Source organism: Lissotriton helveticus, chromosome 9, assembly GCF_964261635.1.
Source record: "Lissotriton helveticus chromosome 9, aLisHel1.1, whole genome shotgun sequence".
Lineage (NCBI taxonomy): Eukaryota > Metazoa > Chordata > Amphibia > Caudata > Salamandridae > Lissotriton > Lissotriton helveticus.
Genome location: NC_136070.1, coordinates 854,736,997 through 854,809,085, shown reverse-complemented (window position 1 = coordinate 854,809,085; position 72,089 = coordinate 854,736,997).

Sequence of the window (72,089 nt, the reverse complement as noted above, 5' to 3'; positions counted from 1 at the left end):
CACTACCGCCGTGCCAGGCCCTGCCCAGGACCGCCGTGCCGGCCATGGCAACAACCGCCATTGCACGGCCCTTCCACTACCGCCGTGCCAGGCCCTGCCCAGGACCGCCGTGCCGGCCATGGCAACAACCGCCATTGCACGGCCCTTCCACTACCGGCGTTCCCTGGCGGTCCGTGCAATGGCGGTTGTTGCCATGGCCGGCACGGCGGTCCTGGGCAGGGCCTGGCACGGCGGTTGTTCATGGGCCGGCCGCTCCGGCCGGTGTACGGTGGATGATGCAAGGTGACTGTAAGGGGGGTCATGAACTGGCATGTCCATTGAGTACATCTACAGGGTGTATAGGCCTGCACCTCCCCCGCTGTGTACGTGCACCGCCATGGAGGCGCCAGTGATACAACATTGTTGCCAATCGACCATCCGTCCCGGAACCTTGCACATGCACTTGCCGGTGTGTGGGCGTGACGGTCTGTGCACGTGCAGACAATGTGAATGTCGAAGGCGGCCCGCGTATGCCCAGACGTAAACAGCGGATGCAGTGCACCGCCATGGCGTGGTCGATGTTTGCATCTTAGCCGATGATGCACCTTGTACCATTGTCTGCAGCTGCCTGCTCACGGTTGTGTGCGTGATTGCGTGGCTACACATGTCATGCTCCATCCCATGTGTGTCCATACCATGGGCATCGGTGAGCCACAAGTGTCCATCACGTGTGCAGGTCCACATCGGGTAGTACCCTACACAATTTTGTCGTACCTCACATGTACACAGTAGATCCCGTATGTATGGGCACCTGTGAATCAGTTGTCAGTGAGTGGTATGTGTCAGATGATGACTATGGTGGGGGTTCTGTTGTGTACTGTACATGTGTGTTGCCTATTGTGTCCCCATGCATGTGATGTCCGTATGCCCACCATTCCTGGTGTTGCCATTGGTGCATCATGATATGGGGGGGTGGGGGGGTGTTTAATTTAGTATGTGTGCATGTACTTGCATGTGTGCATGTGATGTTGGGCCTACACATGTGGGTCATGTCACATGTCTGGTTGGCAGTGATGTTGAGGTGAGACAGTGTGCATTGCACATGTTGCTAAACATCATGTTGCTAGTGGATGCACATTGTTGCTACGTCGATCCATGTTGTCCTGACAATCAGAGGAGTCACACATATGACAAGCATACACTGGATACTACATGTTGGTAGAGGGCGTAGACATGTGATTGAGGTGCACACACATGCGTTGTATGTGATTTGACTTCCATTCCATCTACTCCCACACAGGAGGGCTCCAAATGTCCATCGCCCATACACTGTGCTGGAGGATATGGTGGACGAGGAGGTGATCCGGAAATTCAGGCTGGATCGCCGTCGATTGTTGGAACTTGTGACCCTATTGTCTCCTCACCTGCAGCCGCGAAGAACCTATCCAGGTTCCATGACACCCACGCAAAAGGTGATGGCGGCACTCCATTTCTTTGCAACAGGCACATTCCAGTACACAGTTGGAGATGCCGGGGGAATGTCACAGGCCATGTTCAGCACGGTACTCCGGGATGTACTGACAGCCATGATGCTGTACAAGCATGACTATATACATTTCCCTCAGGCGGCGGAGTTGGCAGCGGTCAAAGCTGACTTCTATGCCCTGGGTCGTATACCACACGTTGTGGGTTCCATTGATGGCACGCATATCGCTCTCATTGCACCACGGGCACGTGAGCAGGTGTATAGGAATCGGAAACACTTCCATTCCCTGAATGTGCAGGTGGTGTGCCAGGCCGACAACATCATCTCACATGTGTGTGCAAGATTCCCTGGCTCTGCACATGACGCCCACATCTTGCGGAGCAGCATGGTCCCCCAACTGATGGCTAATCTGCGTCCGGCACAAGCGTGGCTTGTTGGTGAGTATGCTGTGGTGACAGGAGTGATATCTGTGTGGCATGGTGTGCCCCACAATGCAGGTTGTGATGTTTCTCTCTCTCTCTCTTCCACCAACACAGGCGACTCGGCTTACCCAAACAGGCCTTGGCTGCTCAGTCCCTTACGCAATCCCACTACAGCTGGAGAAATGAGATACAATGATGCCCATGGTAGGACACGTAGAGTGGTAGAACGGACATTTGGCCTGCTCAAGTCTAGGTTTCGGTGCCTGGATAAGACTGGAGGGGCCCTGCCTTACTCACCAGGCAAAGTATGCAAGATCGTGATAGCGTGCTGCATGCTTCACAACCTGGCTGTGCGCTATAACATTGAACTGCTCTTGGACCCTGATGAACTGCAAGTTCCTCGCCCTCCCGACCCAGCCATGTCAACTGATGAGGATAGTGGTGAGGAGGAAGGTGTGGACCAGAGGCGCCAGATCATTGATCGCTACTTCCCTTGATTGTGAGTGTGCTCCTCTTGTGCTGCTTGGGTATGCCCTGTGAATGTGTGCTGGTGTTGTGCCATAGTGGTGTGCTTCATCTCTGTGTTCTGCTATGTGATGCATGCATGTGTGTGTGTGTGCTAAATTGTGGCCAATGCACGTCTCCATGATGTGTGTCGTCTCATCCATTACTGTTGTGATGCGTGTGGGTTGTTAAATGTTGCACTGCAGTGTGTTCTGATGAGTGTGATCATGTTTCCTGACGTGTCTTTGCGGTTTCTATTTTCCCTAGGTCACTCCCGCAGCGCCATGATTCTGTACCAGTTGGATACCTGTACCCAGTTACATCTGTTTCTGATGCATTCATGTGAATAAACATGGAGGCAACACATGATTGAGTGAGTAAGTGGCTTTTATTTACAAATTGTGCATGGGTGTAGGTGCATATTTACAAATGAGTGAAGGGGTGGGGGAGTGAGAGTAGAAGGTTATGGCAGATGAAATGTCCGTGCGGACACCACATAGGGTGGTGTCTGCCTAGTACAGCAGGCCTGTGACAGGTGGGACCGGATAGTTGGCAGGGTGAATGGCATGCGCAGGTACTGGTACAGTCATTTTCTGTTCCTCTTGGAGCGTGTGGCAGCTGCTTCCACACTGCTGTCGCCCACTTCCAGCCTCGGACGGCCCCTCCGTCTTTGTGCCGGTACGGAGTCAGCTGGTTGCGCTGGGGCATCGGGTACCACATCCGCCGCAGGTGGCGGTGGCGGTGGCGGTGGCGGTGGCGTTGTTTGTGGCCTGATTGTCCTGGTGAAGATGTCCACTAGTTGGCCAAGCCGCCTCTCAATGGCCCCCAACATTGCAGTGTTATCTACAAAGTCCTGGTGGGCCCGGTCTGCCTGTGCCTGACCACGTTGGTAGCTCACCTCCACCCTGCCCAGTGCCTCCAATGACTGTTGCACTGGATTGGGTGTGTTGGTATCCTCCCGTCTTCTTTGGCGTATGCTCCTGCCTGCCGGATCTGGCCTTGCATCTCTGCCTTGCCTCACACTCTCCCTGCGTGGCTGGGATGGCGCTGGCACGGCGTTGGCCGTTGGGTTGGGCAGGGTGGCAGGGGCAGGAGTGGTGGTAGTAGTGGTGGTGGTGGAGGTGGTGCTGGTGGTGGCTGTGCAGGTCACAGTGGCCGGTGTTGTCACAATGGCAGAGGCCGTAGTTGTTGGTGCAGGGGTGACCTGGGAGCCAGATGGCCCTGGCTGGCTGCTTGTGCCGGGATCATCCTCTGCCCCGGAGGTGGCTGGCCAATCGTCCCCTGAGACGTCTGTGATTGGCGAGTCTGGAGGGCGGGTGTTGCTTCCAGCTGTCAGATTAGGATGACCTGCAAAACAGAAATGTGAGGATGAGTAATGTGGACTTGACAGGTTGTTTTCACTTTTTTTGCCGATTCTGTCTGCACTGGTACTCACCCCACCCACCACCACCACCGCCATCCCTATGGACATGGGGGCCTGTTGGGAGTTGTAGTTCCATCCCCTCACACCCACCACCACCACCGCCATCCCTATGGACATGGGGGCCTGTTGGGAGTTGTAGTTACATCCCCTCACACCCACCACCACCGCCATCCCTATGGACATGGGGGCCTGTTGGGAGTTGTAGTTACATCCCCTCACACCCACCACCACCGCCATCCCTATGGACATGGGGGCCTGTTGGGAGTTGTAGTTCCATCCCCTCACACCCACCACCACCGCCATCCCTATGGACATGGGGGCCTGTTGGGAGTTGTAGTTCCATCCCCTCACACCCACCACCACCGCCATCCCTATGGACATGGGGGCCTGTTGGGAGTTGTAGTTACATCCCCTCACACCCACCACCACCGCCATCCCTATGGACATGGGGGCCTGTTGGGAGTTGTAGTTACATCCCCTCACACCCACCACCACCGCCATCCCTATGGACATGGGGGCCTGTTGGGAGTTGTAGTTACATCCCCTCACACCCACCACCACCGCCATCCCTATGGACATGGGGGCCTGTTGGGAGTTGTAGTTACATCCCCTCACACCCACCACCACCGCCATCCCTATGGACATGGGGGCATGTTGGGAGTTGTAGTTACATCCCCTCACACCCACCACCACCGCCATCCCTATGGACATGGGGGCCTGTTGGGAGTTGTAGTTCCATCCCCTCACACCCACCACCACCGCCATCCCTATGGACATGGGGGCCTGTTGGGAGTTGTAGTTCCATCCCCTCACACCCACCACCACCGCCATCCCTATGGACATGGGGGCCTGTTGGGAGTTGTAGTTCCATCCCCTCACACCCACCACCACCGCCATCCCTATGGACATGGGGGCCTGTTGGAGTGAATTCGACGTTGGTGAGTATGTGGACTGCATGCATGGGTTGGGGTCTGGGAGATGTGTCTTCACAGTTGTGTGAGGCACACCATGTAGTAGTGCTCGTGGTGCTTGGTTTGTACTTACCAGCCTCTTCTCCCTCAGGAAGTCCATCAAGGCTCTCAGGGTGGATGATGGTCATCACCTTGTCCTCCCACTCGGTGTAGGGTAAGGGCTCCGGAGGGGTTCCACCGCCGGTGTGATTAGCCCGGAGATAGTTCTTGGCTCGTATGGCTTTGACTCGGGTCTTTAGATCGTGCCACCGCCTCTGGATGTCCTGCTTCGTCCTCGGGACGCTCCCGGAGGCATTCACCCTGGTGACTATCCGGTCCCACATGCTGTTTCTCCTGGCTATGCTGGTCTGCTGCACTAGGGCCCCGAATAAGTGGGGTTCCACACGGATAATCTCATCTACCATAACCTTCAACTCGGTGTCAGTGAATTTTGGTTTTTTTTTTGGTGCCATGGTGTGTGGTGCTCGGGGTGTGGGTTTGCGTGGATGGGGAGGTGCAGGTGTGTGGTGTGTAAGAATGGTGTGGTGGGTGTTTGTGTGGTGGGTGTGTTTGGGTGTGGGTTGTGTGAATGCTATTTCTCTTTGGTCTCAGTTCAGTGGTGTGTCCTGCTAGCAGCTATGCTGTGATGCAGAGGAGTTGTGGAGTGGGTGGGAGTTCTTTTATGGTGTGTGTCTAGACCGTGTCTGGATGGTTATTGGCAGTCAGGTGCTAGGTGGGAGTGTTGCCAGGTGTGGATTGTGTGGTGCTTGGCGGTGGATCATTGTGTGTTGTGATTGGTTTGGATGTTTTCGGTGGGTGGGCGTTTTTTTTCTTGTGTTTGGTGATTAACTTCCGTGCCAATGTATGGCATTGGTTTGACAGTAGGGATGTTGTTTGTGTTGTCGTTCCGCTGTGGTGCACGGATTCTCGGTGCATTTGTACCGCTGCGGACGTGGATGGCGGTGACTACCGGGGTACTTGAGGAGTTATCCTAATAGCGGACACGGACATTGCGCAGGTATCGCGGGGGTGGTGGATGTATTCGCGGTCATGTGCGTACGCGGCGGTCGGTGTTTTTACTGTTCCGTCCGCCTGCCGCGGACTCAGGTGTACTCCGACCGCCGCGGACGGGGATTGGTGTGCTCCGTACGCCGCGGTCGGCGTTTTTTGCATGTTTTATCCTAATTGCTGTTGCGGATTTTCCGCGGACAGGTCCGGAGTATCTTGCCACCTTCCGCGGCGGACGGTACACGTTTCCGTCCGCCATCCTAATCGACCCCTAAATATGGAATTTCAATGGTTTTGTGTGAGTAAAATAAGGTTTTCTAAATGCTAATTCCTAACTATATATGGTCTATAACCTATGGTTTTTTCAGTGAATTTTCAAGGTTTTGTAAATGCTAATTCCTAACTATATATGGTCTATAACCTATGGTTTTTTCAGTGAATTTCATTGGTTTTTTAACAGCTAATATCTGTAGCTGTAAAATGTATTCTTCTTTAAATCCAAAAATATATTTTATATGTTTATGAATAATTATTTTTTTAAATATTTTTTTTTCTTCGTTCCCGCTTCGCGAATCGGGAAGCTTCCCGATAGCTGACCTTGATGCCGCGAAATAGACCGTGAGCCGGTAAACGTTTCTTTACCGCAAGTGCCGCGTTAGAAAACAACATCGTGACGCCTCCCGTCCGCATGACGTTTCGCGTTGTCGCGTGATACGTCATATGACGTGCTACGTTAGCGAACTGGTACGCGAAGCGAGTCGCAAAGCGCAGGTTTCTGGAAGCAAACCGGGAGGCCCTGCAAAGCGCTTAACGTAAACACAGCAAGTCATGTGACTTGGTAATAACACTTTTCATTGGTTCATTTCACTTTTGGTTTCCTAATGATGTAAGACTAGGTCATATAATCTAAAATGAACACTTTTGATTGGTTGAGAACTCTTGTTTTTCCCAAATGATGAAAATCCCTCCTTCTTTCCTCACTCTGACTTTCATCATTGTGAGAGAAAGACCCTTTGTGATCACTGAGCAATGGCTTCTTTAGTAGCTTCAGCTGGTGCTTCCCCACCACCTCCACCACATCCAAGGAAGAGTGGACCACCTGCTCAAGTTATAATTCAGCAAGAAGAGGAAGAAGAGGAAGACGAGGAAGAGCAGGAAGAGAGGCAGTTTTTGCCTGAGGAACCCAGGACGTCTCACCGGAAAGAAAACATCATTTGGCAATTTTTTAAAATTCCCAAAGGTCAGAAAAAAGTAAATGCAAGATACGTAACTTGCCTTATATGTCAAGATAGACTGTCCAGAGGGACCGACAAAAAATACAGTTTCGGAAACTACACAATGCATCGCCATATGACTAGGTGGCATCCTAACAACTACAGTGCTGCACAGTTTCGGAACGACCTAGATAATCTCCCTATTATGGCCAGAAGATCTGTTGTACCGGAAGTAACGGGACCAGAGGGCAGGGAGATGGTGCCAAATATACAAATGAGATTTGGTGAAGTAAAACACATCTGCGTATTTTGCGATGGATTCATTTGCTACGGAGAAAGAAGCATCACTCTGATCAACAGAGCTATTGACTATCATATGCAAGTTTGTACGAAACGCCCAAAATAATAAATACTTTTTTTTGTTTTGTTGCTCCTGTTGAGCCCTTTACAATGAACAATTTTCATTGCCCCCTCCAAGAAAAACCCCAAAAAATATAAAACTGTTCAGAAAAATTCAAAAAAAGTAAAAAAATGTTCTGAAAAATAATAAAAAAAATATAAAACAACAAAAACAATAAAAAAAAAGTTCTTTTCAGAACTACCTCCCCGTTATTAAAAAATTGGTACAATATTTGGAACTGTGCCAACCTCTATTTCTCTTAGTTCGCTTCCCAGTTCGTTCGCCGGTACGCGAACCGGAAGCGAACCAAAAACAGTAAGTATAAGGGAAGGAAACAGACACTTATGTTAAAAGAAAGACAGCTATAGGGGAGTAAACTAGAGATACTATTACTCGTAATCCACTGCTGATGATGTCACATATTACATCATTCATGACATGCTCAGTGACATCATCAGCAGAGGATTGCGGGTTTTTTGGCAACGTGCCTTATCCACGGTTTAATAACGCTGCCTTTTGCTTTATATAAGTTTTCAAATTGTATGAAATATATACCAATAGGTCGTTATGAACCTTTAGGTAGTGCTTTTCTTCATGAGGTCTGGTCGCTTCCATACACATACAGATGTTTCAAAGATGATCAAGAAGTTTATCTGAATGGAGAGGAATGCACTGAGACGCCAGATCATTCACTAATGTGTAGGCACATACAGTTACACGGTTCATGCAACAAACACCGACCAAATATGGCTTGCGTGTTGCAAGGCACGCCAGTTCCTGCTATCATCCCCACGTTCAAGTTGTTGGAAAATGGTAGTTATTTGATGCTCAATAATGAAGATTGTTCTGAGTTAATTAAAAGTATTCCTTTTATCGTAACAGTAAGTGAACGGGTTATTTGCTGCAGAAATGTTCTATTTTCTCCCACACATGAACATAGGGAGTTTTCAATCTGGCCACAAATACCAACCTTGGGAGAGATTTCAACGGCATGGCAAGAATAAGAGCTCTTTTGTCTCAGAGAGAGGTGGCCTTGAGTTCGGCCCGTGAAACTTTCGTGCTTCACATAGCGAACACCCGTACAGAGGTGCAGACCCTTTTCAATTCAGATTTGCCTTTCAATTTCAGCAAGATGGTTCGGACTATCTTTAACGCATCCTCCACAAAGGCCCTGGCGCACTTTTTTAAAGTTGTTACCAGTGGTCTCGTGACTTCATTTGAGAAAATCTTTGGAGTCATCCTTGCTTTCTTTCATTCTATTTTCTCCACTCTGCTTCGTGGATTGGCATTTTTACTTGCATTACCAGCGGACGCTCTTGTGCTTTTTTACATTTTTAAATATGGATGTCCCTCCTATGCAACCTCCCACCCTGCAGCTGCTGACACTGTTCCGCAATCGCATGCTAGAATATTATGGCACAATGCCGTTGGCGATATTAAGCACGGCATATGGATTATCTTTTCGATTCTCCTACTTCACCTGTGTCCAGCCTGTATTTCACTGCCTGACCTGTGATTTCGATTGGGCCATTGATTTGTGTCTCTGCGGACCGGTTTCTCCTGACGTCGACTTTAATCAGCTGATGACTCCTATCATTACTCACGAGTTGGTTTGTCCTGGCGAAAGGATTATGGCTGTGGCATTGATGCATGGACTAATTGGTCCCTGGAATTTATTGGCGGCAGCACAGTCTTTCTTGGAACAGAGCTTTCTTGAAAACCCACCGAGCTGTCCTCTGATGGTGATAGAGGATCCGGTGCTGGGAGAGCACGTATGTTCTTTTCCGCTTTTAAATTGGATGGCTGAACTGTTTTCGGATGAAGACGGTGACTTCCTATTGGAGGCTGTTGCAGCTTATTTTGCATACACAGTTATGTCATAGACCTTTTTCATGTTTGATATGCTGAGTACTAGCATTTCATTGACAATTCATTGACTTATTTGTCAAGTTTTTATTATTTACCTTGCCTATTGGCTTAAGACTCGATAAAGTACTTGGCTGTTTTATTTTTCTTTAGCATTAAATTTTCCTAGTTTTTAATGCTTTACCTTGCGGACCGTCCACATATAAACTTGCAATCTGCTCTCATGAGATGGCACTTCTATTATCTTATTCAGTTCGTTTCCGGATCATGGGGAGGTGTCATCTAGGTCCTGGATATCTTTACACCGTGTTAAGTTAGCATGGGCTCATTACCGGTTTAAACGCCATTTTTCCTTTTTTGCAACTTCTGCACACGACACTTAGTTGTTGCTTTAGCTTTCCACCTAGTAGTTCATCGTGGTTTACATGAGAATAATATGTTATTGCTCTACTATCTGCTTTGCTTGTTAAACTATATCTGTACAGCGAGTGCTAAAGTTTCAAGAACAACACGATACAGAATTGTTATGAGGTCTGATCTCCACGACTTCATACTCATAACATAAGTGCAACTTCTGCCAATTCTGGGCATGAGGCGGGTTTTATATTGCTTTGCCGAACACACATACACAACAGTTGATGCGGTTCACATGAAGAGAGAGCTGGTGTATGCTGATGTGATTCCTTCAAATCTAAGACACTAAAGTATGGGCACGCCCTAAACCAACACAAAGAGACCTTCTTAGCAAATAATATAATATGTGTATTAGGGAGGGTGAGATATAAGCAGCCGCGGGCCGTGGAGGGAGTTACGGTGAGGCAGGGAGGCGGGGAGGGGGAGAAGCAGGGTGGAGCCCTCTCTACCCTGCCCCTCCCCCTCCCCGCCTCCCTGCCCCACCGTAACTCCCTCCACGGCTGCTTATAAGTGTTGCTAACTCTTATTCATTTACAGCATGTTAACATACTGTCACCATTCGCTTTTTATGTACTAGTAACTATGCTGGTAATTTTGCTACTGATAATATGTGTACTTGTATTCTCCACCCTGCTTCTCCCCCTCCCCGCCTCCCTGCCTCACCGTAACTCCCTCCACAGCCTGCGGCTGCTTATAAGTGTTGCTAACTCTTATTCATTTACAGCATGTTAACATACTATCACCATTCGCTTTTTATGTACTAGTAACTATGCTGGTAATTTTGCTACTGATAATATGTGTACTTGTATTATCTAAGATACTACGCCTGAGAAGACGGCATTAGTAAATAAACATTTCAAATACACATGTGTTCTTCTTAACTCCATGTTCTGGTTTCTAAGAAATATATAACGACCGACTGTTCATGAGTTCCACGTATCCTGATGTACTATAAGTTCATATTCTGGATTGTCTAAACATTGAGAGTTTGTTATATCCAATGTGACACTGTACCTAGCTTGCTAAGGAGTTTTTGATTACTAACGTGAGTTTTGGGACACCCTAATTCGCTGAGGTTCCAATCCTCTGTCCACAGTTCTGTGTGAGAACAGAAACCCTGCGACAGGGGCACCCCCGACCCTTGCTGGAGCTTCATCACACTTGCGATACAACTCCAGCAATGCGCCACCTTTACGGCACAGATACATCACGCATCTGTGCTGTTTTTGCCCCATGATGCGCCGCATTGTAAATGCAGCACACCATAGGTGACGGAACAGCGGCACAGAATGACTAACACATCCCTGGTGATGCGCCAGTCATCATAAATGTATCCCTATGCTTCTTATCTTGTTAGAGATGAACCGCCATATGTATCATCAAAGTTTTTTGCATTTCCTAAATAGCGAACTTTAAGGAATAAATAGCGATTCTTTACCATTCCTAGTTTGCGATTAGCTATTTGCTAATTACAAATTACCCATTCATTTCCTTCATTTCCATAGGGCGGTTGGACTCACTTTTAGCTCGAACGGCTGAATGGATTTCCACGAAACTTGGCAAAATTGTAGGGACTGGTAGCCCGATGTGCCTTTGCTATGTCTCAAGATATATGCTCCAGTGGTTTTTACGAAAATTAACTTTGAAAAATATATATTGGGCTACATTGGCCTATATATATGTTGGAGCCCAAATGTAGCCCAATGTAGCCCAATGAAGCCCAATGTAGCCCAATGTAGCCCAAAGATGGCCGCCAGACACACAAAAAAACAAATGTAGCCCAAATATCAGCCAGATGTAGCCCAACTATAGCCCAGTGACAGAATGACCAATCAGCTTCGCAAACCTCCGTTACGCGAAGCGGAGCGCTGTTACAGATATATATCTTTTTTTGAACGTTAATTTCTCAAAATCCACTGGAGCACATATATTGAGACCTAGCAAAGGCACATCGGGCTACCAGTCCCTAATATTTTGCCAAGTTTCGTGCAAATCCATTCAGCCGTTCGATTATTATTATTATTATTTTTTTTGCCCCGCGGGGCCCTTTTAAAACCTCCACATCAAACCTAGGGGGTCAGCGAGGATCTACTATGCCCCCTTATGGTTATTTCCCCCTTTGTTTTGGCCTCCTCTTGTCTCTCGAGCCTACCGAGAGACAAGATGGCGGCCGCTACGGACTTTTTGGAATGTTGACAGACGCCAGAGAACCAATCAGCTTCGCTTCACAAAGCTCCGTTGCGCGAAAAGTACGCGTCCTGGGACGCTGCCCGGTCCGCTGTTACAGATATATATCTTTTTTTAAACGTTAATTTCTCAAAATCCACTGGAGCACATATATTGAGACCTACAAAAGGCACATCGGGCTACCAGTCCCTACAATTTTGCCAAGTTTCGTGCAAATCCATTCAGCCGTTCGGGCTAAAAGTGAGGCCAACCGCCCTATGGAAAACTCAATGTTAAAAACACGTTTTGGGACCCCCCTTTTTTCTCGGCCCCCCCTTGACGAACCCCCCCCCAAATTTTCAAGGGCTGCTCAGAAACAAAATGTGCCATTTTCCTGAAAATTTCAGCCAATTCCGTCCACAAACGCCAAAGTTATTAGACATAGAATTTTCAAAAATCCCATAGAGAAAAAATCCTAACTATATATACCTACTGGCGACCGCCAGTAGGTAATATATATATATATATATATATATATATATATATATATATAAACAAAACACACTCATTTTTGCATTCCACTATTGTGAATTATTTAAAAATAATGTTTAAAATATCAAAGATTTGCTTTTAAAAATGAAATATAAATAAAATCATGGAAACAAAGTAAAATAAAATGCTAAAATACGATTGGTAAATGGAAATTTTACAAACATTTCACAGATACACAATTTGAGAAGGGTGAGTTTTACTAATCTATTTCCAGATCAACAAATCTGGTAAATGTGCATTAATTATATATGGGTTGAACCGACCATTCTAACTCCAGTCCCACAAACAATGTGACAAAACACATAAATTGGTCTACACGGATTTTAGAATAACTAGTTCTACGCCAAGTTTCCTAAACGTAGAATGTGCAGAAATCCGGGGGATGAGATTTACTATTGGAACTCCAATCCAATCAAAGTTAAGTAAAGTTCATAAATGAGAACTACAAACATCGTGGATAGTGCATAAATCGCTGGGGTGCGAGAGGGGATTGAGATTTACTATTCTGATTCCAATCCAACTAAAATTAGTACAGTGAAGAAGGAATGAGACTGTCTATACTACTTCAAAAGCTTACTTCAAGTATATTGGATACAATGGAACTGCTGGCAACCACCAGCTAAGACTATAGGTAGGAGAAATCTGAAAATACGATTTCTGTTTCTTTCATTTAGCAACCTGAAGTCGCCTCTGGCTGCTTGAGCACTACATGAATCCTACAAAAGCAATACAGATTGAGGCACTTAGAAATGCATACATTGATATCATTTAGACATCATTTTCTCCTATGGTAAATCAGACGTATATATCTTTCACATATAACGGCACAATTTTAGTAGGAATTTACTGAAAGTGAATACTTGTATAAACCAAACACAAAGTTATCTTGGTTAGCACACTTGAAGCAAGAACTTTCAACTTACACTGAGTAACTAAAAGGTGAAGGTTGGTTCCTAATTATAAGGCAAGAGGGGTGACTGCAGATGGGTTTTATTAGTACATTTACAACACGAACCTTTGACTGACATTAGGGGCCTGTTGAGGCATTATTTATCCTCCCTAAATAAATCATGATTGCACGGGTACGCTATTTATCGGTTGCGATAAATAATACCTATTATGAATATATAGGACGTAACAAGTGGATTCTTGTATTTAAGGCACCTAAATCCACAGGAAACAGTAAATACTATTAGTTTCCCCTGGTTAAATTTCAGCAGGTTTGACCAGTTGAAATGTAATGAATGTTGGGTAATTTAACGTATCCAACCCTAACATAGCTGCCAAGTTTTCAGCTTGCCTCGTGCGACATTTCCATGTTATTGGGTGGCTTATATGTGCCATTTTAATGCCTTTTGTGTGACATTATGAGTGCCAGTTCATCACGCATGGAATAAAGCAGGTTTGGCCACACAATAAGATAAAAAACACAAACTATCCACTTTCGGGAAATGAAATGATTTACAAATGACAAATAAAACGGTTCAGAATGCAAAGTAATAATTATGTCATTGGATTATCAGTCCCCTATATCTTCCCCCTACAGAGAGGCAGACACATTCACACAGAATTTCAAATATCACTTCTGTACGTTTTTGAAAATGAATGCCCTGCAAACAATTACAGCAGCAACACCATGCTTATCTGATAACTTTCACAAGCCTAGGGAAATAAACCAAAACTATAATTCCCAGAATGCATACTGTTAAATGAATTCTCAAGGCTGACCCAACCATTCCTCAGTGCGCAATTTGTTAATAATAGAATGAAGTCCTATATGCTACAGTAGAGTAGCAATACATTTCTTGAGCTCGGATTGTTGAAAGGCAGAGAAGGCCCTCCTAGGATTTTAATCTGTGAGGCCCAGTTTAAGGTCAAGCCCTGGCAACAGTGATTCTAACTACTTAGCTCCCTTATCATAAAAATATGCCATAACATTCAGTCCCAAAGAGAATACCATCATCTCAAATGTCACTCGAGTGCTGAGAATTACAACTAACTATACAAGGACTACAAACACATACAGATAGGAACATGTGATGCACGTCATGAAATAATCCTGCACACTATGAAACCAACAAAATCAGTCTTTGTTTGGCCTGGTCTCAAAGCCTCACTTTTTGTGACACTCCCCTCATTTTTTTCTGCCAACAGAACTTTGCATTCCAGGACATATAATTATGTTTTTCCTCTTAAATACACTTCTGTCCCAACATGCAGGTGGTGATGGCATAAAAAGGCAGATTTGCCTGAGTGTCATGTCAATGGGATAAAGATCAAATTGTGCTTTTAAACAGGGTGATAATGGAAAGGCAGACTCTAGATAATGCCACCTAACAAGTCTGCACGTTCTGAAAAAGCATGGGGCCCATAAAAGCTACTGAAGGAGTCTGTGTTTTCATTGTATTCATGTTTGAAATATAATGATAGTCCATGTTTTTCGTAGTTAAAGCATCGTGATTAAAAATGCTAAATTCTGCAATGCCTTGCTGGGTACACATTTCGTAAACTACAATTGTGGCTTGTGCAGCCATGCAAAGGTTGCACAAGTACAAAAAGTATATGGGGCTACCTTTAATTTTGATGAAGTCTATCCAGGTTTAGGACTTACTGATACAAACATTGATTTACTGTATAATCATCTATTTTCTCAGGCCTGACACACACATTAGCTGCAAAACCTCTGTTTAAACGAGGTACAGATTAGAGGTTTAAAACCCCCAAAACATAATGCAAGCACACTTAAATAACACTGTAATTTGTGTATGCCCTCTATGTTAAGTACAGAGCCAGCAGTCCAGAGAGTAATTCTATAGACAAGTGTATACAGGGTACTACTTGCATGGTAATGCTTACCTAAGAGTGGACCACCACCATATTTGTGACTTAAGAAGAGCAACCTTCAGTGCGCTAATGACTCCATTCAACACTTACTTTCAGAAAACTGATATCTAGCAGTGCTGTGATGAAAGGGCACCTGGAACGAACTAGTTGTACCACTGTTAGAGCGTCATGATATTCTGAAATTTGTAGGGGTGCATTATAATCACAGCTAGTCCGCACCAACATGTACTCTGCATTATACAAAAAATATTGGGGCAAATTTACAAGCCCCTTGCGCCTCTTATGCGCCGCCATTGCGTCACTTTTGTGACGCAGCGGCGGCGCAAAAGATGCACCATGGTGCGGGGTATTAACAACGTGACGCATCTGGGAGATGCGTCACGTTGTAAAGCCCTGCGCCATAAGGAGGCGTTCCTGCGCAGGGGGAGGCGTTCCTGCACAGGAATGCCTGCTTATAGTGGCTGAGTGAAATCTACAAGATTTCACTCAGTCACTTTTAGGCCAATGCTGCGTCAAAACCCTGCGCCTGCTTGAAGCAGGCGTAAGGATTGACGCAGCATTTGAAGGATAGGGCACCCTAGAGCCTTGCTGGAGCTGCGTCGCACTTGCGACGCAACTCCAGCAATGCGCCACTTTTACGGCACAGATGCGTGACGCATCTGTGCCGTTTTTGCCTCATGGTGCGCCGCATTGTGGCAGAGGCATGGCGCACAATAAGTGGCGCATCCCTGCTGATATGCAGGGATGCCCCACTTATTGTAAATATGCCCCATAGTCATTAGAAAAAAGTGAACGTAATAATGAAATTGTATGTGTAATGCTAGAAAATTAGTTTGTGTTAATAGAAAGGTCAAAACGACATTTAGATGTAACTGCCTATTGCAAGTGCTTCACAAATCAGTTCATATGTAACGTAATGCACTCGATTTAAACATGCACCATAAAAGTCTACACGTGTAGAGATGCCTAAATGTGCCCTAAAGTATAGAGATGTAATGCTTATTAATGTGTATTTGTTAGTGTGTAACGGCCTAAAACGAGTATTTACGTTTTGCAATGGAAAGGCCTCTTTGTGGTTTCTTATGTTAGCTGAATCGAGAAGGCCTGAAATGCATTTTCTCTGGGAAGGCTCTCAGTTGAAGCAGTCAGCAAATTTGTGCGTACAAGGTTGATGTGTTCAAATGCTTTCCGTTGCAGGTGCAAGGACGTTTTTCTCATTAGCTAGACTGACGCTCTTTGTTTTAGGACTTAGGTATGGAGGAGATGTGATACAATGTTACACTGGAATTTGATAATTCGAAGCTTGATGGAGAAGCCTGAGACCCAAGGACAACTCAAGCATTCTTGGATGAAGCACAAGTTGTGGAAAATCACCTGTCAAAGATGTCCATCCCAAGGAGATGTGTTGGGGTGTGTTCTTTGAGTTGACTGTTTTGTATTAGGGACAGGGCCCCAGGGAGGAGAGTCAGACGAGGTAGAGAGGGCAGATAAGAGCAGAGAGCTGTTAGGAGGGTAAGAGAAGGGATTGATTCTTAGAATGAAGACTTAGCTTTGGCTTTAGACTCATGCAACGTGAGTGTACTTCTTAGGAAGTCTTCACGAGCTGACACCTTTTCTCGATCTTGACTGGGAGATGTTAAATAGGGATGTCACATTAGTGATAGAGTAGGGATAGACTTAATTGATTAATTTTTCTTTCTTTAACTGATGAAGACATATATGGATATTGGAGCAGTTGTTGCTTGTTTATTTTTCTTTGAATTTCTTATTCTTTTCACTTTGCTCAGAATTAGGTTGATTCGTAGGATGAATTATGTATTAGTGCCCATGTATTTCTTCAACCTCGTTATGAGGTGCTAGTATGTTCAGTTATTTTTGGCTTTGTAATAAATCTTAAAATTTGAATTTCAGAGTCAGTGGTCCTTTAAATTGATTAGTTTACATTGAGGGTAGTGAATATATTGATTTTCTCCCCTTTACACTTCCAGCCGATAAAAAGGTCCAGTCGACTGAGGATTCTTAACAGATAATAAGATAAGATAAGAATCCGGTGTTATCAGTTAGTAGCAGAGTAGGATGGTTATCTCTGGAGTGAGGGGAGATTTAGAGGAGGGTAGGGATTGAGTCACCAAAGCCGTAGGAGCACAAGGTAATGGTTGTCTGACAGATCACGAGCGGAGGATGACGGATGGACATCGGCAGAGTGACAGTGAGGCGGAAGTAGCAGTTTGTGGGAGAGTGAGTATGAACAGGGTTGTGTGTCTGTTAGATTGCAGTGTTGTTTGATTGTGTGATGTCTTGTGGAGTTGGTATGAGAGTCGAGTGATTGTGGTTTCAGGCAATCCGCGTGCGGTCCATGAGATTTGATATCCTGAGATAAGAGATTGTGGAGTTGAAATTGTCTGACCAGAGCTTGTGGGAGTCATAAGATGTTGACTGACCCACCAGTGATAGGGAAATGTGTGTGTGAATGCATGAGTAGCCAATGCAGGTTGTGGGCTACTGTACGTGGACTATGGAATGAGTGGATCCTATAGTACATGACTGTCTGGCCGTTTATGGGCAGATAGTCTGAGGCAGCTGTCCGGTCGTTTCGCGGACAGATGGTTGCGAAGTAGCGGTCAACAATTCTGAGAGACTATCCCTTCGCTTGGTGGACAGACAGTCAGAGAAGTGACTGTTCGGTCGTTTCGTGGACAAACAGTTATTTCAGAGTATGAAAGAAATGCCTGTGTGTGCAAGAGTCGAATTATAAAGAGGGGAACTGCTGCAAGCGGAGAAAGTGTGATGTCAGAAAGTGTTGCACTGCGATAGGTCGGTTGGTTTGGAGCCACGCTGGGATTGGTGGATTGTCATCAGGAAGTAGAGTAAATACAAGTGAAAAGAAAATGTTGATTTAATTATGAATTTTTTAAATGTTTTATGAGATATGTGCAGGGGAGATAGACGGGTGATTACTCAAGGGGGAGAAGAGGCTCTACCTGAGGATACCCCAGCCCATTACATGCCTACGAATGTGGGATTGCACACTATACTTTGGCTTGAAAATTAGCATAAAATGACTGAAGAAAAGGAGGAATTGACTTTTCCCCATTATGGTACTTTCAGGTTGGAAGTGATGTAACAGTTGAAACCAGTGATGTCTTCCTTACGTCCCCTACGCCGACCAACACAGTTTGAGGCGCCACATGCATGGATCAGAGCAGCTCATGACAAGATGAGAGAAAGAAGTCAGGAAAGGGTGAAAAAGTTGATCATGGCATTTCAAGATGCGCGATGGGATGCATTGATAAAGAGATGGAGAGTAGAAACTATAGAGGGAGATAGGTTAATCCGTTATTGGTAAAGGTGGGAGGCTCCCAGAAGAAGCAGAGTGTCAAAGACAATGATAGTGACACAGATAACATCTTGTTGTAAAGGCTACTAGTGGAAAGACCACCTCCATATAATCCAGATTCTGTAGGGGGAAAGACAGGGACCGCAGAGGGAAGTGGGGGATCGCAGACCCAACCTAGTGCAACTGTGGTTGCGAAAATCTCCACGGGAACAGAAGGGATGGGAACGCAGACCCCGCAGGTACAGAAGCTCATGGAGTTGTAGGTGTCACAAGGCTGTCAGATGCTCTCACAATACCGGTTAACAACGGCCCCATAGTGTCAGTATATGATCCAGAACAAGTGAGAAATTGGAGTTTGGCACAATCAGAGACAGGAGATGGAACAGGCTCTGGAAGGAATGGAATAGTGATTGGAATAGCTCACCTACCGAGACCCATAGAATCAAGTACACTGCTACCAGCCACTGCAGATTCATCAAGAGGACAGGTAGATGTAAGGACAGCAAGACCAAGAACCTTGGCCTATTCAAGATCCGACCTCAGGATGAGAGAACCACCAGTGAGGAATCAGAATGATAGGGTGACAGGAGGCTGGGATCGAGGGGAGTCCGGAAGACAGGCATCCTTAGGAAATGTAGCAGAAGAGAATAGATAAGGAATCGAGAGCAGTGACAATGGGGAATCGAGCGGAATGTCTAGTCGATGGACTTTGAAAGTGGCTATAAGGGCAAATATGCTGGATGTAGTGAGGTTGAAAGCTGAGGTAGATGAGATAATTAATGGGAACTTGCCTTTGGAAAGAGTGGAACTGTACGAACCTGACGAGTGGCTGTTTGTAGCGAAAGACGTGACTCGCAAGGCAAGATCGGCACATGAGAAGTTAACCGATTTGGCAAAGAGATATGATGTAGATCTGTCAAAAACAAAGATGTTACAGGGAAGTCAAATGTTTCAGTATAGTGAGCAAGAACTGGAAGATAAGAGGGTCATAGGGTTGAGAGCACATATTCAAGAATTGATCATAGGGATATGCGCATGGAGCATGCTTGATAAGTGGGAGGAATGGTGGTCAAAGAAGAAGTGCACCAAGAAGAGTGTAGGAGAGACACCGCCTCTGGGAGGGGGAATGGTAGGAGTGTAGAACTGCCCTTTGTGGGAGGTATCCAATGGAGGGTATGTGCATGTGCCTTGCAGTAGAGGTGATTTGGCGGCATTTATGAGCGAATTTCCCCGGCTGAAGGAGAAGCCTGTCGAGTGGTACAAACAGGCTGATCGGTTTGTTAAAATCTCAAAAGAGTTGTGGATTGACCTGAACACATTGTTTGACATTGTGGTACCGGGCGACTTGTGGGCTGCTTGAAAGGTTGCGATTGATTTGCCTACCTCTGAACCAAATAAAGATCCCGTTATGAATAGTTCTTCACCTATTGTCATGAAAACGTTTGAGCAGGTAATCACATGGCTGAAATCCAATATATCACCACAGGATATTGATTGGGTTAAGGTAGATCGAACAATTCAGGAACTGAAGGAAACAGTGCATGAGTATTATGAGAGGATCTTACAAGCCTTTATGAAGTACAGTGGGTTAGACACCTTAGACTCCAAAGAAATGGGACAATTTGTTTCCAAGTTTGTTTTGGGTTTGAGACTAGAAATTAGTTTCATGATTCAGCATCATCTGATCTGCTGGTAGAACAAGTCAGTGGACGGAATATTGCGATATGCTAGGTACTGCAGTGATGAGGTAGACTTGAAAGACAGGAAGCTTAAGGACTAGCTGATGTTGGTTCATATGCAGACTGCTGATAGGGAACTCCAAGTACAGCCAAGTGGAGGGGTGCTAGGCAGAAGACAAGGGAACAATCAGGGAGGAGCTCAGAATGCCCACGGCCAAGGAAAGGGAAAGCCTGTAGACCCTAAGACAGGGGTGGATGTGGTGACACTGAAAAAGACCGCCGCGTGTAACCTTTGTCACAACATCGGGCATTGGAAACGCAAGTGTAGGTTGAATATAGCAAATAAGGTCTAGCAGGAGGAGGAGGTGGTGCAGGTACCTGAGGTCGTTAATACAGTGACGAGACCAAGGTCCAAGCAAGGGGGGACATTGGCACCGCAAATGCAGGTTCTGCAACCTCTGGGAATTCCACAGGGAATTAGGACGTACCAGCAGATACCCCTCTTTGAGAGTTTTGATGAGTACAGCTAGTACCCGTTGAAATGATGGTGCCTGAAAGGGGGAGGAAGACTACACTCTTTGGGAAGTCTTAAACGTAGACCAGAGGGGACCGTTTGTAAAGGCGGATGTTGACAGTCATTCAACCACCTTTTTGGTTGATACTGATGCTACCGATTCTACTGTAAGATCTGCAGTAGTTCCCAACCTACCCCTCTAGGGACAATCAATCCAAGTTGTAGAAGTGGCAAATATGAAAATGACAAACCCATTGACTGAGCCGGTTCCTGTGAGGATAGGGACATTCCGAGATCGACACCAGTTTGTGGTGTGCGACTTAGGTCCAGTCTGCCTGTTGGGACGAGACCTCTTGTGTAAGCTCAATTGTACCATCTATTGCACCCCTAAGGGAGTGGAATTGCAGGCCAATGACAATGATCCCACCTTTACAGATGCAAATCAGCATTTGTGTATAGATATGTATCCTGTGCTAACAGTAGAAGAGCTTCCACTGGATTTGAGAGACTGTCTCCCTGGATGTGTGGGATTTTACAGTCCTGCCAAGTATCACGCATCAGTCGTGATGCTAACGCATTTCAGTGTGGTGATCCGCATCACCGCACTGAAATGCATTGTCACGCATTTGTATAGTGTCTGAGTGCCAGGGAAGCATTGCCTAAAACGGTAAGTGTGGTAGCTGGCAGAGCGCCACCTGTGACGTGAACGCGCTGCTCCTGTCAGCTTGGTGCTCGTAGCGTAGCTGAGGTAAGGCTGCTGCCATGTATAACCTTAGTTATGTCCACACAGCTCTCATCCAGCATGACTTCAGCAGTGCGAAAAGGCTCCCAAGGTCACAGCCATCGGCCCAGTCAGATTAAGCCAATCCTTGTGCCGCGGGGGTAACGTCTGTCATCATGTCCTGCTGCGGAAGGGGCTGGAAGGGACTGAGCTGCGAGGGGCTGTTTATTGGTGAACCGGCGCCGCACTCATGGTGCTCATAGAACTGTATTCTGCTCACTTCGGGCGCCGTCCAAAATCGCCATGTGGAATATAATGATTGCCAGCCTCAGATCACGGAGCCAGTGACCGATCTAGCATCGGCCGCCTAGGACAGACTTCTGTCACTGGCCTGCCGACTCACCGAGGACTTATGGTCGCGCTATCCTGGGACTCAGCTGCGCTGGCAGCATCATTCAAACAGTTCAGTCAATACCACCCATGATACTGTTGCTGAGACTCTGGGCTGGCAGCATTCACGTGGCATGGTGTAATGTAGCCGATAATCACCCTGTTCTTGTGTTCGATCACTGACAGCCTGTAGGCAGATAGTCGGGCGGCAGTTATGTTTCTATAATTTGTTGCAGCTGAGTGCCCACACCGCTGCCTGCGCCCGGTCCACCAGTTTAATTGGTACCACAGTGCAAGTCTCTTCCGTGTACATTCATTCACTTAGTGACCAGAGCTATCCCAGAGGCTGCAAGACATTAAGTTGACCCGAATGTCGCACCCTGGTGTGTGCCAGCATGCTGCAAGACTCTGTACCGGCCAACTTGCCTCACTCAGGTCTGTATGATTATTGTTGTATATTCACATATGATAATGATTTACAGCGTGAGCCTGAGCCTCAGCCTGTAGTTCACTGCTCACCTCAGGCGGTGGTGGCGCCCGACGGGCTGGGCTCAGTTGATACTCCACTGTATTGATTGATATTACCATTTGAGATCCGCGGTGGCGCTTCTCAGCTGGTAGTTTGGGTGGACAGTTTTGTTGTCGGCAGAACGGACTCTTTAGTTCTTTTAATGTGTGACAAACTTCTGGGTCTTTCTGGTGATTAAATTATGTAACCTAGGGGCATTTTACGAGAAGGCTAATCCAGTTGCAGCAAATGTTGGAACACATACTTGTTTTCGTTATATCTTCATGAATTTGCCATCTGGGACACGTTGAGGAGTTGCTCGTACTGCAAGGTTTTCCATTTGCATGGCCTTGACTGGTTTCACTGGTTAACTACTGAAGCTGGGTTTTTATCTTGCGTATTAGTCAAAACTTCACAGAGAAGCACAAAAATAATAGTTACTGCTTTAATTTACTTGTAAGGAAGAATCATTTGTTTGGCAGTAGAAAGTCACGTATACACACACTGAAAGGACCAGAATGTCACACATAAGCAAACCTTGCCACCTATGCTTGTCATAAGAATTAAACACTCACTGCAGTGTTTGATTGGTTTATTGTCTCTGCAGTCAGGTGCTGCTCACTACAGACTAGTAAGTGCTAATAGTACCTTCTCAAACCCTTATTTAATTTACTTTTACTTTTAGCACGTCATGATCTTGAGCAAAAGTAAACCTGGCACTAGGTTTAAGGCCCATTTGTTTCTGGCAGTTTGCACAGTTTTAAGATATTCTTAGTATTTCTCGTTGCTCAAATGGGTATTATTTCTGATATTTACGTTTCCCTCACCTTTGTCTTCATTGCTTGATTTTGCTTGTGCAAAAGTGTCACGCATAGTCGTTGAATGTCACTCATAATTACACTGAAATTATGAAAATGTCACACATAGCAATCTGAAACCTTGGCAGCTATGATTTTACAGGAGAAGAGATTGGACTGATCAAGGGTGTTGAGCCAGTTAAGATCCAGGTCAAGCAAAATGTTGAGTTTCCAAGAGCACCCCAGTACAATTTGTCACCGGAGACGATCACAGGGATTAAACCTTAATCGAGTTCATGATCAAGCAGGGAATTCTGAAGGAGATAATGGGCAGTCCATGCAATTCACCCATTATGGGATTACAGAAGCCGAGTGGGTAATTCAGAATCGTGCAGGACCTGCGAAAGGTCAACACAATTGTTGTTCCATGTTGTCCAGTGGCACTGAATCCGTCAGTGATACTATTTCAGATCCCATGCAAGGCAGAGTGGTTTACGGTAATTGGTTTGTGTCAAGCGTTCTTTTCGATACCTCTCCATGAGGAAAGCTAATTTGTATTTTCTTTCCAGCTGGAAGACCATGTGTTAACGTGGTGTTGTATCCCTCAAGGGTATACAGAGAGTCCATCGATCTTTAATCAGATCTTGAAAAAGAACCTTGAGACTCTTGTGTTGCCGCAGAGCTCTGTTCTCGTGCAATACTTCGACGACCTCCTGGTCGCGTGAGAGGTGGAGGATGCTTGCCTGATCAACACCATTGCCTTACTGAACTATTTGGCAGAGAATAGATGCAAGGTGTCCCCAAATAGGTTGCAGTACTGTTTGAATGAGGTACAGTACTTGGGCCATCGAATAGAAAAAGGCAAGAGGAAGGTGTCACCAGATCAAATTGATGCCATCATGAATATTACTGTACCTACCACTCAGAGGGATTTCAGAATGTTTTTAGTGATGGTTGGCTACTGTCGCCAATGGATTCCTAGTCTTTCCTAAAGGCAAAGCCTTTGCAGGGGCTGACGCACACGGATGTCAGTGATCTGGTACCATGGGACAACAACTGTTTGATGGCTTTCTTACACCTGCGAGAGAGCTTGTGTCGTGCTCCGGCTCTTGGAATGCCTGAATACAACAAGCCTTTTTCATTGTTCTGAGCGTGAAGCTTGTGCATTATCAATTCTGAATCACAATCACGGAGATGTCCGTAGACCAGTTGCTTATTTCTCAGCTACATTAGATCCAGAAGCTTCAGCGTTGCCCGGATGCCTCATATCTGTTGCTGCAACGGGTGTCAGCATTGAGAGGTGTGAAAGCATTGTTATGGTTCATCTTTTGACAGTGTATGTTCCACATTCTTTTAAATTGCTGATGACAAGGACTAAAACACAGCACCTGATGAACAACAGACTCACACGCTACGAGAACATCACACTTGCTGCAGAGAATGTGACTGAAAAGGAGTGCTGTTTTAAATCCAGCTACATTGATGCCTTTGCCAAATGTAAATGATGAAGATTGTGTCGTGTATTTCTATAGGTTCTGATTCGATCCCCCTATTCCTGACCCTATTCTGGTTAAACTTACTAGCTAGTTAACTAACAGTCAGCCCATGAGGCAAGAAATCCCCCATGATGCAGATACCGTTATCTGACGCAGTCACACTACGGCCAGGAACGTGTTATCTGATTAGGTCATAACGCTTGAGATCTAATTAGACAAGCGATATTCCTCCAGCCCCTGATAAGGCATACGACGTTCTCATAACAAATCAAACCTATGACAACCTGGATAATCCGTGCGGCCATTGTTTTGATTTCACAGAGAACTTTAGTAAAGAATGTGCTAACGAGCAAGTCGTATGACATCTTTATTGACGTACCTATGTCCATCCTTACGTCAATCTCGGCACCTTTTAAGGTATAAATATTGCCGACCTTGCCCTATGCAAACACACGCGTGGTGACAAGACGGAGCAGCCATACTTGCCGAAGCCGAGAGCAGAAGCAGACCCCGCAGGCAGCAGCCCCGCCTTCCTGACGCGCTGAGAGACGCGCTGCTATCTCAAGCCGAGAGACCCAGCACCGGCGCTTCTGGGCAGCCCTCGCAGGCAGCCTGGAATATCGAGAGCAGAGAAAGAGATACCATTCCTCATTCATCCTAAATTCCAGGTACAGAACTGAATAACCCCTCCTAGAGAATTCTTTAGTTATTCACTTGGCAAAAACAAACTTAAACTAAACTGTAACTTTCTATTCCCGCCCACGCATTAGACTTAGGTCAGGTACACGGGGTAGGCGTATTTAGAAACACCAGTTGAGTACGTTTAGTCAAATGTATATGTGTATGTAAATATATTTTAATCATTTTAAACATCATATGGCTCAGAAACCATATCAATGTTTTTACAATATTATTTTATACTATTGCTTCTAATGTATGCACTTTACTTAACTATAAGTATTGCAATAATATCGATCCATTTCTCTTGTACGAGAAAAGAGACTGATCAATAAATAACATCTTTTATTGAACACGCCCGTCTCTTCCTTTTCTCTACATTCTGATGAGACTAAGAATGCACGTACTGACTGAGTAAAATAATTGCCTTGTGCTCACACGACTCTCGAGATTGACTCTTGATTAGGGGAGAGCAAAGTTGTCATGTTCTATGGTTGTCAGAAACTAAATCCCTTCTTGTCTAATCAGGGGAGTTCATCCTTCCTTGAACATTCGAGAAAGTTTCTAGCGAACTCTGAGCTTAGCTGGCAAACCCAAAAATTAAGTCTAGTTTCGACAGTAGTAGACCTAGTTAACGTCTGGCCTAGGTCTTTACTGCTGTAGGTACTATTCCAATGCGCAGAGCCTATTGGGAAAATAGGAGCTACACTACATGGCGCCCAACGCGTTTGGAAAGGGCGATAAAACTAACGTAAGACATTTAGAGTAACTCAGTCGTGCTTTCTCACTCAGACCCCTTTTCCCAAATACTCCAAAGACGTCTGGAGTGGGTGAAAGGTTATTATATCCTCCAAAACCTCGCAGGAGGGAACTCCTATGTACGGTTCTTGGTCTAGTCAACGTTGAAGGATAAAACAGTTCCAAAATATTGTGCACCTAATCTCTGTTTCCATAAAGAAACCTGATCTGCAAATAAAAATAATACCATCCTGTCAGTAAAATGGGAGACAGTGATGGAGAAAGAGAGGCAATTAGATTAGCTACTGAAATAGCAGATGCTGATGCTACCATGCAAACAGCAGACCCGGATATAATACTCATCCAGGTCGCCAAAAGGAGATCTATAACCTTAAAACTTATAGAAAATGGACTGACACCTAGAGGTGGCACAGTCATATTCGTAATTGAGGCACACGAATATCGGCAGACAGAGGTATACTATACATGGATACATTTTCCAGCAGCAAATGCTGTAACAAAGTACTTCCACTATTACAAAGTAGAGGAACCTCCTGAAACGTACACTCCTTTCGAGGAGGTGGAAGTACCACTCAAATTCCAAGAGCATTTGCTCTTATTTGATGGCGCCCTAAAACATAATAATCACATTACAAGGCTCGGTCCTTTAGGAAGACCAGGAGCAACGTGGCCGGTCTTAGCCGGATACACACCACATCCAGACATCGACGAGATGACTGCACCAGAGCTATTAATACAGCTAAAACAACTACTAAAAATTCACAGACAATTAGTTCAGTATGTAATGCGGACTTCAACAATTCAGCCAGCGATTAAAATTCCACAGCTGACCCCTCACCAGGGGAACACAAATAAAATCACACCACAGAACATCCAATCCTGCCTAGGTAAAGTTCCAGCTAAACGGGAACAGATACCATTCTGGTTGGCACAGAAAATCACCCAAATAGAGGCGGTGTTTCCTGACACCACCCCATTAGAAAAGCACAGGATTCTGACTATATGTCTCCCAATGGGAATCGCACCACACATTGAGGACTGTGACACTTGGGGTACGGTCTTTGCTTCAATCTACACAAAAACGCACGGTGTTCCATCCATTTCGGTAATACCAGATGTGCTAAAACAAATTCAAGATGAATACGGTCCAGAACCTGCTTTAACTCTTGGTATGAAATTACTGAAAGACTTCAAGCAGGTCTCGGCTATATTACTAGCCAACATAAAGGGTGAAGCAGCAAACGTGGCGATCCGCCAGAGGTTAAAAGAGACAGATATAGCAGACCAACCAGCTGAAATTGCCAGAATCATAGAAAAATCCTATGAAAAACTAGGCAGAGATAGTCTAGGTGGAATACCAGTAAAACCGCAACTGACTACAAGTCCAGAAAAAATATTTTTTAATAATAATTCACCAAAAAAGAACTGGGATGGAAATAAACAATCCAATCCTAAAGAAAAGAAATTCCAGTCCAGAGGAAGGTCTCCTAGGCGAAGAGAGAAATCTCCAAACCCGAGACAAAGGTCACCTCAGAGTGAACCCTCTGGGAATAGATATAACCTTAGAAATAGGGATAATATTAAAAAACCTGATAGATATCAAGACATTGATACACGTCCGTCTCAATCTTTTCAGAATTCCTCGCAGAAATCGGAAAGAAGAGGACGATCAGAAGAGCACGCCAAGTCCAAAGACAAGGAACCTGCTCAACTGAAAAAGAAATCACAATTTCCAAAAAAGAAGGTAGCCAGTATCAAGGTAGTTAACAATGCCGAGAATACTGAGGACACAACTGAAAAACGGAGAGTGGGCTCAGACAATGCTAGACAGCGCAGCAGAGGTGAGCATAGCTCGCAAAGTCCTTATGAATCATCTGGAGACAGTGGACACGAATGAATACCTTCAAGTGGAAACTGCAGATACCAGAGTTAGCAAGCCCCACAAAATATACGAGATAACATTACGTATAGAGGAAAATAAGGGGACTATTTTGGGATAATCTATCCAAGGGCTATGACATCCTTCTAGCTGAAAAAGACTGGCCACCGGAGTTTGTCAGGGAGTGCCCTCATGGCGAAGAAGTAATTATGCCTGCCTTCTCGAATCAAATACCGATTCATAAAAAATACACACTTGCTAGAAAGTGGGCAGTGGCCTTAGCACCTGCTTTATATAAAAATCACGTAGGATGGGATGAGGATTCTCCTCCTCACAAAGTCCAGTTAAAATCACAACCAACTGCACAAAGGCAGTACCCAATTAAGCAAGAAGCTAAAAAACAAGTAAATGAAATACTAGATCAGCTAGAATACCAGGGGGTGATTGAAACTTGCACCTCACAAATGAACAATCCTTTGTTTCCGGTCTCCAAACCAGACAATTCGTACCGTCTAGTTTTGGATTACCGACACCTTAACACATGTTGCAAAACTTTTGCAGTGCAAAACTCACACAGTGCTGCACTAATGAATAACATAGTGCGCAAAAAATACAAAACAACCTTGGACATCTCCAATGGATTCTTTTGTCAAAACATAGCACCAGAGAGCAGATATTTAACTGCATTTTCAGTAAATGGCACTCAAAAACAATTCTGTCGGTTAGCCCAGGGGTACAAGAACAGCCCGGGGGTATTCTCAGCGAGAGTAACAGAATTACTACAACTATATGATGATGAAGCATTATCTTATGTCGATGACATTTACTTAACAGATGATGACTTGGAAACTCACTTGAAAAGAGTGAACACCATAATACTTGGTTTCGCTGCAGAGGGTTACAAATTCAACTTCAAAAAGTCCAGAATTGCCCATCTGACGGTCCTATTCTTAGGATATGAGTTATCAAGTGAAGGCAAAAGCCTGGCAGACAATTTCCTAGAGAAATGTGCCGTAATCCAAGCTCCTAAAACACTAAAAAACCTACAGTCAATTCTAGGCTTCCTAAATTTCGGAAGAACTTACATTGCAAATTACGCAGAAAGGGTCAAACCCCTTTACGATCTAATTAAACCAGACTTTAAAAGATCCAGTTGGACTCAAGCACACACAGAAATTTTGAGATCCTTACAAACAGCCATGCTAATTAAAACAAAATTAGAAACCCGTGATAATACACGCAACCTTGTGATCCGAGTCATCCCAGGGAGATGCGGATTCACATACCTAACCTCTAATGAGGGAGATAAGGTACCAATTGCATTCAAATCACATTTGTACACAAAAGCTGAACAGAGATTCAACAACAAAGGAAAAATTGTTCAAGCAGTTCAAACCGCAATAGCTAGAGAAAAAGACATAGCTGACGGTAGACATATCACAGTCAGAACAGCAGAATCAGCCTTTGAGGCATTAACAACACCGTGTAATTTACCAACAACAACATTGGATCCAGAATGGTTACAATGGGTAAATTCAATCACAACGGACAAAGTATATTACTTCTTTGATCCAGAACTAGAAGAATTAAAAAATCTAAAATATGAAAAAACGTATCCTCTGCCAATCGACATTCTGCCTCTACGACATTACGCCTGTGTAATCTATACAGACGGACATGCTCAACCCTCCGTTTGGGGAGAACATGCATACAATCCCACATGTGAGATTACAAAAGAAGTGTGGCACGGAGGTAAACTAAGACCTCTATTAACAAAATCACACTCAGTAGAAACTAATTCAGAACTGCAAACTGAAATATTAGCTTTGAAAATGGCGCTAGATAATGCGGATCGCGAATTCCCGACACTTATAGTGTCAGATTCATATTTCTGCGTCAAAGCATATAACAAGGATTTGCAGACCTGGATTCAGAACGATTACAAAGATGACACGGATGCACCAATAAAGCAGAGACTGCTCTGGGAACAGGTAGCTCTTTTGAAAAAAGAACTACCAAAGACTCACGTGACACACTCACTGAGTCACCAGCGTGATGGCGTTCACGTTGTAGGGAATTTATTGGCTGAAACAGCCGCAGCGGCAGCCAGTAAACCGGCTCCCGTAGATCGAAAAAAGCGTACATTAAAATACATTGACGGCGAAACAGTGCTGGCAGTAAAAACGTCATCAAAAGGCGACTGCTCGGCGTTACCGATCAACTATCCACTCAATTACACATACATCATAGATGCAAACTCCATTCCTTTTGCTCGAATCCCTGGAGTGGGGGATAGAGTGATTCCAAACATGGACAGGAGAAACTTGTTAATCACAGACGCACACATGGGCGAGGGTCTCAGACACCTTAAATTAAAAGATTCTCTGGAAGAATTACAATCACGGTACTGGTGGCCAGGCATGAGCCTGCACTACACCATGTTTGTAAAAAACTGCCCAAACTGCAACAGAGATCGCAGTGGGGAGAGAAGCAGTTTAATACCTCGTCGTATCAAGGCAGATAACATCACCACTAAAAAGAATGGCTTGCGATTAACATATACAGGCTAGTTCCCACTTATAATGTAGATCCACAGCACTCGGCTGACGTCCGGACTGTTATACAAGATTTGCGAGTCTAAATGGCATATACGCTAAGAGCATGCTACGTTCGACCATTTTTTTCTTTTTCTCAGGCAATCCAGCCTGGGGGGGGGAAAGAATGGCCAAATGAGCACAGCCCAGCGGGAATCTTCTCACTTCCTTCCTGAGGGTATGGGATGGTGTAAAGAAAAAACTAAGACAGAAAGCAATCTATAATAGAAAGGATATTAGGTTCGGGAGCTGGGTGGGTCAAACATCTAATAAGTGTCCAACGTAGTCTAAATAACTTGCCAAGAAATTCTCTGAAGGGATTCAGTCCGTACGAATTATTATTCGGAACTAGGATGTTGATCTCTGACCTTGATAGTCAGACTTCAGTGGTAACAGAAAAAAGCTTTGATGTCAAAGACCGTTTGGCTATTTTGCAGGACTTAAACAAAACAAGAAAAGACCTGAGCAACATACAGTTGAAAGAACAGCCAACGACCACTGAAGAATCACCACCTGTCCCAGCAAGACCTGTCTGGATTCCAAAAGTCGGGGATCTAGTCAGGGAGAAGATCGCGGTAAAGAAGGAATTTGGGCCTTCTTACAGAAAAGCAGTTCCTGTATTGTCTGTCAACGGGACAAGATCAGTTGTACTACCGCCACTTGCTGGAAAAAAGGAGAACCGAGTTGTATCCATCGACCTGGTAAAACCACAACATGTGGCCGATAACCAACAGTAGGCCAAGTGGACTCCCAATAAGTAGCAGAACACCAAGGTTTGCTACCAGTACAGAGGTCCTATCAAAGAGGCTCATCACATTCGAAACGCCTACAGAAGAACAACAAGGACTATGCAACAATGCAATAGAACTTAGACCTCTGAAAACCCAAATAAAGACATTTAGCAGAGACACACCAATCTATACAGAAGTACCAAGTGAAAATGCGAGAAACAAAAATCCTGAACCAATTGGAACAATTGACAGAACTGCATCCGGTTACTTCATCAACTTCGATGATTCCTCTGAAGGCTTCAGCGAACAAAAGACACAGCCATCATCAAAATCCTTTAAAGACAAAGCGAAGGAACTTTTGAAACAACTGAAAGAAACATATCTAGTTTCTCCATGGATTGAATTTTGGGTGGGTTTTGGTGCATTTATCCTCATACTTTGGCTCATCATGGTATTTACCTTGGGACGCTTCATTGAGGGAAAATATGCTAAAATGGACACAGCAAGTCAGAACATCAACTTGGTCCTCAAACCACACACATCTTCACACGTCGAGAAAAGAGAACTTTCTTCAGAACTTTCTTCAGCCAACTTCACAGCAATTCCAATATCTGGTGGGGTAGCCTGGGACAACACTGACTATGAAATTTATGGTCCGGTCGAGATCCTGAAATATCCACACCAAATCAAGATCTCCTTGAGTGACTTTGCAAAACCAAACTCATTTGCTGATGATTGGGACTTTGAAAGTATAAACAATATGATGTCTGACTTAGTAATGTCTGCTAAATTTACAAAACATGATTATTTGCAGGGTTCTACAAATTATGACAGCATGTACTGCTATAACCATTATGGTAACCATTTCTTGCATAAATCTGCACAACCTAGAAATGTTTTAAATTTTAATCAATGGGAACATTGTGCTACACCTCCAAAAGGGAGCTCTAGAACCGTGTATGGCAAATATTCATATTTTTCAGGTTTTAACATAACTAATGCTGAAACATTTTATTACAAATTGTCAAACAAGACAGGGATGAAAACCATGATAACCAACACAAAATTGATATATTCAGATTCTTTCTTTGAAAAAATGAATACTTTTGGATTTGATTATTGGGACAAACATGTTGATTTGAAAAGTGTTTGGGGTACAAAAGAATGGCAAGTACAGGGTATAGAAGCTTTGTTTAGAGCCTGCATGATCCCAGAACAAATGATATTTTTAAATGACACCGTTCAACAAACCACCTGTCTTGGCTTAGCCAAAATCAAAGATTTAAATAACCTGTCTATTCCAAAGCCAACAATGTTTAGCAATAACTCTGAAACAGATGAAGAAATAGACATAAACCATATACTTAACCAAAACAGAACACATCCTGATTGGAAACAATGGTTGATCTGGCCCACAGATACAAATAACTGTCAAGATAGATTCCTGAATAAAACACAGGGTTTCAAAATGAACAGGCCAGACCCTAGATATCCCCAAAGACATCACCCAGGGATAATAACAACCTACAGTGTGGGCAAATTATGCCTTCAATGGCTACAAACTTCCACACTGCCTGAAATTAAGCAACACCTAACTTTACTTACTGATGGTGCTGACTTGCGTGATTTCATAATGGGACCACGCAAACAGCGTCAAAAGCGTTTCATAGCAGCCTCTGTATATGCAGCATACAATGAGGCCTGGAAGGTTACTCAAATTGAGACAGCAGAAAGAATACGGGAAATTGACCGTATTAATTTGGAAAAATCACTTTCTGTAGTGGACAATGGGTTAATGACTCTGTCCTCCAGAATTTTTTCATTGGACAGCATTGTGTCTTCAGCAATCGATATATTATCGCAAGACTTACTGTTATTACAACATGGTCAGTCACAATTGCGTTCTATTGTACAGCTTGGCTGGACGTTACAAAATCTGCGTTCATGCTATGTGCCTTGGCGTTTAATCAACACAACGTCACTATTTCAAATCTTTAACCTTACTGATAGACAAATCGGTATGGCGCAGAAGGGTGCTGATTATACAATCTTGAGCATTGAAAAACTAGAAAGATTACCGTTGACAATGTCAGAACGACCTGTCAGTGAATGGATAATCCACGGAATCATAAATATTCCAATCTTAACCTTCAGGTTTCAATACTGCCAAAAATATATACAGGCTGGCATGTACGAGAAATTGGGAAAGGGGTACCTTAAAACAACATGGAACCTGCCCTATTCACATGCATGTGTCAGTAACAAAGGACAGAAAGTGTTTCTTAGTGGCATCAATTGTGCTATGTCACTAAGCGGCACGCTTCTGTGTAACGGTATTAGTTTGCACGGAGCCTGTGAAGGGAATTCATACAACCTTTCATGTCACCAGCAAGGCGCACCTGCAACTGAAATAGAACCATTCTTTCAAAGACTCTATAATGGGAGTTACATTCTTATTGTAGACCGCAGATGCTGTAGTCTTATGCCCGGGACTCCTTATCTCGTCACTACGACGGCGAAGGTCAAGTGCTGTGGACGTTCTTTGTTCCCCAGCTCCTTTCCAGACAGGGAGGCGAGGGCATGGCCCAGTTTGAAAATTACTTCTATTCGAATAGACACTTTAAGCAGAATGAAAACAGTGCTTCTTCAGACGCCTACAAGGCTCACGTCATCTAAAGAAACGTATGATCTACAAGTCGCAAGGACGACTGCAGAGATACATACATTATTATCAACTAATTCCCCCGTACATTTCGCGGAAATCCTGAGCGAAATCTTAAATATTTCTGATACCACAGGGGTCTCAAAGGTATTTAAGACAGTATTTTCGATGGCATTAACACCATTCAAAGCCATACTGGGTATTTTTCCAGACTTCGTCCATTCGATTTTTGGCGGACTTCCCCTGATCCTAGGACTAATTGCGGGAATCCTATTCCTAGTCCTTATTTTTCGTTATGGCAACCCATGTCACAGATCAAACTCTCGCGACAATGGAAGATACGATCCTAGCCATTGGATACCGGGACCGGATATCAAAAATCCTGGGACTATCCCGGCTTAGAGACCTAAACATGACTTGGTTTCTATCATTTCGACCAATGTGGCAAAGGTGTGTTTTACCTGTACTAAGGTGTCTGCTATGCGGAGAAGAATGCGTGTTAGACACCTGTCTGACGCTACAATCGGATGCGCCGGTGGATGCAGATACACTGTTGGTTCCTACCAAGGTTCACGCACTGTGCTGCCCTCAAAGGCTGCCAATTCTGATGACGGCATTCCTGGAATCTTCACCACTGCGATTGAAGAGTAGTGAAGTTCAAGATGAAAGCAGCATCGAACAGGTACGGCCTTCTGTCAGCAATGCAAATCAGAATGTCAATGGAGACAATCATGCGCATGAATGCATGGTTACCCCTATTTCCGACTTAGTGGAACTTTCCCATGAAGCTGTTGACAGTTTTTTCGAAAGCCTGAATGATATGATGTTCTCTCCGGAACAGAAATAGAGACTTTTGAGTAAACTCGCACACGGCGTTCCCTGAATTCGGCCTTCAACTTTAAAAATAAAGTCACATGAACAATTACAATCCAGTTCACGGACAGCAACTTTTTTCAGCAAGCCCCTAAAATATTTTTCTATATATTTTTTCCCGGGACACTGATTTTCTGCTTAAAGTAAGAGACTATTCCTAGAGAACTAAGATTTCTATTTTAGATACTTTATAGACTTTATAGACTTTAGCTGCCCGCTGGTATGTTCGCAATAGATTTTATGTGATGAAATGGTTTCGACTTTTTTTTCTGTATAGCCATATTAAGAGCCATTTCATGTGTATTTCTCATATACCAACAATCAATAATGCATAACAATGCGTGTTCACTTTTGCATCTAATTCATAGCTTAAGTGCATACAATATATATGACTGCAATTTTTCAGTATATTTGAAAATTTCGAAATGCATTTATGTATTTTGGGGTGGTAAGGTATACACTATACTCTATAGTATGTTGTACTATGTTATACTATGCATAGATTAGTAGATATGACCATAGTTAGCGTGGAGTGGGTGTCGTGTATTTCTATAGGTTCTGATTCGATCCCCCTATTCCTGACCCTATTCTGGTTAAACTTACTAGCTAGTTAACTAACAGTCAGCCCATGAGGCAAGAAATCCCCCATGATGCAGATACCGTTATCTGACGCAGTCACACTACGGCACAGGAACGTGTTATCTGATTAGGTCATAACGCTTGAGATCTAATTAGACAAGCGATATTCCTCGGATGTATGACGTTACAACGCATACTTTTACTCCGCGTACCATTACAACGCGGTATTTACAACGAATACCGTTACAACGCATAGCGCTTTGGGGTGCTGGATAGTGGTAAGTATAATTTACTATTCTAACTCCAGTCCCCGTGGACCCTAGGGAAGGTGTTGGATAGTAAATTAAACTTACCTCTTATCCTAGAGCGCCCCCCAGCGCAATGCGTTGTAATGTCATGCGTTGTAATGCCCGCGTTGTAATGGTAGTGCGGAGTAAAAGTTGCGTCGTAACGGGTGTATACCTATTCCTCCAGCCCCTGATAAGGCATACGACGTTCTCATAACAAATCAAACCTATGACAACCTGGATAATCCGTGCGGCCATTGTTTTGATTTCACAGAGAACTTTAGTAAAGAATGTGCTAACGAGCAAGTCGTATGACATCTTTATTGACGTACCTATGTCCATCCTTACGTCAATCTCGGCACCTTTTAAGGTATAAATATTGCCGACCTTGCCCTATGCAAACACACGCGTGGTGACAAGACGGAGCAGCCATACTTGCCGAAGCCGAGAGCAGAAGCAGACCCCGCAGGCAGCAGCCCCGCCTTCCTGACGCGCTGAGAGACGCGCTGCTATCTCAAGCCGAGAGACCCAGCACCGGCGCTTCTGGGCAGCCCTCGCAGGCAGCCTGGAATATCGAGAGCAGAGAAAGAGATACCATTCCTCATTCATCCTAAATTCCAGGTACAGAACTGAATAACCCCTCCTAGAGAATTCTTTAGTTATTCACTTGGCAAAAACAAACTTAAACTAAACTGTAACTTTCTATTCCCGCCCACGCATTAGACTTAGGTCAGGTACACGGGGTAGGCGTATTTAGAAACACCAGTTGAGTACGTTTAGTCAAATGTATATGTGTATGTAAATATATTTTAATCATTTTAAACATCATATGGCTCAGAAACCATATCAATGTTTTTACAATATTATTTTATACTATTGCTTCTAATGTATGCACTTTACTTAACTATAAGTATTGCAATAATATCGATCCATTTCTCTTGTACGAGAAAAGAGACTGATCAATAAATAACATCTTTTATTGAACACGCCCGTCTCTTCCTTTTCTCTACATTCTGATGAGACTAAGAATGCACGTACTGACTGAGTAAAATAATTGCCTTGTGCTCACACGACTCTCGAGATTGACTCTTGATTAGGGGAGAGCAAAGTTGTCATGTTCTATGGTTGTCAGAAACTAAATCCCTTCTTGTCTAATCAGGGGAGTTCATCCTTCCTTGAACATTCGAGAAAGTTTCTAGCGAACTCTGAGCTTAGCTGGCAAACCCAAAAATTAAGTCTAGTTTCGACAGTAGTAGACCTAGTTAACGTCTGGCCTAGGTCTTTACTGCTGTAGGTACTATTCCAATGCGCAGAGCCTATTGGGAAAATAGGAGCTACACTACAATTGTGAAGAGCATGACTATCTCGATGAGACTGAACTTTGCACCAAAGCAAGACCTGACATTGTTGATGAACCCCTCACTGACCCTGATGAAATTTTCTTTGTCGATGGTTCATGCCTAAGAGACAATGTTGGTCAGTTGAGAGCAGCGTTTGCTATATGTACCATCACAGGAGTGGTTGAAGCTGTTTGTTTAGAAGGGGTATACTCCGCACAAGTAGCCAAAATTATTGCTTTGACTCACGCCTGTCTGGCGGCTGATCAGATTTGAATCACCATCTACACCGATAGCCAGTATGGGTTCGGTGTGGTTCATGATTTCAGACAGCTATGGTCTCAGAGGGGTTACATGGCATCATCTGGATCTCCCATCGGGAATGGGGAATATGTTAGACTACTGTTGGAAGCATTACAACGTCCTAAAGAAATTGGGATTGTGAAATGTACAGCACATGGGAGGGGAACATGTTTTATTTCTCTCTACAATAAGTATGCCGATGAAGTTGCATGTTTCTGTGCTGAACAAGGGTGTATATTTACGGGAGAATACACAGGAGAGAGCCAAGAGAGAACCGAACTCAACATGATGTTAGCCATGGCAGACACTTGAGATGAGCTCAAGTGCCTGCAGGACGAAGTTTCAGAGCAAGAGAAGGAACTACGGATTAAATCAGGATGTGAGAAGGGGGATGTTGACATTTGGATCTCGAGTGATGGCCAAGCAGTGTTACAGGATGACTTATTGAGTCCAATGGCAAGACAGATTCATGGTTCTGTACATCTTGGAAGGGATGCGATGGTGTGAGTGTTCAGACAGACATGGTACAATCCAAGATTTCGTGGAGTTGCTGAAGCTGTGTGTCAGAGGTATGTTACTTGCCAACAAATGAATGCTGGGAAGAAAACTGTGGTTACACTGAGTCATATTGGGAGGACCGGAGGACCCTTCAATACGATGCAGTTGGATTTCATTGAAACGCCGAAGTGCAATGGATTGATGTACATTTTAGTGGCGGTGTGTGTGTTTTCTTGGTGGGTGAAAGCTTACCCAATATGAAGGTGTGACACCCTCACTGTAGCAAAACTGTTATTGAGAGAGCTGATTCCCAGGTTCGGTTTTCCAGCCTCTTTGGAGTTGGACAGAGGAACAAACTTCCACAGCGAGATCATGAAGTTGCTTTGCACTGCTTTAAGCGTTGATCAGAAACCACATTGTAGCTATCGACCAGAGGCTTCTGGGATAGTGGAAAATATTAATGGAACTTTGGAAGCAAGGATGGCGAAAGTGTGTTTGTCTACATCCCTGAAATGGCATGATGCATTGCCTTTGGTGTTGATGAGTGTCCACAGTGTCGGAGGTAGAAGAACTGGTCTTTCCCTACATGAGATCCTAATGGGGAGGGCGAATCGGTTGCCAGCGGTGCCAGCCACAGCTTTGATAAACATCACTGATGACTTGGTCCTTGACTACTGCAAGGGATTGACTGATGTTATCCGTTCTGTGTCTCCGCAGGTGTAGGCTGCCGCTGTTCCCGCTTCAAATGATTTTTGCCAGGGGATTGGGTGCTTGTCCGGAAGCACATGAGGAAAAGCTGTCTGGATGCTCGGTGGTGAGGCCCTTACCAGGTGATACTGGTAACAAACACAGCAGTGAAGTGTGGAGGATTGCCAAACTGGGTACATGCTTCTCACACCCGCAGAGTTACAGCACCCTTGGAAGAAACAGTACCTCTCCCAAATGAAAATCCAGCTGTGGCAGCAGGGCCACGAGAAAGGACAAGGCAAGCTATTAGGGTTGCTGACGAAGCTAGCTGTTCACCAGGCCGAGCTGAGGGGGGGCTGCGCAATCTAGAACCCGGACATTGAATCTGAGAAAGAAAGCCATTCTGGGAGTAACCCAGAGTCAGACTCAGTAGAAGGTGGTGGTGAGTAGGGTGACCGAGAGGAAAGCAAAAGGGCTAAAAGTACAGAAGAAGTGCAGGCTGAATCTGCAACTGGCTCCAGAGAGAGATCCTGCCCCTCTGTCCGAGGTCTTTGAATTGGAGGAGAACGACAAAGAGCAGAATCAAGGCCTGAGAAGGTCCAGAAGGCCAAGGGTGCCTTGTCAGAGATATGCTGCCCTGGAGTGGACTTACACAGTAACTGATGCCGGGAGTAGGGCATTCTGGGAGGCTGAGGTCCGTGAGTGTGATCAGCAGGAATACGCTACTAAAGATAAGGGTGGTATTGCTGATGCCCGGTCTAGGAATTGAAGGGGCGTTGATGATCACAGTCCAGAATCCTCCGGTCCTGAGCAAGGTGTGACTCCTGATTCTACACAGGCTAGTTTTCCCGACATTTGGATTTGAAGCATCAACTCTTGAACTGTTAACTGTTCGTCTTGAAATTTTGCAACATGTTTTAGCTGAAATAGGATCTGAACTTATCGTAGACTGTTAATGAACTGTGTTTTGTGAAGTGAGTGGGAAAACAATATAATTAGGGACTTTCTGTAGAAGAGGAAATAGGGTTAAGGAAGTCTTCTGTGAACTGTGTAAATAAGGAACAAAAAGTGCTGAAGGTGGGGATTTCCAGCTCATCAAGAAGCGGCATTTGGACTGGTTAACCCGCAACTTGTGGTGTAAACAGAGACGCTAAGTGTGGTTGTTCAACTCAAATCCAACAGCGAGAATGGAGGCTGGAAGTCCGAACCGTAGATATAAATGTATGATAGCCACACTCATAGTAGGAGTGATAGTTTCAATAGTGATAGTTATCATAGTGTCAGTTGCTATTTCGCATAAGGTAGAAGTGGAAGGGGTGAAGGGAACACCTTCACCGAGCACTTCAACCCAGAAAGAGGGCGTCATAGGAGCTGAAAAGGCTTTGCTAGATCAAAATAGTTGTAAATTGCATGTAGATTTGTCTAGAGGTGATTTTAATCTTAATGCATATGGCAAGCTGCTATATGAGTATGTAGAGGCGATGGATGCGAAAGATTGTTATGTGTGTATGCAGTTGCCTGCCTCAGTGGACGAGAGTATCAAGTATCACCATCTTCCACTGACTTATGGCATCTCGTGTAGTTTGTTCCTTAGTATATCTTATGGAAGAGGCCATTATGAGTACTTCTTTTTGAATTATGATGCAGTGCTTTCAGAGGTACCAGCCTACAAGCACTTGAATAAGGTTGATTATTACAAGCAGGAGGACAGGATTGGGAAGTACTTCATACCAGATACCACGCTAGACACCTCGTATGCCCATAGACATAATTGCCGACGATGTGGTGCTACTAAGTCAGACGAGAATAGGCTTGCAACGTCTACTACAAGAACTGACCAGATACACTAAACAGAACTTGCTAGAAATAAATAGCAAGAAAACCAAAATCATGGTTATAACTCAACGCCGCAAAGCGCCACCAACATTCCTAATAGACAGCGTTAAGTTGGAAGTGGTGGAAAGCTATAAGTATCTGGGGATACAACTAGACAAGCGCCTAAATTTCTCTACACACGTCAACTGCATTGAAAAGAAGGGTACTGTTCTATTGCATGCTTTCAGCAACTTAGCGGCCTAACGCAAAGGCCCCCTGGTCACCCCCTTGCTAACTGCAATGAAAGCTAAGCTACTGCCTACAATAGCATACAGGAGTGTATTACATCATGGTAAAAATGCCCAACTCATTGACAAAATACAAACGAAAGTCTATAAACGTGTATTCGCCTTATCAAACAACGCATCACTGGCACAAGTAAGACTTGAATTTGGTTTGCAATCCCAAGTGCTCCTGAAAAAGTATGAGACCATCAAATTCTGGTATGATGTCTGAAGGAATCGGGAAATTGATGTCTACCGCAATATGTGGGAAGCAATCCATAAGAGTCCTAACTCCCATTATGCCAAGTATTTACGACTTTCACTAGAAACGACCGAGTTGGCAACACTCTGGGAAACCAAGCTCCCAGTTTCATCATTTAAACAGGTGGTAAAGAAGACTGCCAACAAGCACTCGCTCCTCAACGACAAGTTAACCTTTAGTCATCGAACCCACGCCTGGATGACAATTGATTCATATAAAAAGCCTGTACCAGCAGCCTATCTAGACCTCGCTTTCTCGCCATTCATTAAGCGTAAATACCTTAATCTAAGGTTGGGCAACCTTCCAACAAGTGCAGATCAACCGAAATGAAGGCCCCAAGAAAGTAAGGAATGCGATTTATGTGGTGCAGGAAAACAAGATTTCATCCATTTGATTTGCATTTGTCTAGAGCAGGACAAATGCCAGGAAACCAGGAACGTCGGTGTTGGCTAAAGGCCAAGTTGAAGGAACATGGTATACGCACTTGTCGGTCTGCGATTGTACAAATCCTATGCTCAGTGGATCCTCAGTTCATCTGTAGAACAATCAGACTTATTGCCAACTTTGAGAAAAAGCGAGGGCTATTGGCAAAGACTTGAAATTGTAACATGAACTCCTTATCAATGTGGCTTAGCCAGGGTTCCTGACAAGTTTATCCTTAAGCTTGAATGATATCTAATTTTACACATTTTTATCTTTTACATAGCAGTGTTAACTCCTTGCTTTTTAAATATTGTGGTATTTTATATTTTGTAATGGTTTTTATTAACTATACAATAAAGGATTAGTATTATCATAGACATAATTTGACTTGTTCGCTAACAGATGTAGAGAAGAAATTTGTAGACCAAATAGAAGATAGATATAGACAGCTAACCCAAACACGTAATACCGGATATAGTCCAGTAGATTGGACAGAGAGCTCACAGAGCAAAGGGGAGTTATGGCCGTGTAGCATTGGATCTGGTGCAGAAAGGGAAGTTGTTTTTGAAATGTGTACAGACTTATTATGATAAAATCTATGTAGGACAAATTTTGTGTGATCACATTATCACAATGGAAGTGTCTGCAAAGGACTTTCTGCAAGGTACGGTACAAGTGGTGCCAACAGTATATTTTGTGTGCGGGAAGAATGCATATGTGAGACTGCCTGCAAATTGGTATGGTACATGCTATTTGGGTATGATCTTTCCCAAGATCTACCATGCAGACGATTTACAGCTGCTGGAAGGTAAAAAGCATTCTAGAGCGAAGAGAGATGCTAATGCAGGTGCAGTGGTTGGAGATATTTTGGAGCGGTAATACCAGGTTTGGGAGTAATTCTGAATGATGTGAAGATAAGAAAGTTGGCGACTGTTGTGGATCGATTATCGACAAATACAGCTAAGTCATTGATACTCGTTGATGGAGAGATGTTGTCTATAAGGACTATGGTGGTGTAGAACCGTCTTTCTTTAGATGTCTTGTTGACAAAAGAGGGGAACTGATAGAGCGTCATGATATTCTGAAATTTGTAGGGGTGCATTATAGTCACAGCTAGTCCGCACCCGCATGTACTCTGCATTATACAAAAAATATTATCATTAGAAAATGTGAACGTAATAATGAAATTGTATGCGTAATGCTAGAAAATTTGTTTGCGTTAATTGAAAGGTTAAAATGACATTTAGATGTAACTGCCTATTGCAAGTGCTTCACGAATCAGTTCATATGTAATGTAAAGCATTAGATTTAAACGAGCACCATAAAAGTCTACACGTGTAGAGATGCCTAAATGTGCCTTAAAGTATAGAGATGTAATGCTTATTCATGTGTATCTGTTAGTGTGTAAAGGCCTAAAATGAGTATTTGCGTTTTTCAATGGAAAGGCCTAATTGTGGTTTCTTATGTTAGCTGAATCAAGAAGGCCAAAATGTATTTTCCCTGGGAAGGCTCTCAGTTGAAGCAGTCAGAATATTTGTGTGTACAAGGCTGATGTGTTCACATGCTTTCCGTTGCAGTTGCAAGGAAATTTTTCTCGTTAGTTGAACTGATGCTCTTTGTTTTAGGACTTAGGTATGAAGGAGACGTGATACAATGTTACACTGGAATTTGATAATTAGAAGCTCGATGGAGAAGGCTGAGACCCAAGGACAACTCAAGCATTCTTGGATGAAGCACAAGTTGTGGAAAATCACCTGTCGAAGATGTCCATCCCAAGGAGATATGTTGGGGTGTGTTCTTTGAGTTGACTGTTTTGTATTAGGGACAGGGTCCTGTGGGAGGAGAGTCAGACAAGGTAGAGAGGGCAGATGAGAGCAGTGAGCTGTTAGGAGGGTAAGAGAAAGGGATTGATTCTTAGAATGAAGACTTAGCTTTGGCTTTTGACCCATGCAATGCGAGTGTACTTCTTAGGAAGTCTTCACAAGCTGGCACCTTTTCTCGATCTTGACTGGGTGATGTTAGGTAGCGATGTCACCTTAGTGATACAGTATGGATAGACTTAACTGAATAACTATCCTTTCTGTAACTGATAAAGAAAAAATTGGATATCGGAGCAGTTGTTGCATGTTTAATATTCCTTGAATTGCTTATTCTTTTCACTTTGCTCAGAATTAGGTTGATTCGTAGGATGAATTATGTATTAGTGCCCATGTTTTTTTTCAACCTCTTTATGAGGTGCTAGTATGTTCAGTTATATTGGCTTTGTAATAAATCTTCAAATTTGAATTCCAGAGTCAGTGGTCCTTTCTGAGTCTAAATTGAGTAGTTTACATTGATGGTAGTGAATGTATTGATTTTCTCCCCTTTCCACTTCCAGAAGATAAAAAGGTCCGACCGACCGAGGATTCTTAACAGATGATAAAATAAGATAAGAATCCCGCGTTATCACCACTACCAAGGTACTGCCTTCCCAAGCAAGTATCTGAGTACTCAGTCAATACCTTAGGCAGAATGCTATGAGATGCGTATCCCTGCAGTGGATCGAACTCGTAGCAGCCTACCACTAAGAGGGGGACAGAAACTTACACACATTTAGAGGGCAGGCGTGCACTAACCTCAAGCGGTTCATGCACGTTTATTTATCCCCTTGGACCACGCCCAGCCATAAGGGATGTGTGCTTTAATAACGTTTTGTACTGGCTGGATGGCTCACTACATCCCTTCCAACATTTCAAAAAAGAAAACAACAATTCAAATCAGGAGGAATCAACATGACTATGAAAGTTCCAAATTGAATACGCTGTCAAGTCGGAGGACCATTGTTGCAGCAGGGTCAGTCAACTGATGGTTCGGGCGACACAGCAGCCCTGCTCTTGTTCATAACAATTTATGGGGTTGCAGCCCCACAAACAAAGTCTTTGAACCTCTGACTTGGGTGCAGGTAAATTCTCAGGTAATACGGGTGGCCAATGGCATGGTTCTCCACACTTGGCGCTACCGGGGCATCCTCTTCAGATGATACAACTTCAGATGGACTGTGATTCTGCTGAATGCAGCCACCAACAGCACAGTCTCCACTTTCCTCCATGTCAGAGACATTCATGAGAACATCTGTATCACACTGAAAGTCATCTTCCCGAGTCTGATCGGGGCCTTGGCAGGGAATCTGTTGCAACCAAGACACATTTCTTGTTATTTCAACATTTCCTCTTTTGCCCGATATCATGGTGCCTTTTTACTCTTACCACTTTCCAAACTTCCTTTTCAAAGTGGGTTCAATACTTCCACCCCAGATGGCAATCTGTTATTGCCTTCCTGGAGATTTGGATGAACGGCCCTCATCCCACGGCTTGTTTTGTCATTTGTTTTCCTCTTTACCTGCGCTGCAGATATGTCCAACACTGCTAGCTGCAGTCAAGGAAGGGGGACTGAGGGCTATTCAAAGGTCCAGCATACATGCCCAAGTTAAAGTACAAAACAAATAGGTATGCAGTTCCTAAGGGGGAGAAAGGTAAAAAGGCGAGATCCTAAGCTGAAAAAACAGGTATCTAACGGGCATGCTCCTCGTCGGGATGGCACTGCAATACCCGACGGATACCCTATGCAGGGGCTCTTTGGGAGAAATCTTTTATTCCTTGCCGTTTGGTGCAGTGGGTGTAAGGGAGTGTAGAAGTGCAGATGTGTATGTCAAGTAGACCTTGCGAGTTAAAGCAGCTCATAGTTCTAATGTCTCCATTTGCAACCTCCATTTCAATGACATCCTGGAGAAGAATGGGATCAGTTCCACCATATGTGTATATTTTGGCGCTCGTAAGCATGATAGCAGGTTTGAGTTTCAGCTATCGAAATTGTTCGGTCTCAATGATGTTCACTGACGCTCCCAATTCAATGATGGCCATGATTTTGACTCCAACCAACTTCGATATGGCACTTGGGGAGAGGTCTGCATTTCTGATTGATGCATCCTGTGAAAGAGCTGGTAAACACATCTCCCTCTATGTGGTCTCCCACAGCCCCATGAGCCAAGACACAACTTTTCTTCTTTAGTTAATGACAGTTGCTGCACGTTCACATTTGTGTTTCTTCCCTTTTGAGTTTGACCTGGAACTTACTCCTGAACTTTGGCAGACTTTTCAAAGTGGTTTTGACGTCGACATTTCAAACACGTCTTTCCCTGTGCTGAGCATCCCTGGAGTGTATGTTGGGGCATGCGTCAGTTACCAGCAGTCTTTCTCAGCAACTCGGGTGGGCGGAGCTCTGCGTGGTTTTCCCAGGTGCCACTGAACCGCCTCTACCTGTTATTCTTTACTTTTCACACCGCTCGCTGCTGTGGGGTATATGGAGGCACTGGAGAGCGCAGACTCCATCTCTCCTGCTCTGCTGTCTGCTAGTTTGTGAGATCGGCCTAAGATCAGGATTTCATCTAGCATTATGCCAGGCTGTTGCAGGATTAACTTTCAGAGATTAGAGGAGTCGCAGCCCTGGATATCCTGTGCTGTTATCTCGTACTGCTTATCTATCCCAGCGCATGTGCTTGCCAACTTTCGCAGCCTCAAGAAGAAGGTGACCCCTGACTCTACTTCCCGTTGACAGGCTTTTTTATTTTTTATTTAATTTTAACATTTTTATTGAGATTCTTAAGTGCCATGCTTAATCATGATACAGAAAATAAAGTTCATTTTATGGTTTTCACAGTATAAACTATACAAACGTGTCTATACTTTTAGTCAAAGTTGTTCCCCCATATTTTATCAAATTTTCTCATCCCTCGATTCTTAATGCATACATTTGTTCGCTTTTCTTGACTCATTTCATTTTCTGCAGCCATTCCTGAATACAAGGAATCTGAACTGAACGCCAATTCTGCAACAGCAAAGATCTGGCAGCCGCCATTACAATATACATTAATTTAGCCAACTTATCAGGTAGCGTAAGATCTAAATCAATACCATAAAGCATTAATTTAACATTCAGAGGAGTTACAATCTTCAGATAATCGTGACAATATGAAAAGATATCATCCCAAAATGGCTTAATTTTGGAACAATTAACAATATTATGAGACCAATTGGCCGGGGCATAATACAAACATCTGAAACAATTAGCAGAAGTATTAGGATACATTTTAGATATCGCTGCAGGAGTACGATATAATAACAATTTTCCAAAGTATAGCATTCTGTGCCAATTGGCTCCTTTTAATACAGTAAAATTGAGTTTATTTATACTCCTCCATGTACTCAAAGTTAACACATGATTCTCTTGGTTTAGCCATTTATCAATCGCTTTTGAATTAGTGCCGGTTTCCCGGCTCTGCATTATGCGTATTTTCCACGCTCCAGGTTTCCTTGGCTGATCGTCGAAAAAGAGATCATTGGTCGTTTGGGTTGGGAAGCTAATTTGTTTGAAATCTAATTGCTCCAATATTATATAAATTAGATTATATGAGCCAGCCAATAGAAAGTTTCCAGGGATCCGTACCATCATCTCTGATGGATTTATCCATAGACCGTTATATACAAAATCCATTAGTGTAGTAAAACCGGCCCTAGCCCAATTGGCGGCTATCTCAGATCCTATTTTAATCCCTAAAAATGGAAACACACTTAAGGGCGTTGTTAAATTTAATAGGGAAAGAGCATATCTTTTAAGCATAGTAGAGCGTTTTTTATGAAACCAAACCAATGTCTTATAGCGAGCAAGTTTTGGGAGTTTGAAAACCTGCAGGGGGGGGAGGGTATCTGAAATTCCGACCAAATTAAATCAAAAAAGAAATTGATAAACAATCCTTGACTATTACCATAATTTTTAAATCTTGATATATATTGCGCAAAATATGCATTATAGTAGTCTCTTACATTGGGTAAGGAGAGACCTCCTTGATCTAACTCCTCATAAGGAGTTCCGATTGCAATCCGAGGTGTCTTTTTAGACCAAACAAAGGCCGAAAACAAAGATTCCACCTTAGCAAAAAAAGTAGCTGGCAAAAAACAGGAAATGGTGGAGAATAAAAAATGACATAGAGGAAGGATGGACATTTTAATTAGAGCAACTCACCCAAGAATGGACAAGGGGAGCATATTCCACCTTGTAAACAATATACGTATTTTCTGAAGAAGGGGATCAAAATTGAGTCGATACAAATCATTCACTGAAGAGGAAAAAGAAACCCCACGATATCTTTTAGATTTGTTATTAATACAAGAGGTGAGATCGGGGTATAAGTCTGGAATTATTCCCCCACACACCAAAACCTCGGTCTTCTTTTTTTTAATTCTGTATCCCCCAGAGCCTCGAATTCTTTGAAGATCTGAAGAGCTTGCACTTGGGATTGTAAATTAGGCTTAATCATCAACATAATATGATCCGCATACAGCTTAATCTTCGCCATGGACGGAATAGGAGGAGAAATATACATACAATTCCTAATTGCTACGGCTAGCGGTTCAATAAAAAATGCAAACAAGGCCGGTGACAATGGGCAGCCTTGCCTCGTGCCCCGTTTGACTACCACTGTGCCTACCATGGCAGTATTGATAATAATATTGGCTTTCGCGTCAGCATATAAGTTTCAAATCAAATTTATAATTCTCCCAGGGATCCCAAAATTGTGTAAAATAATAAAAAGAGTTTCCCATACTACCAAATCAAAAGCTTTTTCCGCATCTAACAATAGAACCAATGCTGGAACCCCCCGTGTTTCAAAATAATCTAAAGCCTCAATTAAGTAGTGTATATTAGTAATTAGTTGTCGTCCTGCGATAAAACCATTTTGATCTGGATGTATTAAAGTTGTTGTGATATTATTGAACCGGATTGAGAGTAGTTTAGTAATGATTTTGTAATCAGAGTTTAGCATTGTGATAGGCCGATAAGAATTCAGGTCTTTAGCTGCCTTCCCCGTCTTTAAAAAACTCACCACCGTGCCTTCTCGGAATGACTCTGGTATTGGACCCCCTTCTAACATAGAATTAACTAATTGCAAGAAAAGAGCAGAAAAAACACTAAAGAAAGCCTTACAAAAATTCAGCGGGAAGCCCATCTGGGCCACAGGCTTTTCCATTCAGGAGGTTTTTCATAACAAGCTCCAATTCTTCCATTGAGAATGGAGTAATCATCGCCAGATAATCTGTATGGGAGAGTGTAGGCAAAACATTTTTTCCCAAAAATTCGGTTAATTTAGAATGATCAATCTTGTGTTGCTGACTATAGATTATAATGAGCGAACATTATTTTCCCTATGTCCGCCGAATCTGAAACATCAACCTGAGTCACAGGGCATTGTAGCACCCGAATCAAATTTGCTGCAGCTTGTTCTCTAGCTTGCCAGGCAAGGAACTTCCCCGTAAAGTTGCTCTCCTCATAGATTTTTTGAGAATGGCTTCTAAACCTTTCCTCGCTCTGGGCTTTAAAGTATATGTTTAGCTCACATTTAGCTTCATTTAACTGTTTTTGTATATCGGGAGAGGAATTCTGTAGTCTTATACCTGTTAATGTTTGGATTTTATGCTGCAGCGAATTCTTTATAGATCTAGAAGTAGCTAATATAGTAGCATCCTTCCCAATGATTATACCGCGAATAAACGCTTTCAAAAAGTCCCAAATAATGTTCAGTGGGTCTGTACCCATATTTCGTGCAATAAAATCTGTGATCTCTGATTTTAACGAAGCAACCCATAACTCTTCATTCAAATATGTCTTATTAAACAGCCAGCGTTTAAGTATTTTTGTGACTGTCCCCAAAATGAGTTCAGCCACTAACATAGCGTGGTCAGAGAATCCATTGTGCAAAAATTTCAAAAAGCTAAAATTCAACTGTCTTGAAACAAGAAAAAAATCGATCCAAGAAGAAGACTTAAACCTTCCTGACCAACATGAATACTCTTTTTAAATGGATTTTGATTACGCCAGGGGTCAGCTAAATCAAGTGTTCCTATATAATTGCTTATAGAATTCAGTGATTTGGGTTTAGCTTGTTTACGTAAATGTGAGGTAGAGTCTAACTTGGGATCCATAACAATATTAAAATCGCCTCCAATGACAATGTCCCCTCCCACCATCAGTAATGATTGAAATAAATCTTCATACATTTTGGAGTTGTCATCGACCGGAGCATAGAAACTTACAAAAGTAATGGGTATTGGTCTGTTTAAAATTTTACATGTTACCCAACACCAACGACCCGGGCCGCCCTCCCCTACTTGCAAAACTTCAGTTTGTATATTCTTATTCAAAAAGACGGTGACACCTCGATGTGATTCAGAAAATGACAAAAAACCCCGATACGATGCCCATGTTTTAAACATGGAAAACTCTTCAATTTTTGACAGAGAAATATGTGTTTTCTGTAGCAATATTACAGAGGGGGTCTCAGATTTAATCCATAGTTCAATAGCACGCATTTTTTTTATTGTTTAACCCATTCACGTTAAAGGAAACTATTTTCAAACTTTCTCTAGTAGTCATTCAGCTGGATGTTCTATACATAAAAAGAAAAAACCAGTAACACATTTTCTGTTCACCCAATCTCTTTGCAATGATCTCCCCCTTTTTTGTTTTTTTTATTATTTACATAGCTCCAACGGGACTTTCTAACAAAGAAGAAGAATGCATTATTAACCAGCGTTGCATCAAGCACCTCATTTTTCCAATTATTTTTGTTACCCCCCACACCTGTAACCACCCCTCCCCCCAACTGTGGCGGAATCCTTAACACCTTACCCACGCTAGCCACAGAACCTTACCCTCTGACCTTGGGGTGTCCTGTAATTATACCCCCTAACCCTCCCAGAGACCCTCTGCCCCGCCCCTTCACCTCTCTCGAAAATACCAGTATGGCAGTAAAGTGGGGAAAAAAAGAAAAGAGAGAACATTTTTAAGTTACTCAAATTAACTAAGAAGTAAGTTTCCAAACAGATTGCACAGCCTGGCAACATCTAGGCCCGCTGTCCCTGAGAAATCTCCCTAAGCAAATCCTGTGCCTCATCCACATCCGACAAGATATAAAATCTGCCTTTAACCAGGACTTTAAGCTTAGATTGCTGGGCAATCATAGCTTGAGCGCCCTTGGCTTTAAAGAGGTGAAGGAGCTTTACAAACTCTTTTCTTCTGCGCGCTGCCGCAGCAGACATGTCCGAGAATATCCGACATTTACTTGACTCAGTCACCACGAATTGTCTTTGTTGAATAGCTTTAGACAAAATAGTTTCTTTTATTCGAACATCAGCAAAATTCAACAAAATAGTACGAGGCAGTGTCGAATTAGGAAATGGCTGAGCGGGGACCCGATGTGCTCTTGTTATCATTAAATCTCCTTCGTGCCCTGGAACCACTCTCTGTTGTAAAAAAGACGTAACCCACTGAATCATATTGGCCCCCTCAATGCCTTCCGGGACCCCCACTATTCGGAGGTTGGATCTCCTATTATAATTTTTGAGATCATCTAACTTTGCCTCCAATGTTCGTGTGGATTAAGAAACAATTTTAACATTTTTTTTGTCTCTGTCATCTGGTCTTCCAGGCTAGAAATTCGACTCTCTGCTTCCTGAAGATGAGCTGGAAGAGTGGAGATTGTGTCTTCAATTTTTTCCAAACGTTGTTGAATTGAAAGCAGTTCTACCTTTTGGGACCTCTTCACCTCCCTTACCTCGTCCAGAATTAGGTTTAGCATGTCCTTCACTGTCATTTGCATCTCTCCCATGGTCTCAGTATGCGCACTTAGTAAAGGACTGAATGGAGCAGAGGAGGTCGTTGGCTTGACTGTGTCTTGTGACATTTGGGATGGTAAAGATCCATGACCTAAAAGATCTGGGGGTCTCTCCTCTTGAGACAAGATCAGGGAAGGGCCCAAACTAATAGCAGTCCCGTTGTCAATTACAAGAGCCGGGCCTTGAGAAGGCTCACCCACTTCTGAGTTGCCTGAGGTAGCACCAGTAGCAAGCCAAGTGAATATGCAATTAGTAGGATGATTGTTTTTTTCCGAACAAAGGGAACTGTTTTGGAGCTGGCGTTGAAGTTTTCCCACTCAAAATAGACTGACCAGGCGGCAAGCCGTCGTGACCCCTGTTCATTTTTTCTAACTCAGGTAAGCCTATTTGATCAGCAGGGGTGATCTGAAAAGGTTGCTCAGTAAGGGTTCCCTTCACTTCATCCGAGCTCCCACCAGAAACATCATCTTTTCCTTCATCTATCGATTTTGCAGCGTTTTCTGCATCCTTGGCCTTTTGACGGCGAGCTTTTGCCTTATTGCATGCATTCAGGAGTTTTCCCATCTTGGTTTTTGAGAGCTGTGGTAACAGGGGGGGTAATAGAGGAAAAAATATTGTGTCTGTATTAACTATGTTGATAGCCCCTATAACCACTCAGTGAGGACAGAGTTAGCGTATTTTCAAGTAATCTTCAAATCACTTTTCTCCTTTCCATTCCTTTCCAGTCTTTAATATGAAATATACAATATTTCAATCCTTTGTAGCAATACCTGGCAGACAATAAGATAAGGATCGAGGCAGTTTAACCGCATGCGCGCTAGCGGTTTTCCCGCTGCGCGCTGCGATTTAAAAAATCCAGCGTTACGTGACAAGGTCAGCTCGTCATCCGCGTAGCGCAGGTTACGCTCATGACGAGCTGACCTTGTCATGAGCGCAGAAGGGGTTAAAGGAGAGAAAAAAAAAACACCACAGGAGTAACACAGCTTTTCTATTCAACTCGCTTACTATTCGCTCTCTTTTTCCTTCCCAAATACGAGCTTTTTAAATGTACACGCAGTTGATGAATCGGTCTTTTATAATAAGAAAGCAGCCATGTAATTATTTTACCGGCCACGGCTCTGTGCTCTTCTGCTCTCACGCTCCACTCGCCTGCCAGATCCACCATCACAAATGCCTCTGCTCACCACAGCCACGGGGAAAGTCACAGAAGCCTTTTTGCAGCCTCGAAATTATCACTTTCTGACAGCGTCGTCTTAGCCTTCTCCAAACACGGCTTCTGGGCCTAGATGTATCAAGCATTTTGCGAATCGTTATGGCCGAAATTCGCAGAATTTTGACCATAACGAATCGCTAATGAATATTTTGCATATTTCGGGATGTATGTGTTATTTCGCAGCGCTAAATAAGAAATCGCTATTTTTTGCGTTTCGTTATTTACGATTTCATGTTGATGCGAATATTTCCTAGCGATTCTCTATTTTGCATGATCCCATTTTAAGAAGTCGCTATGAAATGTATCAAAGAATCGCAAATAGCGAAAAACGACAAATCGCAAATTAAGAATTCGCAATTAACACTAAGTCAAACCAGGTGTAATTTTTTTTGAATGTTTAAAAGACAGCCCCAACTGATTTTTTCAACAGAACCATGGCTGGACTTTACCTGATAGCTAGAAGACTGCGCATCCAAGCTCTTGCACAGATGAGACAGAGGCAGGAAAGGATTTTCAAACTGAGGATTACCTTATTTCAACAGACTGAAGAAGACATTTTTGAGAAATATAGACTGCATCCACATACCATTTTGGACTTAATAGAGGAGTTAAAGCCTTTTTTGGAGCATGAAACACACAGGACACATTCTATACCAACTCATGTGCAGGTCTTATGTTCCCTGCACCTTCTTGCCTCAGGATCTTTTCAAAGGGTGATTGCAGAGGTGGGAGGAGTATCTCAGAGTGCCTTTTCAAGGTTTTTTAGGGTATTTTTGGATGCAATGATGAACAGGTTGCAACATCATATTTACTTTTCCAGCACACCTCAAGATATCCAAATTTCAAAATTTGATTTTTATCAAATTGCCCATTTTCCACATGTAATTGGATGTATAGATGGGACACATATTGCCATTACACCTCCAGCTGCAACTGAGCATGTTTATAGGAATAGGAAAAGTTACCACTCTTTAAACATTCAAATGGTGTGTAATGCTAAGTATATTATTACTGACATTGTTGCAAAATTTCCAGGAAGCACTCATGATTCATATATATTTAGACACAGTGGATTACATGGACGTTTGAGTGCTGGTGAATTTGGAGATGGATTTCTGCTTGGTAAGTGCTACTTAAAAAAACAAAATCAATTGTAAAACTTTTGTCAATCTATTTTTAAAACTGTCACATTTCTGAAATTCAAATTTAGGAGACAGTGCCTATGCAGTTCGTGATTTCATTTTGACACCTTATCTAAATCCAAATAACATTCATGAAAGGAGATACAATAAGGCACACCGTTCAACACGTGGAGTTATTGAAAGAACTTTTGGAATTTTGAAAAGCAGGTTCAGAAGAATCCATAAAAGTGGAGGATCCTTGCAATATAAACCTTCATTGTGTTGCAAAATAATTACAAGTTGTGCTATGCTACATAACATGGCTATTAGGAAAGGAACAGAATGTGAAGTGAGTGACCCTGAATCTTCAGACAATGATGATGTCCCTCCACCATGAAGATGTGCTACCGGTTTAGGAGCAGTGGCTGGGCGACAAAGGCGTGCAGAAATTACAAACAATTATTTTTAGGTAAGAAGTAAAAACACAACATCTTTGTTTTCATTGTGTAAACCTTTTATTCTTCAAAATTAGAAGGGTAACAAAAACCTGGAACCTGTTAATCCACAGGACATACATGTGAGAATGTTTGCTCACAGTGTCATTCTCTTTTATTAATATATATGTTGAATTTTCTTTTTAATTTTTTCCCCTTCTGCTACTCCTGCGTTGGCCTGGCCCACTTCTCCTCACAGATGTATGTTGGCTACCAAGGCTTCCACTCCTCATGTCAGGGGTGTCCAAAGTGGGTGTAGGGTTACTGCTGGTTCTACTGGAAGTGTCCTCAGACTCAATGGCCTCAAAGAACGCACTTGCCCCTTTCTGACAAGTTTTTAATAATTCAAAAGAATGGGATACTTTATCCAGCCCTTTGGCCACATTTGTACTGCATTCACCAACCATGCGTTGCATGGCAATGCTTCTCCTATTACTCTGTGCAGTCACAGTGCATAGTCTATTTATAGCTCCATAGTACTTCTGTAGTCTGATATTATGACTGCGAGAATCCCTCACTCTGTTTGACTCTGATCTTTCAAAAGCTACACAAAGTCTGTCCATGGAGTCAGCCATCCGCCTCATACCATCACCCACCTTATTGTTACTCTTGTTTAATTTATTTAGTTGGGCATTAATTGACCTTAATGCTTTATGTTGTTTTTCTTGCACAGAAAGCATGTTGTTCTCCAAACCAGCAAAAACATTTGCTGTCTCTGTGACTTCTCCCCTGCTTCTCCTGGTATTATTATTAGAATATGATCTTCTTGAAGCAGAATCACTAACTGTGTCAAGATGTATAACTTCCTGTTCTGACACAGTTATGTTATTTGTTGATCCCTCAGGTTCATCATCTGATTCCTCAAAAGGTTGCAGTTGTGCAACTGCTTTTCTTTTTCTTCTCAAAAAAGACAATGATTCATGCTCATCACTGACATTGACTTCTTCTGGGGCTGTAATATGTTCCTGTGAGGATTGCCCCCCATCACCATCATGTGAATCTACAACATGATCTGGGAATAAAGAAAGAGTCACATGAGATGCTTGCCTATCTGTGTGCTACATGCCTATTAAATTATGCTAACTAAAGAGATAGTATTGTGTACTTATTCAGATGCATGTATGTTAGTGCAGCTTAAATGTACAGCATATCATAATTAAGCAGTAATGTTAAACAAAAAAGGGATCAATGTACACATGTAAGTGCTGTAATTTATTAAACACATGGAATAATGCTCACACACTCATACTCATACACTCATGCTTCTAAATTATGCAATGAAAAAGTCAAGCATCCTGCTTACCATGTTCAGCAACTGTGTGATCAGAACTGTCAATGGCAGAGACTCCGGAAACACTTTCATGCTGAATTGTAGATTCAATGAGCTCCTCATGTGGGGTTGGTTGGTCTACATTTCCAGATCCTCCACCAGTTTTATTGGCATCCTTTAGTCTCTCAGCAAGTTTTTCCTTTGCCCTCAGCCTCATGTCGTACCAACGCTTTTTAATTTCATCAATTGATCTTGGGATGACACCAACTGCATTGACTTTTTCCTGGATTTCCAGCCATAACTTCCTCTTCCTGACTTCAGGAACATATTTGGCTTGCTTCCCAAACAAAAGTTCATGGTTGCAGGCAATTTCCTCCACCAGTGTCTCCACCTCCCTCTCAGAAAACTTTTGCTTCCTTTTTCTTTTTTCTGCTGAGGGGCCTCCTTCTGAATTTGCAGCCTCCATCCTGAAGTCAAGCAGCTCCTCTCTCCAGCCAAACAGGTTTCCAACTGCCACTGGGTGTGGCTCAGGCAGGCAGGTGAAACTAATCAAGCTCATTTCCTGAGTATGACTCAGCTATTTCGTAGTTGGCAGCAGCAGATTCACGCTTTTTTGCGATTTCTTAATTTACGAAATTCGCAAATTAAGAAGTCGCATAAAATTCTAAAAAAAATTGCGACTTCTAAGGAATCGCTAAAAAGTCGCAGAAACATACATACATCGCATTTAACGATTTCTTAATAGCGATTCGCAACGACTCGCTATTAAGAAATCGCTAACGAAAATCTTGATACATCTACCCCCTGGTGTTCCTAGTGCTCCGTCAAAATCGGAAGATCCGAGAACGCCAGCCTGCCTTCCTGCCGCTGCCGCCGCTCGCCGCCATCATGCATGAGGGAAAGGGGAGGGGTCACAGCTAGGGCCTCCAGGTGCTACGTGGAGGCGTGGATCTCCATCCGCCTTCTAGTTGACAGGCTTGATGATTTTTTAAGCATTTGTTATCCGGGTTCAATTGTGGATCAAAGTGCTGGTTTAATGCAGTGATGACTACCTCGAAATCATGATCTGACCCTGTATTTGGTAAATTTTCGATTAGTTCATAGAGTTCATCTCCACCCAGGTGCAGCACTTCACTTCTGGTGCAGGAGCACGCTGCCACAGGACCAGAGGCAGCAGGGTTTGCACCCACCTCGTAAGTTCAAGCGTGTCACACAATGGATCAACCACTAAGCAGGAGACACAGACACTCACACGCATATAGAGGGTAGACGAGCACTATCCTGGAGCTGTCTTGCCCCTTTATTTATGCTTTTGGGCCGCGCCTGGCCATTAGGGGTGCATGCCATAACAATGTATTGTAGTGGCTGGGTGGCTCACTACAAATGCCTTCCCGTGGAAGATTCGGTTTCCGAGGAATGCCAGGAGCTGGTTTGACAGGAGAAAATTTGTTCTGTGGTACTTCTATGAATGTCAACTTGAATATTCTTTTTCTCAGACCGTTTTTCACATTTAGCTTTTACGTGCAATTAATCTACTTGAAAGTAATTCGAAAAAATTCAGGCCATCAATTTCGAATGATTTTATCATTAAGAGTTTGGTGACATATTTAATGATGACCCACACAGGCATGGTAGACAGCTTACAAAGATCCTAACCATCCCTCTGAGCATTTTTTAATGAAATAATGTCTCCCCGAGCACCTTGGACTGGAGTGTTTCCTTTATCTTTCGAAACCTTTATTACATGTTGCTTTATCTACAGATAAAGGCAACGCTTCCTCTAAGCGAGGTTTCTGTCCCAAAAAAAGCTGCAGCTCCAGCAGCACAAAATCAATCACAGAAATGTGAGGCAGATTAAATGTCCTCCCTGCAGAGCAATTACCTCTATCGAGGAACTGGACTGGATCCCAGCTGGAAGAAGGGAAATGAGAGCTGCAGTCCCTGTAGACTGCATTCAGAAATAAGGCACCTCTGTACTGCTCTGCGGGTTTAAGCATCTGCTGTAGCAGACTTTCTTTTTCTTGAAAGTCACATTTTCGAATCCTGGAGGGGCCGGACTATGAGTTTCCTCTGTCTTTGGTTGTTGAAATGTTTAATATGGACCTGTATTAATGGTAATAACATCTGCTTTCAGTGCAGCGAGTTTAATACTATACCAGTGCCACCAGTCAAAGAACGGGTTCTTTGGTGCACAGGGACTTAATGACAGCACAATGTGACATTCAGGGCCACACTCTAACTACTAGAAAGAAAGTTCAACAAGGAACTGACAATCTATTTCATGTTATTTTCCCTCATTTGACTTGTATAAGATCTGGCATCCTTTTCTTGGTATCCCTAGATTTGTTGCCTTCTGACTGCCTGTTATACTGTTGTTGACTTCTTTTTCGCTGGCTTTAGGAATTTGGGCACTTTAAAACTGTTAACCAATACTAAAGTGCATGTGTTCTATGCTTAAAACATGGTACTATTGGCTTATCTACAATTGGCGTATTTCATGTACCTATAAGTACCCAGTAAATTGCACTACATGTGCCCAGGGCCTGAAATTTAAATGGACTTGAGGGCCTGCAGCACTGCTTGTGCCACCCACTTAAGTAGCCCTTTAAACATGTCTCAGGCCTGCCACTGCAGAGGCTGTATGTGCAGTTTCAAACTGCCATTTCGACCTGGCAAGTCAGCCCACTTGCCAGAGACAAACCTTCTCTTTTAATTCATTTAGGTCATCCCTAAGGTAGTCCCATGGTAGTCCTAGGGCAGTGTGAAGTGTATTATGGACTCCCAAAAAGGCATTTGAGGAACTGAAGAAGGCATCATCCACTGCACCAGCACTGAAAGCGCCTGACTACAGACAGCCTTTCACTGTACAGACGTATTCCTCCTACAAAGGAGATGGAGCAGTGTTTGCTTAGCTGGATGACAAAGGTAAGGAGCGTCTGTTAGCTTTTATTAGTAGGGGATTGTTACCCAAAAAGCACAACTGGGCGGCTCTTTAGAAGGAATGCTTTGCCGTAGAGTATGCACTGAGTAAGTTCCACCCATATTTGCTTGCCACTAAATTTGTTGTTCACACAGATCAGAAGCCACTGAAATCATTGTTGGCCATGAAGGGAGAGAATCCTAAGTTGTTGAGACGGTCTATTTCTTTGTTAGGGTTAGACTTTGTAGTGGAGCACAGAGCGGCTTGAGTTACAAGAATACTGATGAACCTTCCTGAGGTTTTACCAATCTGACCAACGAACCTCTCCAGGTTTGGAGTTGATTGTTCTGATCTGGGAGTGGCAGCTGTTGGGACAAATATGTCCTCTCAGTGGGAAGAGACATGCACCCCTGCCCTGAGTGCCCAACTGTACTTTTGTCTGGGTCCCTTATGCTGATTTTGTTTTCATAAGCCAACATGGATCAGGCATGCACACCATTACATTGGCCTGTCTTGTAGATTGGGGTCTTGTTGGACCGGAAGGGATGCTCTAAGTGCTATACCCAGATTTGTGGAAGGATACTGCATGGAGTTAAGCAGCACAAACGTGGCGGTGGTAGCATACCTTGTGGTGATCAGTAGTAGTGGACCTTTTTATTCTGTGTCACTGGAGTGAGGCCACAAGCTCATGCATCTTTTTCTGAAAAGTGCCATTGCTGTGTGCTTAACTCACACTTGGCCTACATTAGATAGATGTGGAGTGCTGCACAGCACATAAGTAGTGTCTTTCCATTAGTTGTAAGTGTGCACTGAAGGGTACAGTACAGGTTGGAGCAGAGTGGTGTAGTACATATGTGGTTAATAAATGCACTGGGTGTTTGTATACCTGAGAGCAATACATAACCTAAGAGATGTGGTGCTGTTCAGTTCAGACGCAGGGACAGCATGAGCTGGGTGTATGTATATGTGCATGCATGAAGGACAATACATGAAGGGTGAAGAGTTTCACAGAATGCACATAATGTGGGTAGTCTGGCAGTGCATGTATTTTTGAATAACACATCCTGGTTAAAGATAGGAAAGCTTCAATGCTGGACAGTGTGCACATACTAAGAGTGCATGCTGGATGCATGGGTACATGTGAGGGTACAATGCATAGAGGTATTGGTGCTGAACAGTAAGTGTGCTGAGAATGTGTTCTGAGTGCATGTGCCTGCAAGGGTACATGGTATGGAGGACCCTTGGTTCTATTTGTAAAGCCCAGGCCTGCATAGTGAAGACATAAGGAAGAGGTGAATCCCACCAAATTGATTACAGATTTATGGATAGATGCATTCCTGTGAGCTGGTTGGGAGCAGACACTGGCGGGAAAGAAGAGATTTCCTTTACAACCTATAAAATTGCTCTTTGATTTAGTGATAGATCACAAGGAATGGGCCTGACACATATCAGGAAGGGCAATGGGGCTCATAAGAGAATCATAAAGAGTTGGGCTGAGAGTCTGGGATTAACCTACTTATGAACATATCACTTTTGCTGATGTCCAGGTGTGACCTCTGGTCACTACCATGAATTATATTGTGAACAATCAACTTCAGAGTCATGCCTGCTGTGACCGAATCTCTTTCATGAAGGAAGATGAAAAGGAGAAGTGCCCAAGTTTCAAGTTTTTATTAGTTTAGCACAGTTACTTAAAACTATTGCTGTACAAAGTCTACTTTAGCATGAATATAAAATTTAGTTTTAAGCACATTTATCAAATAAAAACAAGGCTAAAAAGCAATTTACAAGGCTTAGTGACCAATATGCTTATTGAGGAGCAGTATTATGGTTGCCTATGTGAGCGTTTTGCTATGCTTGGCCGGATAAAATAGTTAAGACAGAGGGTACTGGGCCAAGGGACGGAAAAAGTCTGTAATGAGTCTTTGAGGGGAAGGGGGAGGAAGCATGGCAACCAAGGGGGGTAATAAAAGATTGTCCAAAAGTCTCACAAATTTTCCAAACCTAGCAAGTGCTTGAATGTCAGTAGATGTAAAGCACAAGGCCGAGGCCTCCCAGCACGTCCTGGCGCCCCATTTTAGGAACAAGGGTTTCAAAAGGGACCTCCTAGGGGCTGCTAGTGCCGGGCAGCAGCACAGGAGATGCAGCCATGATTCGGAGTGGTATTTGCACAGCCTGCATACTCCCCCCTCGCTTGTTGGGGCCTATTTATTAAAGGCCGTCGAGCGCAGGCCTAGAAGTCGCATAAACATTATGTTCTTCCTAGCCACTTTGCTTAAGTTTTCCTGGCAGTATGCTTGTGGACGCCCAAGAAGATACGAAGAGTTCAAGGGGAGCAGAATGGTTGATGCCTTTAGAGCCTGCAGATCCATGGACTGAGAAATAAGTTTGACTTGCTTATTGATGGTGCTTTTCCAGGCCGAGTATGGAATAGTGACTGAGGGGAGAGATGACTCGTCAATCTCTAACACTCTTATGGCCTTTATAATCTGGGTGTTCCAGGGATTGCCGGGGCTAGATAGGATTCCTTTTAGCTGGAATTTAAGAGTGTTATCACCTGCTTTTAGGGTCCTAATAAAGTATTTCAGGGTGTCGGCCTCGCAGTAAAGAGATTGTCTTTGTAGGCCCAGCTCCAGTCGTAGTCTTGCCCGCTGAATAAAACTTGGCAGATGGAAAAGTTTTTTATAGGTGGAGATTTGGGCGAGCTCAAGACTAGAGGAGCACGCTACAGGAAAGGCCTGGTGTCCATAAGTTAATGCAGGAAGTAGAGTGGCTTTAGCCACCTTCAGGATGGCTTCTGCAGAGGGGCTGCCCATTTCAAAAGAAGCAGAACCCCATGATAAGTCTACAAAGACCCAGACACTGAATAGCATTTGGTGTCTGGAAAATGACTATATGAAGCGGAGGTGAGTCCTCAATGTTTTGTCATCTGACAAGCAGCCACACAGGCTGTGTGAGAAGGGGAAATTCTGCAAGACTTCTGCCTGTGACCATGACCTGGAGCAACGGCCTGCTAGTCTCCCTGCTGGGTGCGGCTACATCACCCAGTACACCAAGATCATCATCCCGGGAGCCTTGAGTACAATCACCTGCCTGCTTGCCAAGACTAGTGTGCCCTGTGAGGGAGAGGAGAGTACTGGAGAGAGTGAGGTTGGTGAAGAGCCCTACACGAGGATTCCCTGAGAAAAATGTGAGGCTATGCACAGATCGGGCCATTGCTGTGTGCAGTATCAACTCTGCAACACTCATATGCCAGGAGAGGGCCATGCTTTTCAGTGCCGTATTGAAAGTTCTGAGCGGGAAGCACCAAGTTACACCAGTGTGCTGCTGTGACCCTATATGCCAGAGGGGGGACCGGTGAACTGAGTTTGAGTCAGGTGTGCAGGATGACTGATGAGATCTGAACCTCATATGCCAGGAGGGGCCTCTGTAGGAAAGGTGATCACCTAAGGAGAGGCTGTGCTTTCTTTGTGAGTACCACAGCATCACCGTTTGCTGTTACCACTTTGGTCTAGATTTCAGGCTGTCACCCCTAACCAAAGAAGAACTGCCAGTGACCAGCAGATCGAACCCTCACGTTGTCTGCACCTGATGAAGTCCCTAGGTTTCACTGAGACGCAACTGATGGCATCGCCCTCTACTTGGAGCCCCGGTTGGGAGCTGAATGATCACACCGGCACCCCTCAGCCCCTAACAGAGGGAAGAGAAACGTACCTTTTTTGTCCACCGAGCGGGAGAAGCTACGATAACTGGAACCTGACCGACAGAGCTGCTCGACAGGAATAGCCTACGCCAGTGGGTGCTGCCACGTGCATTGTGGGCGGCCCAACTTCACCATACAGGATCTACACCTAGGAGCACATGAGGAGATGGCACTCACTGCACTGCTGAACACAACCATACTTCCGGAACTGGTAAGACTGAAACTGGGACTTTGGGGTCCTGGGAGTCTTGCTGCAGATGGTGCCTCAGCACTATAAACACTTTCGACTGAGTTCCTAAAAGGTCAGAAGGGAGACCTGTTTAGTTTAGCCTAATAGTTTGCATACCCTGATGGGGCCAACAGTCAATGGGTAATAGCTCTGGACATTTTAAACATGGTGCGACAGGGATTTGCCTGACAACTTCTAGAGCCCCAACCTCAAGAGGAATTGAGTTGTTGCTTCCTAATGTTTTATCCCTTTCCATGTGTAGAGTTGGAAATAAAATACAGTTTTTTTATATAAAGGCAAGTATTTGACTGAACATTGACTCATTGTTTGTGCTTTTGGCATTCTGAGTTACGAGTCATGTTCATTGACCTGTATTTACATCCCATCGAGGAAACCTTAACTGCTCAACTACGGGGAACAGCATGTACCACAACATTTTTCCAACGAAAAGCAATTACAACGCATTTTCTACATCGTAGTTACTATCACCACGTAAGTATTTACAATGCAAGTAGTTTACGTATTTAAAAGGATAATTTAAAAGGGGGGTTTGGGGGGTCTCCCCTTAAAATATTAGAACACCTGTAATCAACACAAATGTATTTTGTTAAATATCCTAATTCTGTGGGGGCCGGAGGGCTATCAAGGAATTGGTGAGACTCATACGAGCACAAGGGAGTGTTTGTAGTGCCACAGACAAATAGATTAAACCGGCGGGAGAGGTAGCCCTGAGCGCAAACGCGCAGTTACAGGCAGTGGGTGTCAAAGGGTATTACGCTCCCAAAAAACGATGGCAGAAGAATGGGAAAAAGAGCGCGAGGAGGCAGCACTAGACACTTTTAGGGACAAGGATGAGGAAGTAACAGAACCATCCTCAAGAAAAAGGGCACAACAAACAACCGAGGGAAATGACATCAAAAGACTCCTAAATTAACTTGAGAAACTACGCAAACACGAAATAGCCAAATGGTGGGAAGGCACCTCCCTCAAAAGGTACCTGGAAGTAGGGAGGATACCCAGAGGGCTGAGAATCCTAGTGGCCCCAACCTACGAGAACCCAGACCCTGCCATGCTCCAGGATTGGGCGGATAACAGTGCTGAATCATCTCGTAACATGTTACGCATCTTAATAAAATACGCAAGCACAGACAGGGAGAAACTGCTCCTATAGATTGACTGTATCATGGCAGAGCTGGGCAAACTACCAAATCAAGATGAAGTTAACAAAGGATTATCGGAAATCAAAACAAGGGTCCAGAAACACAAGAACACCATTAAAGAAAGGAAGGCGGAGAAATTTCAGCTGGATCGAAATGACTATTTACAACACAGGATCTACACGTTTGCCCGAAAATTTGAAAACATCCACCGGCAGCAGCTCTCAGCAACCCGCAGCTCCCTGCCATGCCCACAAGAATTGAGTGAATCGGAAATCAGTTCAGGAGCAGAATCAGATCCAGAAGCAGGCACATACCCAAACCAACGCAAGAAAGTACTCACCCCAGTAGACAAATTTGCTTTTTTACGGAGGGAACACCTCATGAGCCTCAGACCAAGAATGCCAAGGCAAGACCAAACACCAAGCAAAACCAACCATCAAAAAGCAGAAGGAGGAAGAACAGACGCTGGGGCAGACATGGCACAAAGAACAAAACCCACCCAAAGACGAAACAGAAGGAGATGAAAACACCCATGGAAACAAACAATACAGTCATAAATCTAACCAACATGGAATTAACGACTAAAGAACAAAAGCCATTGGCACTAGGACTCTCTTTCTGTAAAGAGACACATTTTAACTACACGGAGACCAGAATTGACTTTTACCATTTCACTCGCAAGTTCAAATTAAACAAGTACTTTTCCACTTTGAAAGACAAACCCCTGGATAAACGAGCTGCACCAGAAACTACACCAAGCAGTACCTTATTGAGTGTAGTAGACGTGGAATTCCTAAAAGAAATGACGGAAATGGACTTGAACATAACCGATGGGAGTCTCAGCAACACCCAAACGGGAGCCCTTGCCAACCTCACGATCTACGCCTCTGAAACGACCCCATTCAAACCCAAGTCAACATTCTACCCACCCATGCCAAGGGACAACATTGACACGTTTGCTGACAGAGTCACAAAGGGCCTGAAGGAGTTAGCCCTCTCCAACAGCATATCTTTCAACAAAAATTCTAATGACTACAAGACCAAGTACTGCAAGGTGATGGAAAAGATCAAACAGCGTCCTGACATAGTAGTTCGCTGTGCGGACAACGGAGGGAACATAGTGCTATGGCCGCTGGAGATGTATGACAGGGAAGCCATGACTCAATTACATGACAGACAATGCTACATCAGGACCAGCAACACGAACATAACGAATATCAAAGAAAGATATCATGCGTGTCTGTATGATTGGAGGGGCAAAGGCTTAATCACCAAACCTGAATTGGACTTCCTCAAAAAGGACTATCCCATCACCCCCCAGCTATACCTTATTTCCAAGGTCCACAAAAACATCAGTTGCCCACCCGGCAGACCTATAATCTCGGCTATAGGAAGCCTATTTGAAAACACCAGCAAGTATATAGACTATTTTCTCCAGCCATTAGTGAGAATGCTACCTGCCTTCCTACAAGACACTGGGGACTTTTTGATCCATATTTCTGACTTTATGTGGCATAATGATTTTATTTTTGTCACACTAGATGTACAAAGCCTGTACATGAGCATTAGGCACACAGATGGACTAAATGCAATGAGGCACTACTTGGGCACTAGGGACATCACTCTACACCAACACACCATGATGCTTCTACAGATGACAGAGTGGTGCCTAGACAACAATACATTCTCCTATAATAAACTTCTTTACAAACAGACACAGGGCACGGCCATGGGTACTTGCTTTGCCCTCAGCTATGCGAATCTGCATATGGGCTGGTGGGAGGAGCAAGTACTCATGGTCCAACACCACCACACAGTCATCAACAACATAGTGCTGTACAAGCGCTACATAGACGACATCTCCATGGTATGGCGAGGTTCAGAGGAAAGCGCACTGGAATTTGCGTCACTCATAAACAGCAACAGTCTCAATCTCAAGTTCACCTGCACCACCAGCACAGACAAAATTGTATTCTTAGATCTAGAGGTCTTTCAAGTGGGGGCAAGGTAGAAACACGAACACACAGAAAGGAGACTGCTGGAAATGCCATCTTACACGCCACAAGTTACCAGCCTGAAAGAGAGCATACCTTACGCCAAGTGCCTTAGGATGAAAAGAAACTGCAGCCTAGAAAGTGATTTGCTAGCTAGTACAGAAAGCCTTTTTGATTGACTCGGGGACAGAGGTTACCATCAACAGACTCCAAGCAAGGCCAGAGAAAAAAGCAACGGTCTCAACAGGTCGGATTTGCTGCATAGGAACACAAAAGCAAACACTGAACACACAACCACCAAACCCACTATGGCTCCTAGGCTAATAACAGGATTTAACAAATCTCACCCCAACCTTCACGAAATCCTGTACAGACACTGGCCACGTATCAGAAATGACCCAACCCTGGGCCCTACTTGTCCGAAGTTACCACAGTTAACCTTCCGTAGGGCCACCTCCATGAGGCAGGAGTTAGTCAATAACGCACCGAGTCTGCAAAAAACAAAACCTGGCTTCAAGCACAAACAGGCTTCTTCAAATGCACGAAATGCAAGGCCTGCAAGCAAGGAGTAAACACAAAGACAGTACATTTACCATTCAGAAAATTGCCCTATCTGATCAAAGAGCATTACACATGCAAAACCGATTTTGCAGTATACGTGCTAAGTTGCACTTGCAGTAAACTTTACGTAGGCAGCACCATCCATCCAGTGCATCTCAGGATCTTACAACATCTCAGAGCCATTTCCAATGATGATCCCTCATATCCAGTGGCCAGACACATAAACTCCCACCACAACGGTAAAGCTGAAGATCTCACATACTTTGTGATCGACAGTGTTGCACAAAACCCCAGGGGAGGTAATAGGCAACAATCACTAAGAAGACTAGAATCAAAATATATCATCGAACTAGATTGTAAAATCCCCAATGGGCACAACGCAGATGAAGCCCTTAGCGCACATCTGTAAAGCTGAACTACTTATTCTCCGCAGTCAAGCCTCCTCGCGCCGGTCAAGCAACCCATTCTTTCGAGAACATCTTGCTTCACCATCTTTTTTATTTATTTATAGCACGAGGCACTGTAAATAGTAACCACTCACTCACCACACTTCACAAGCACTTTATCCAGGTTAGGCTACATGATCACTCACATAGTCACAGAAACCAACAAAAGGGTAACGCAATGTCTGACCCCCGTACCCTGTTACCATAACTACTAATGGATTAAGCTGCAGTTCACACTGGCACCACCTGTCCGCAACCAACACAACACACAGACCAAGTGGGTCCAGATAGAGATTAATGGTAGGAACCGCCCAAACAAACAAGTCCGCTCGCCCACAGGGGCTAGATCCCACATTTTAAACGCCTAGGAATTTTAAGCTGATTAGAAAGTCTTTCTTGCCGCACCCGGGCAGAGTAAAACCCTCCTGATATTGGCATCAGCTATAGGCATAGGACTTGGCCCGCAAACAAACACACACCATTGGCTGTTTGTAGGCCACCAGCAGCTTGTGACATCATCCACACTCAGATCCCTCCCTGCCTGACTCACCCACGCAGTCTGTTATTCTCACACAGACGCTGCAAAGCGCGCCCTCCTCTCCCACCAGATAAACACATCTAAAACTGGCTGTCATGAACATTCCTCAGACCGAGCGGCATACCACAATCATGCCGAGCGGGGGCCACCCTCCAAACACATCAACTACCCGATCGCCTGGGGGCCCTCAATACACAGCAGCACCAGAACACACAACATACACACACAGAAGAGCTCACCTGTACGACGGACGGTACAGAAACCGTGCACGCAGGATCCTCTTAAACGGCCTAATCCAGTCTTCTATGTCAATTACAACACGTACTTGCACGTTCAACCCACATTGAGCGGAGGGTCAATTCAATCATGGCATAAGACACTATAATTTCGTTACATGTTGTAAATATTAGTGTGATTATTTGTAGCACCCAGATAGAAGTATTTAAAGTTAAAATGTAAAGAATTATTTACATGTCTTTAATTGTTTATACCATGACTTGCACTTCTCATCTAACTCAAACTTTTCCATGTCTATCTCAATGTCACATGTTACCTGGGCTACCAACTGACCTCCCCTTGGTTACTTTGCACCACTATATAAAAAAGCTCACTTCAATGGTGATGACAGATGTAGTGAACAAGGCGGACTTGTCCGCCGAAACGCATCTGGTAGTTTTTTTAATAAATTCCTTTGATCTTCAAACCCACGGAGTCGGTGCCTGTTTTTCAAAGTCTAAAGAACCAGGATTGGATCCATATATATATATATTTATATAAACAATAAAGTATTAAGAATTAATGTGTAACAATTTAACACTACGTGGCAGTGTTAGACTGCGACTGGATTTTATACTAACAGTAAGCGTGGTAAAAGTAAACCTGGAAGTGAATTGCATTGTGAAGGTATTTCAAATGAAAGTGAATGTGAATGCGAGGTAGTGGAATGCATTGTAAAATATGCGTAGTAAAAACGAGTGTGGTGAATAAATGCGTTTTAATGTCATAGAATCCTCAACCACAGCTTCCAATGAGAGTCAAGTGTAGAAGGAGTACTTGGCCCAGTTGAGCTGGATCCATTGTAGGTCGGACCCTGGTACACCAGGAGTAAAAGGGCTGAACCTCCTAGGGCACGCCTGTAGTACTCTGAAAGGGGTTCTGACACCCATAATGATGATATATGTAACAATTTATTTGTGGCAGTATTGAACATGAGCAAGACCCACTAAATTATCTTTACAGGTGTAATATATGTTTCTCATGAGCACAAACATTGTTATGATTTAAGCACTAATCGATGAGGAATGGTCTCTCTATGAAAATGTCATACACAGACAAGTGTGCCCAAACAGGTTTTTCACTCAACGTTCATTCAATTGAACGTCAAATAAAGGTAGGTCCCTAGGAGTGTAAGTTCCAAGATTATAGAATTCCCACGTACCCTCTTTGAGACCTGAACTAAATCATATGCTCTTCAGAATACTCCTAAATGCTAAACTATTATGACTTGCTTTCAAACACACCTTTCATACTATCAAGGGCCACAATTGTGCTGTAATATTTATGTAGTGCTTATTACCCCTATGTGAGGCCCTGAAGAGCTTGCCTACATGGTTTGCATGCTACTTAGTGTAGAATATGTGGATGGAAGGATGTTGTCTTTCTTTTGATCTTATATGAGAATTGTAAAAAATGGACACACGCATCATGTGATGACCATCGAGGTGCGGTTATGGTGAAATGTGATGCATGCTTATCAGTGCGATGGATGAAGAAGTGTGGGAGATTAATGGTTTTGAGTTAGCTGGCAGCTTGAGCAGTTTTCCAGGCCCCTTTATAGCTTGTTTTTTATTTTCATAATCCACTTAACTAGTTACTGCACTGGGTTGTCCATTCCAAGAAGTTTTGTTTATTGTTTGTGGTTGTGAACAGGTATAAGATAGATCGTATAAATAGTGAAGAGATCTGCTGAGATGGATTTAGCTAATATTTTCCCATATCTGAATGTCATTGTGAGATTTCAAGAAGCGGTCATAGTACATAGCTAGTTTGAACCTGCAGTGGTCAATTAAATTAAAATCATTAATTGGCCAGCCTCATCAGGCGATCTCTTCAGTTATTTATTGTCTGTTCAGTTTGTGATCAGTGGTTTACCTGTGTCAAGCAGTAAAAGGGATTTATTACCTCTGACCCTCTGGGCCGGTCACCCCACGCACCGCGCTCACTCCTCCGTGTGTGAGCCCAGGCTGCCCCCGAGTGCCATCGCTGCCTGCAGCTGTGCTCCTGGCCCCCGACCGCCGCTGCTTGCGCTGCCTTGTATTGTATTGCCCTGTATTGTATTGTAATTTTTTCCTGTTTTCTCGCTCCGCTTTAGTGTGCTGTTTCTGCTCTGTATTTCTGTGATTGTATTCCCTCCCTGTGGTATCTAGTTATACTTAGTTCGTTGCCTTTGTCCCCTGTTGCCCCTCGTGGTGCTCAGCCCCTGCCGTGTTTCCCGCCACCTCCCCGCTCCCCGCCGCTGCCCCCCTGCGGCCCTGCCCCCTTCCCTCGGCCGCCCTTCCCATTCACCGCCCCGCTGCCGCCTCCCAGCTGCTCCTCCCTCGCTCCGCCCCCCCCACTCTACACATATGGCAGAGTGGCAAACGCGCAGCGTTGACGCGCAGCGGGCGCGCCAAAGGCAAGCCTGTCTGCGCCCGTCCGCGCCTGGCCCGCGCCCAGTGCCCGGACCCCTGGACCCCGCAGACACCAGCCCACCCGCCGGTCCTACAACGCCACCGAAATCAACGCACTCAACACCGGCCGGATCCCAGGATGCTACCGAGCCACCCTGAGACGCACCCACGGACCCTTCAGCTGCCACTCCTGCAAGTTCGCCTGCACCCGGAACTGCACCGCACCCGCTCCCACCGTGTCGACCCCCAGCAGCAACCACCTGAAGTGCATCCTGCTCAACACCCGTTCCGTCCACAGACACGCCGTAGAGCTCTGGAACCTGCTCGACACCACATCCCCAGACGTCGCCTTCCTCACGGAAACCTGGATAAATGCCTCCTCAGCACCCGACATCGCCATCGCCATCCCGGACGGATGCAAGATCACCCGGAGGGACCGCGGCAATCAGACCGGAGGAGGCATCGCCATCATCCACAGGAACACCATCCGCATCACGACCAACACCGACGGCACCCTCACATCCGCCGAACACCTGCACTTCCAGATCCACACCGACCCCAAGACCACCCTCAGAGGTACCCTCATCTACAGACCCCCGGGACCACGCACACATTTCAGCGAAGACATCGCCGACTTCATCAGCCCGCACGCCCTCCCCTCCGCTGACTACATCCTCCTCGGGGACCTCAACTTCCACCTGGAGAACTACAACGACCGCAACACCACCACCCTGCTGGACAACCTCGCCAACCTCGGTCTCAAGCAGCTGGTGACCACCCCCACCCACTACGCCGGACACACACTCGACCCCGTCTTCTCACCCAGCAAGGACATCGCCTTCAGCCACGCCACCGGTCTCCACTGGACGGACCACAGCTGCGTCCACTTCAGCTTCAGAAAGAACACGATCCACCACCACCAGCAACAGGTTGCATGCAGAAGCTGGAACAAGATCACAGCCGACCAGCTCGCCGCATCCCTGAGCCGGAACCCCCCCGCCAGCTCAGCGAACCCCAGCCAGGCCGCCAACAACCTCACGAAGTGGATCAGCAACTGCGCAGAAGACCTCGCCCCTCTAAGGACCCCGCCTAGCAGACCCGGCAGTAAGAAAGCACCATGGTTCACCGACGAACTCAAGAGCTCCAAGAAGAACTGCCGATCCCTCGAGAGAGTCTGGCGCAGAGACCCAACACCAGACAACATGACCACCCTCAAGCTCGCCACCCGAAAACACCACCAACTGATCCACACCACCAAGAAAACCGCATTCAAGGAACGACTGGACAACAACGCACACAACAGCAAGGAACTCTTCAACATCGTCAAAGAGCTCTCCAACCCAAACGCCGGAAACAACGACATCACCCCATCTCAAGACCTCTGCAACTCCCTCGCCTCCTACTTCCACAACAAGATCGCAGACATACACAACAGCTTCATCACTCAGCCAACGCACCCCACGACCGCAACGCCACCCCCCACCGCCACCCTCCGTGCCTGGACCCCGATCAACACCGAAGAAACCCGACTTACGATGAACTCCATCCACTCCGGATCTCCTACCGACCCCTGCCCTCACCACGTCTTCAACAAGGCCGACGCCGTCATCGCACCCCACCTACGAAACATCATCAACGCCTCCTTCGACACCGCTACCTTCCCGGAGAGCTGGAAGCACGCCGAACTCAGCGCTCTACTGAAGAAACCATCAGCAGACCCCACCGAACTCAAAAACTACCGCCCCATCTCGCTCCTCCCGTTCCCGGCCAAAGTCATCGAGAAGACCGTCAACAAGCAGCTGGCCACCTTCCTCGAGATGAACGGATCCCTCGACCTCTCCCAGTCCGGCTTCCGGGCCAACCACAGCACCGAGACCGCCCTCATCGCAGCCACCGATGACATCCGAGCCCTGCTCGACAACGGGGAAACTGCAGCCCTCATCCTCCTGTCCTCTCCGCGGCATTCGACACTGTCTGCCACCGCACCCTAGTGCAGCGCCTCAGCAACGTCGGAATCCAAGAGAAGGCACTGGAATGGATCATGTCCTTCCTCACCGGAAGAACACAGAGAGTCCGCCTCCCCCGTTCAAATCAGAAGCCACCGAAGTCATCTGCGGCGTTCCTCAAGGCTCCTCGCTCAGCCCCACCCTCTTCAATGTCTACATGAGCCCCCTTGCGGCCATCGCACGCCAACACAACCTCAACATCATCTCCTACGCCGACGACACCCAGCTGATCCTCTCCCTCACCAACGACCCCGCCACCGCCAGAGCCAACCTGCACGAAGGGATGACAGCCGTAGCCGAGTGGATGATGAACAGCCACCTGAAACTGAACTCAGACAAGACGGAAGTCCTCATCCTGGGCTCCTCGCCCTCCGCCTGTGACGACTCCTGGTGGCCCCCCGCCCTGGGCAGCGCACCCAAACCAACGGACCACGCACGCAACCTGGGCTTCATCCTGGACTCCTCCCTCTCCATGACCTAGACAAGTCAACGCCGTCTCCTCGTCGTGCTTCAACATCCTGCGCATGCTACGTAAGATCTTCCGGTGGATTCCCACCGAGACCAGGAAGACGGTCACCCAGGCCCTCGTCACCAGCCGATTGGACTACGGCAACACCCTCTACGCCGGAACCACCGCGCAACTCCAGAAGAGACTCCAGCGGATCCAGAATGCCTCAGCAAGACTCAGCCTCGACATCCCCCGACACAGCCACATCGCCAGACACCTGAGAGACCTG